At 41.8% G+C, this 72,089-nt stretch overlaps 1 protein-coding gene and 1 long non-coding RNA gene across 2 annotated transcripts; both read left to right on the top strand.

Annotated features, from left to right (window-relative positions):
* The first annotated feature begins 58,896 nt into the window (after positions 1-58,896).
* LOC123396336 (probable calcium-binding protein CML16) lies at positions 58,897-59,552 on the top strand. Its single transcript, XM_045091294.1, has 2 exons — positions 58,897-59,241; positions 59,295-59,552. The coding sequence occupies exons 1-2, from the start codon at positions 58,897-58,899 to the stop codon at positions 59,550-59,552; spliced, it is 603 nt and encodes a 200-aa protein (XP_044947229.1).
* Positions 59,553-59,982: 430 nt separating this feature from the next.
* LOC123398287 lies at positions 59,983-60,873 on the top strand. Its single transcript, XR_006610130.1, has 3 exons — positions 59,983-60,094; positions 60,173-60,197; positions 60,816-60,873. It is a non-coding gene; the product is annotated as an uncharacterized LOC123398287 (long non-coding RNA).
* Positions 60,874-72,089: the final 11,216 nt, after the last annotated feature.

Genomic DNA, 72,089 nt, shown 5'->3' with positions numbered 1-72,089 from the left:
TTTCTATTGGCCTACTCTTTTTAAAGATGCTCGTAAGTATGTCCTTTCTTGTGATGAATTCCAAAGAGTTGGCAATATTGGTAAACACCAGGAAATGCCTATGAACTATTCACTTGCCATTGGACCATTTGATGTGTGGGGATTTGACTTTATGGGACTTTTTCCTTCCTCGAATGGTTATACTCATATTCTAGTTGTTGTTGATTACGTTACTAAGTGGGTAGAATCTATTCCAAGTAGTAGTGTTGATCATAACACTTCTATTAAAATGCTTAAATACATTATCTTTCTGAGGATTGGTGTCCCTAGATATTTAATGACTGATGGTGGTTCACATTTTATTCCTAGTGCTTTCCGTAAAGTGCTGGCTAAATATGATGTTAACCACGGAATTGCATCACCTTATCATCCTCAATCTAGTGGTCAAGTTAAACTGAGCAATCGGTAAATAAAATTAATCTTGCAGAAGACTATCAATTGGTCTAAGAAACTTGATGATGCTTTGTGGGCTTATAGGACTGCTTATAAGAATCCCATGGGGATGTCCACATACAAAATTTTCTGTGTAAAAGCTTGTCATTTACCTCTTGAGTTAGAACATAAGGCTTATTGGACAATTAAAGAACTTAACTATGATTTTAAACTTGCCGGTGAGAAGAGTTTATTTGATATTAGCTCACTGGACGAATGGAGGACACACACTTATGAAAATTCTAAGTTATTTAAAGAGAAGGTTAAAATATGGTATAAAAAGAGAATTCAATGTAGGAGACTTAGTGCTTTTGTACAATTCTCATTTTAGTTTTTTTGCACGGAAACTTCTCTCCAAATGGGAAGGACCTTATGTGGTCGAGGAGGTTTATCGCTGCGGTGCAATAAAAATAAATACCTTCAAAGGTAAAAACCCAAGAGTGTTGAATGGGCAAAGAATCAAGCATTATATTTTAGTTACACCCATTAATGAGGAAACTAATGTCATCCAAGTCATAACACTGGAGGGGCACATAAAGGAAGTCTTTCGAAACACTCTAGAAGCCTGAAAAAGGAGTAGGTACGTGGTACGGTAAGTAAACCAACTCCAAAAATTCCAAAAAATAATTTCTATTGGTTTTGGTATTTTAGAAAAAAAATGCAAAAATAAAATGGAGTCCAGGGGATCCACGACGGAGGCACAAGCCAACAGGGTCCCCCTGGTTGCGCCCTCATGGCTTGTGGGGCCCTCATGCGCCTCTCGCACTCTGAATTATTCCTGGGCACGTATTCTTACCTCGAAAAAATCATTATATATACTCCCATGTGTTTTGATCACCGCATCACGAGTTTCCCCTCTATGCTTGTTTCAAGCTGTTTTTCTCGCACACCTAAGGATATGTCGTCTCAAGATTCAAATGGAGAGAGATATCTCTCCCACTATATTTCAGACCCAAAGATCTCTCGGGATATCTATCCCTACATTTGGTCCATGGTTGAGGAGGGGGCCAATGATTTGGAGGAAACAAAGGAATCCAACTCAGATGAAGATGAAGTTCCACTACCTTAGTCCGAAGATATGCATGTGGAATTCAAGAAGTCCAGTCTCCCATAGAGGGTAAATAAATCTAAGGATCATACAGAGATACTACTTGTGCACCCATAACCTTGACACCCAGTTTCTTGCCATGAGAGTCCACAATACTATAGGATCCACAATATGTCTAGAGGGGGGGGTGATTAGATTACTTGACAAAATGAAAACTTAGCCTTTTCCCAATTTTAGTTGTGGGCCAGTTTTAGCAATTATGACTAGTCAAGTTCATCCAACACATGCATATCTAAGAGTACACCAGCGGAAAGTAAATGCATGCAAATGCAATGTAGAGGGTAGGGAAGGAAGATCAAATGCAAAGGTTGGCACAACGATATTTGGCATGGTTCCCATAGGTGGTGCTATCGTACGTCCACATTAGTGGAGACTTCAACCCACGGAGGGTAACGGTTGTGAGAGTCCACGAAGGGGTCCACCCACAAGGGGTCCAGGAATAAGCGCCCTTGTCTATTCTATCATGGCTTACGTCCACATAGGACTAGCATCACTCATGACAGATCTTCACGAAGTAGACAATCTCCTTGCCCTTATGAACTTCTTGGTTCAACTCCACAACATGAAATAGGAGGCTACCAAGCGACACATAACCAATCTAGGATGCACCACCCTCTAAAAGGTAATACATGCGGTAGAATGATGAACTCCTTGCTCTTGTGCTTCAAAATATAGTCTCCTCAACACTCAATCACTCTCTCATAGATTTGGCATGGGTAGGAGAGATTAATTTTGTGGAAAGCAACTTAGGGAGGCTAGAGATCAAGTTTCAAATGGTTGGATTGAAATCTCTTGATCTCAACACATGAGTAGGTGTGTCTCTCTCTCAGAAAAATGGATCTGGCAAGTGGGTGTCTGTTCTGAGTGCTTCCTCTACGAATGAGAGGAGGTGGCGTGGTATATATAGGCATCCCCCAAAATCCAACCATTACAACATTATTGCCCAACTGAGTGACACCATAATGAATCTCGATGGTAGCGAGTTGCACTAAATGTGGCAACTTTTGAATTCTCTGTGAGACCGATATATGAATCTCGGCAGTACCAATACGATGACCTAGAGCAGTTTCCAAATCTTGGTGAGAGCCATTCCGATTTTTGGAATTTTCTCAACAAAAAGTTGGTCACATGATTTCAATGGCACTAATGTGAAACTTGGTGGTAACGAGAGATTATGGTTTGGCAAAGGATCTATCACTAGAAAAATCGGTAGGGCCGAGTGGGAAAAGTTGGTGGCACCGCTTTTGCTATTTTGTCTTGGGAGAGAGATATTTGTGGGAGAACGTGTGAATATTTTTGGTGCCTATCTCTAAGCACTTGAGCAATCAATTCATCATAATGCATCACCCCTTTCAATAGTATTGGCTTTCCTATGGACTCAAAAGTGATTTCTCACAAACGTCAAATGTAGAGTCATCTTGCTTGAAGCTTGGGCCAGTCCTATTCCTCACAATCCTTTGGCCAATGCATCTTTGAACTTTTCTGAAATATACATGGATAAGAGCATTAGTTCAATGATATATATGTTGTGATTAATTACCAAAACAACCTTAGGGAGCAATTGTGCTTTCAAATACCTACCTATGGATTGAGTAAGTTGTCCCGGCGCATCAAGCAATAAAAATTGCTCCTAAATATGTATTATCTTTTATTGCAAGGGAAAATAAGCTTTGTACGATCTTGTGATGGCAAAGAAATAAAAGCAACAGATTGCATAATAAAGTTTGTTATCATAAGGGGCAATATAAAGTGATGTTCCTTTGCATTAAGAGTTCACACATCCAACAAATTAAATGCGCATGACAACATCTGCTTCCCTCTATGAAGGGCCTATCTTTTACTTCCATGACTTTAACTCTCTGCTTGAGTCAATAAAGTTTATCTCTCTTCCAACCTATTGTTCTTGTAGTAGCAAGCACCACATGTTGAGGAAAGATTTAAATTTCTATATCCAAGTGTATGTAGATGATCATGATTCAGTATCGTTCGCATTATCCTAGAGGTAAATAAGTTGGGTGGCGAGCCATTCAAGCCCCTATCTTCCTATGTGTCCTATGGAAACATGAGTTCTAAAAATATGCCTTGAGCATGAGCAATTATAGAAGATTAAAGGATAGTTGAGTATGTGAGCTTGCCAACAAGAAAGCTCTTACATAGTCTCTCCTCTTAATTATGATGAATTATGATTTCCCCAATAACTGAGAATATGGTTTGTTGACTATCAGTAAAGTTTATGCTCCATACTCCAATCGTTGTGAATGGATCGTCACTTGTTTATGAAAAGTTATATGTAAAATACTTGCTACTATGCTAATATTCAGGATATTCTCATGCTCGTATTTTGTTTTTATCGACATCTCTCTCTCAAATCATGTGGTTGATACGTCTCGAATGTATCTATAATTTTTGATTGTTCCATGTTGTTATGTTATCATTCTTGGATGTTTTATAATCATTTTATAGCAATTTTATATCATTTTTGGGACTAACCTATTAACATAGTGCCTAGTCTAGTTGCCCTCTTTTGTTGTTTTTTCCTTCGCGGAAAATACATATTAGATTAGGTCCAATTGCCACAAAACTTTATGGAGATTTTTTTGGACATAGAGGGAAACTTGGGGGGACCAAGAATGAGCAGCAGCCAAGGCCCAGGGGCCCACTAGACACCATGGCACGCCAGAGGCCCCTAGTGCAGCCTGGTGTCTAGTGGGGCCCTATGGAAGCTTATCCACCACATGTGAGCTCTATAAATACCACAAATATTCATAAAACCCTAGAGGAGTCGACGAAAAATCATTTCAGCCACCGCAAGTTCCAGAGCCACAAAATCCAATCTAGAGCCAGTTCCAGAGAGGAACACGATCATGAAGGGGTTCACCATCTCCATTGGTGCTCCTTCGATTATGCGTGAGTAGGTCATATCAGACCTACGGGTCCATAGGCACTAGCTAGATGGATTTATCTCTCGTTTTTCTCTCAATACAATGGTCTCTTGGAGATTCATACGATGTAACTCTTTCTTTTGCGGTGTGTTTGTTGGGATCTGATGAATTGTGAGTTTATGATAAGATCTATAAAAAGATATTCATGCTTGATTATTATAGCCTCGTATTTCTTCTATGCTACTTGGTTTTTGTCTGGCCAACTTGATCTTTTATCTTGCAATGGGAAGAGGTGCTTTGTGATGGTTTTGATCTTGCGGTGCTTGATACGTCCATTTTGCATCATGTTTTCATGTTGATATTTATCGCTTCTTGGGCTGTTATTTCACTTCATGGTACAATACTTATGCCTTTTCTATCTTATTTTGCAAGGTTTACATGAAGAGGGAGAATGTCGGCAGATGGAATTCAGGCCTGAAAAGGAGAAAAGTTGAGGTACCTATTCTGTGCAACTCCAAACGCCGTAAAAATCAACGAGGATTTTTTTCGGATTTATAAAAATTACTGGGCCGAAGAAGCGCCAGAGGGGCGCGAGCAGGTGGCCACAAGCCTGCATGGCACGGCCACCCCCTGGCCGCGCCATGAGGGCTTGTGGGCAGCCTGCTGGCCCACTGGCCTCCCTCTTCTGCTATATGAAGGGTTTCATCCAGAAAAATAAATAAGGGAGGAGCTTTTTCGTGGATTCGCCGCCGCCACAAGGCGGAACTTGAGTAGAACCAATCTAGAGCTCCGGCAGGACGATCCTCTAGGGGAAACTTCCCTCCCGAAGGGGGAAATCATCGCCATCGTCATCACCAACACTCCTCTCATCGGAGGGGACTCGTCACCATCACCATCTCATCTCCAAACCCTAGTTCATCACTTGTAACCAATCTCCGTCTCGCGACTCCGATTGGTACTTGTAAGGTTTCTAGTAGTGTTGATTACTCTTTGTAGTTGATGCTAGTTGGATTGTTTGGTGGAAGAGTTTATGTTCAGATCCTTGATGCTACTCATTACCTCTCTGGTCATGAATATCATTATGCTTTGTGAGTAGTTACGATGTCCCTGAGGACATGGGATAAGTCATGCTAATAATAGTCATGTGAATTTGGTATTCGTTCGGTATTTTGATGTGTTGCATGTTGTTTTTCCTCTAGTGGTGTTATGTGAACGTCGACTACATAACACTTCACCATTATTTGGGCCTAGAGGAAGGCATTGGGAAGTAGTAAGTAGATGTTGTGTTGGTAGAGTGACAGAAGCTTAAACCCTAGTTTATGCGTTACTTTGTAAGGGGCTGATTTGGATCCACTAGTTTAATGTTATGGTTAGACTTTGTCTTAATTCTTCTTTCATAGTTGCAGATGTTTGCGAGAGGGGTTAATCATAAGTGGGATGCTTGTCCAAGTAAGGGCAGTACCCAAGCGCCGGTCCACCCACATATCAAACTATCAAAGTAACGAACGCGAATCATATGAACATGATGAAAACTAGCATGACAGAAATTCCCGTGTGTCCTCGGGAGCGTTTTTCCTCCTATTAGACTTTGTCCAGGCTTGTCCCTTGCTACAAAAGGGATTGGACCACTTTGCTGCACTGTTGCTACTTTTTTTACTTGTTGCTTGCTACGAATCATCTCACCACACAATCACTTGTTACTGACAATTTCAGTGCATGCAGATTTTACCTTGCTGAAAACCACTTGTCAGATCCTTCTGCTCCTCGTTGGGTTCGACACTCTTACTTATCGAAAGGACTATGATTGATCCCCTATACTTGTGGGTCATCAAGACTCTTTTCTGGCGCCGTTGCCGGGGAGTGAAGCGCCTTTGGTAAGTGGAACTTGGTAAGGAAACATTCATATAGTGTGCTGAAATTTATTGCCACTTGTCACTATGGACACTAATCCTTTGAGGGGATTGTTCGGGGTATCTTCACCTCAAACGGAAGCACAAAGAGTTGCTCCTCAACCTGCTGTACCTACTGAAAATATTTGCTTTGAACTTCCTTCGGGTATGCTTGAGAAACTGCTGGCTAATCCTTTTATAGGAGATGGAACATCACGTCCAGACTTGCATCTAATCTATATAGATGAAGTTTGTGGTTCATTTAAGCTTGCAGGTTTGCCGAGGATGAGGTCAAGAAGAAGGTCTTTCCTTTATCTTTGAAGGATAAGGCGTTGACATGGTATAGCCTATGTGATGATACTGGATCATGGGACTACAATCGGTTGAAATTGGAATTTCATCAAAAGTTTTATCCTATGCATTTAGTACATCATGATCGGAATTATATTTATAATTTTTGGCCTCGTGACAGAGAAAGCATCGCTCAAGCTTGGGGGAGGCTTAAATCAATGCTATATTCATGCCCCAATCATGAGATCTCGAGAGAAATTATCATTCAGGACTTCTATGCCCGACTTTCTTATGATGATCGCACCATGCTTGACACTTCTTGTACCGGTTCTTTTATGAAGAGAGATATTGACTTCAGATGGAATTTATTGGAGAGAATTAAACGCAACTCTGAAGATTGGGAGCTTCAAGAAGGTAAGGAGTCAGGTATGAATTTCACGTTTGATTGCGTTAAATCCTTTGCTGAGACAAATACTTTTTGTGACTTTAGCGCTAAGTATGGACTTGACTCTGAGATAGTAGCTTCACTGTGTGAATCCTTTGCTGTTCATATTGATCTCCCCAAAGAGAAGTGGTTTAAATATCATCCTCCTTTAGAAGTAAATGTAGTTAAACCCACTCCAATTGAATAGAAAGTCATTGCCTATAATTATCCTGTGGTTCCCAGTGCTTACATTGAGAAACCACCTTTCCCTGTTAGGATAAAGGATCATTCTAAAGCTTCAACTGTGATACGTAGAGGCTACATTAGAACACCTGCACCCCGTGAGGAAATTAGAGTTGAACCTAGCATTGCTATTATCAAAGATCTTCTGTCCGACGATGTTGAGGGACATAATATTCACTTACGTGAAGATGCTGCTAGAATTGCTAAACCTCACACTAGAGACAAACATAGGCCTGTTGTTGGCACGCCTGTTGTTTATGTTAAGATAGGAGATCATTGCTATCATGGTTTATGTGACGTGGGTGCTAGTGTTAGTGCAATACCTCAATCCTTATATGATGAAATCAAAGACGAGATTGCACCTATTGAGATAGAACCCATTGATGTCACTATTCAGCTTGCCAATAGAGATACTATCTACCCTGTGGGAATTGTTAGGGATGTTGAAGTCTTTTGTGGTAAAACGAAGTATCCTACTGATTTCCTCGTTCTTGCTACCGCTCAAGATAGCTTTTGTCCCATCATATTTGGCAGACCCTTCCTCAATACCTTCAATGCTCATATTGACTGTGGGAAGCAAACTATCACTGTTGGCTTTGAAGGTGTGTCACATGAGTTCAATTTCTCCAAGTTTGGTAGACAACCTCATGAAAAGGAGTTGCCTAGTAGGGATGAAACTATTGCCTTTGCATCTATTGCCGTGCCTCCTACTGATCCCTTAGAGCAATACTTCCTTGAGCATGAAAATGATATGCATATGGATGAAAGGGATGATATAGATAGAGTTGTCTTAGAACAATATCCCATCCTTAAGAATAATCTGCCTGTTGAACTGCTTGGGGATCCACCCCCACCAAAGGGTGATCCTGTGTTCGAGCTTAAACAGTTGCCAGATACTCTTAAGTATGCTTATCTGGATGAAAAGAGATATATCCTGTTATTATTAATGCTAGACGCTCAGAGCATGAAGAAAAGAAGTTACTAAAAACTCTGAGGAAGCACCGTGCTGCTATTGGATATACTCTTGATGATCTTAAGGGCATTAGTCCCAATCTATGCCAGCACAAGATTAAAACTGATCCTGACTTCAAACCAGTTGCTGATCATCAAAGGAGATTGAATCCTAAGATGAAAGAAGTAGTAAGAAAAGAAATACTAAAGCTCTTGGAAGTGGGTATTATCTATCCTCTTGCTCATAGAGATTGGGTGAGTTTGGTGCATTGCGTCCCTAAGAAGGGAGGCATTACCGTTGTCCCTAATGATAAGGATGAATTGATCCCACAGAGGATTATTACTGGCTATAGGATGGTGATCTATTTTAGGAAATTGAATAAAGCCACTAGGAAATATCATTACCCTTTTCCATTTATCGACCAAATGCTAGAAAGGTTGTCTAAACACACACACTTCTGCTTTCTAGATGGTTATTCTGGTTTCTCCCAAATACCAGTTACACAATCTGATCAAGAGAAAACCACTTTCACCTACCCTTTCGGTACCTTTGCTTATAGACATATGCCTTTTGGCTTATGTAATGCACCTGCCACCTTTCAAAGATGTATGATGGCTATATTCTCTGACTTTTGGGAAAATATTGTCGAGGATTTCATGGATGACTTTTCCGTTTACGGGTCTTCTTTTGATGATTGCCTCAGCAACCTTGATCGAGTCTTACAGAGATGTAAAGACACCAATCTTGTCTTGAACTGGGAGAAGTGCCACTTTATGGTTAATGAAGGCATCGTCTTAGGACATAAAATTTCTGAAAGAGGTATTGAAGTCGATAAGGCTAAGGTTGATGCAATCGAGAAAATGCCATACCCCACAGATATCAAAGGTATAAGAAGTTTCCTTGGTCATGCTGGTTTCTATAGAAGGTTCATTAAAGACTTCTCTAAGATTTCTAGGCCTCTTACCAATCTCTTGCAAAAGGATATTTCTTTTGTTTTTGACGATGATTGTGTGGAACCTTCGAAATACTTAAGAGGGCTTTGATAACTGCACCTATTGTTCAACCACCTGATTGGAACTTACCTTTTGAAATCATGTGTGATGCTAGTGATTATGCTGTTGGTGATGTTTTAGGGCAAAGAGTTGACAAGAAGTTGAATGTTATTCACTATGCTAGTAAAACTCTAGACAGTGCCTAGAGAAACTATGCTACTAGGGAGAAGGAATTTTTAGCAGCCGTGTTTGCACGTGAAAAGTTCAGGTCTTACATATTTGATTCCAAAATCACTATTCACACTGATCATGCTGCTATTAATTACCTCATGGAGAAGAAGGACGCTAAACCTAGACTTATCAGATGGGTTCTCTTGCTACAAGAATTTGATTTGCACGTTGTTGACAGAAAGGGTGCTGATAACCTAGTAGCAGATAACTTGTCTAGGTTGGAGAACGTTCTTGATGACCCACAACCTATTGATGATAGCTTTCCCGATGAGCAACTGAATGTCATCAATGCTTCACGTAGTGCACCGTGGTATGCTGATTATACAAACTATATCGTTGCCAAATACATACCACCTAGTTTCATGTACCAGCAAAAGAAGAAATTCTTCTTTGACTTGAGACATTACTTTTGGGATGATCCTCACCTTTATAAAGAAGGAGTAGATGGTGTTATTAGACGTTGTGTACCTGAACATGAACAGGGACAAATCCTACAGAAGTGTCACTCCGAGGCCTACGGAAGACACCATGCGGGAGATAGAACTGCACACAAGGTATTGCAATCAGGTTTCTATTGGCCCACTCTCTTCAAGGATGCCCGTAAGTTTGTCTTGTCTTGTGACGAATGTCAAAGAATAGGTAACATTAGCAAACATCAGGAAATGCCTATGAACTATTCACTTGTCATTGAACCATTTGATGTTTGGGGCTTTGATTATATGGGACCTTTTCCAAAATCCAACGGGTATACTCATATCCTAGTTGCTGTTGATTACGTCACTAAGTGGGTAGAAGCTATCCCCACTAGTAGTGCTGATCACAACACTTCTATCATGATGCTGAAAGAAGTTATCTTCCCTAGATTTGGAGTCCCTGGATATCTAATGACTGACGGTGGTTCAAACTTCATTCATGGTGCTTTCCGTAAAACGCTTGCTAAGTACGATGTCAACCACAGAATTGCGTCTCCCTATCACCCTCAGTCCAGTGGTCAAGTAGAGCTAAGCAATAAAGAGATTAAACTGATTCTGCAAACGACTGTCAACAGGTCTAGAAAGAATTGGTCTAAGAAGCTCGATGATGCACTGTGGGCTTATAGAACTGCCTATAAGAATCCCATGGGCATGTCTCCGTACAAAATGGTGTACAATAAAGTATGTCATTTACCTCTTGAGCTAGAGCATAAAGCTTATTAGGCAATCAAAGAGCTCAACTTTGATTTCAAACTTGCCGGTGAGAAGAGGTTATTTGATATTAGCTCGCTTGATGAATGGAGAACTCAGGCATATGAGAATGCCAAGTTGTTCAAAGAAAAGGTTAAGAGGTGGCATGATAAGAGGATTCAAAAGCGTGAGTTCAATGTAGGTGATTATGTCTTGATATATAACTCTTGTTTAAGATTCTTTGCACGCAAGCTTCACTCTAAATGGGAAGGTCCCTATGTTGTTGAGGAAGTATATCGTTTTGGTGCTATCAGATCAACAACATGGAAGGTAATTGTCCGAGAGTTGTAAATGTGCAGAGAATCAAGCATTATATCTCACGTACTCCCATAAATGTTGAAAGCAACATTATCAATACCATAACTCCGGAAGAATACCTAAGGGATATTTATCAGCCTGTTTCAGACTCCGAAAACGAAGAGGTATGTGATTGGGTAAGAAAACAGGGTCCAAAACTTTTCCAGTAGGAATTTTTCTCCATTTTGGATTATTTGAAAAATTACAAAAATTGGAAGTAGTCCGGAAAGTGCGCGAGGAGGCGACAAGCCTGCATGGCGCGGGCACACCCCCCGGCCGCGCCGGGAGGGCTTGTGGCCACCTCGTGCACCTCCCGGACTCCATTTTCGTGCAGGGTACTCCTTCTGGTCTAGAAAAAATCATTATATATACCCCCGTTTGGTCTGACCCCTGCATCACGCTGATTTCCTGTGTTTTTCGTTTCGAGCCTGTTTCTGTTGCAGATCTAGATCGCTATGACTTCCCCAAAAGCTCCGAAGGACAAGTTCTTCGAGAAGGTCATCAATCCCTACCTCACGGGAGTGCTGCAACACCCTCAATCTATCGAGATGCGTGAGGGGATGTTGCACATCCATGATGTTGAGGGGCCCAAGAAGACCGGAAGCATGGAGACGAGGCTCGAAGCAATGGAGCAACAAGTCTTCAAGTGCCAAGGGATGGTGGAGCGTGGACTCAACGCCAACCACATGATGATCACGGAGTTCACCAGCAAGCATAGGATTGATGCCAATGACATTGGGAAGCACCTCTCCAGGCTCTATGATAGGATTTATCAACTCCAGGCCCACATCTATGACCTACAGAACCAAAACTATGAGTATGAGTATAGATTTAAATCAATACGGTTGGCTGCAGATTTGAGGATTCTGGAGACTCGTTTATCTTTCCATGATGGAGCACCTATGCCTTGGAAGACGGAGTATCAAGCCCATGTTGCAACAACTCCTCCACCATCACCACCAAAGGAAGACAACTAAACATGGGTATGGGCAATCCCCTTGGCTTGTGCCAAGCTTGGGGAGTTGCCCCGGTATCGTATCACCATCACATCTTTTGCCTTTACCTTTGTTTTAGTTTTCCTTTTCAGTTTTATCTTTCTCTAGTAGATTAAAAGTCTTAATGTTTTAGTCTTGAGTTTTGCTTTGTGTCACCCCCGATGTATTCGAGCTCGTGAGCCATATAATAAAGAGTGTCTTAGTTGAAGGTCTTTGCCTCTTGCCATGATCAATAGATTGAGAAAAGAACAAAAGCATGAAAGATCATGTAATGATCTTATGGGAAGTGATGGCTTCACATATAAAAAGAATGAGGATTGAAACTTGTTGAGGGTAGGCAAACGTAGACCTTGGTCATGGTTGCAACTAATAGGAAGTGATAAAGAAGGAGAGATTCACATATAAATATATCATCTCTCACACCATCTATGATTGTGAACACTCACTAAACTATTGCATGCCTAGAAGTAGATGTTGGACAAGGAAGACAACATAATGAATTGTGTTTGCTTGGCTCCGAACAATGTTATATGATCAGAGATCCCTTAGCATGTGACGATTGCTTCCACCCCACATTAGCCAAACCTCCCGCACTAAGTAGAGATACTACTCGTGCATCCATAAACCATCAACCTAGTTTTGCCATGAGTGTCCACCATACCTACCTATGGATTGAATAAGATCCCTCAAGTAAGTTGTCATCGGTGCAAGCAATAAAAATTGCTCTCTAATATGTATGATCTATTAGTGTGTGGAAAATAAGCTTTGTACGAACCTGTGATGAGGAAGACATAAAAGCGAGAGACTGCATAATAAAGTTATTTATCACAGGAGGCAATATAAAGTGACGTTCCTCCGCACTAAGAGGACACGCATCCAAACCTCAAAAGTGCATGACAACCTCTGCTTCCCTCTGCGAAGGGCCTATCTTGTACCTTTACTTTTTGCCCTTGAAAGAGTCATGGTGATCTTCACCAATTCCCTATTTCGCCTTTATCTTGGCTAACGACATATGCTTGGGAAAGATCTATATTCATATGTCAACTTGGAGGTAAGTATTCATGAACTATTATTGTTGACATTACCCTTGAGGTAAGCAGTTGGGAGGCAAAACTATAAGCCCCTATCTTTCTCTGTGTCCAGCTGAAACTTTGATCTCATGAGTACGACGTGAGTTGTAGCAACTGTAGAGAACGAAAGAATGATTGAGTATGTGGATTTGCTTTACAAGCTCTTATTTGACTCTTTCTGATGTTGTGATAAATTGCAATTGCTTCAATGACTAAAGGCTATCGGTTGTTACTTCTCGGTAAGGTTCTTGATCCATGCTTTACTTTGTGAAGGAATTATCACTTTAGCATGAGAGATTATATCTTGGTATGGCTGTTCTGATCATGATCATGATGCATGCATGTTCGTATCTTCAATGACTAAAGGCTATCGGTTGTTACTTCTCGGTAAGTGGCTGTTTGGATCCTCTAGTTTAATGCTATGGTTAGACTTTGTCTTAATTCTTCTTTCGTAGTTGCGGATGCTTGCGAGAGGGGTTAATCATAAGTGGGATGCTTGTCCAAGTAAGGGCACTACCCAAGCGCCGGTCCACCCACATGTCAAACTATCAAAGTAACGAACGCGAATCATATGAACATGATGAAAACTAGCATGACAGAAATTCCCGTGTGTCCTCGGGAGAATTTTTCCTCCTATAAGACTTTGTCCAGGCTTGTCCCTTGCTACAAAAGGGATTGGGCCACTTTGCTGCACCGTTTCTACTTTTGTTACTTGTTGCTTGCTACGAATCATCTCACCACACAATCACTTGTTACCGACAATTTCAGTGCCTGCACATTTTACCTTGCTGAAAACCACTTGTCAGATCCTTATGCTCCTCGTTGGGTTCGACACTCTTACTTATCGAAAGGACTACGATTGATCCCCTGTACTTGTGGGTCATCAGTGCTCAACCTCAGTGACACTAAGAGACATGACACGCATGTATCGCTGCTATCAAGGATAAAACGATGGGGTCTATTCCTACATGAATAGATCTTGTCTACATCATGTCATCGTAGGCTTTACTCCATTTCTCCCTGAACTTAATACACGAGATGCATGCTGGATAGCGGTCGATGTGTGGAGTAATATAAGTAGATGCATGAAGAAGTCGGTCTATTTATCTTGAACGTGATGCCTATATACATGATCATTATCTTGAATATCGTTATAATTATTTTCTTTCCTATCAATTGCCCAACAGTAATTTGTCTACCCACCGCTTGCTTTTTTCTCGAGAGAAGCCACTAGTGAAACCTACGGCCCCCGGGTCTACTTCACATCATCTATTTGCAATCTCTACTTTTCTATTTGCTTTTCTACTTGATTTGCTATTTGTTTTCAGATCTATATTATCAAAAAAAATGCCTTCTATTTGCTATCACTCTTATTTGCATCTATCAATCTATCCTTACTTTACCCACGAGGGATTGACAACCCCTCTATGCGTTGTGTTGCAAGGATTTTCTATTTGTGTTCAGGTGATGCTTACATAGTCTTGTGAATCTTCCTACTGGATTGATACCTTGGTTTCTTAACTAAGGGAAATACTTGTCGTTGTTGTGCTACATCACCCTTTAAGCTTGGAGGGGGACTAATGCACCTGCGAGGAGTCACAAGATTTCTGGCACCGTTGCCGGGAAGATCAAGTCAAGATCTATCAGGTTCCTACATACAAAACTCATCTCCTTGCAACTACATTATTTTCCGTTTGCCACTCGTTTTCCTCTCCCCCACTTCACAAAAAAATCCATTTATTTGCCATCTTTCCCTTGCCGTTTTATTGTCGGATCTCTTGTTTGCTTGTTCTCTTGTTTGCGTAGTCACGATGACTCAAGGGAACACTAAGTTGTGTGATTTCTCCAATACCAATAACAATGATTTTATTAGCACTCCTATTTCTCCTCCCGCCACTAGTGTAGAGTCTTATGATATTAATGTCGCTTTGTTGAATCTTGTTATGAAAAGGAAATTTCTCGGTAGTCCTAATGAGGATGCTGCGTCCCATCTAAACACTTTCGTAGAATTGTGTGATATGCAAAGAAGAAAGATGTGGACAATGATATTGTCAAGCTTAATTTTTTACGTTTTCTTTGCATGATCGTGCTAAAATATGGTTTTCATCTTTGCCACGAAATAGTATTGATTCTTGGAATAAGTGCAAAGATGCTTTTATCACCAAGTATTTTCCTCACGCGAAAATTATTTCTCTTAGAAATAAGATTATGAATTTTAAACAACTTAAGCATGAGCATGTTGCCCAATCTTGGAAAAGGATGAAATTGATTATAAGAAACTGCCCAACTCATGGTTTGAATTTGTGGATGATCATACAAAAAGTTTATGCGGGATTGAATTTTGTTTCTAGAAATCTTTTAGATTCCACTGTGGGTGGTACTTTTAGGGAAATTACTTTGGATGATGCTATTCAATGTCTTGATAATATTATGGCTAATTAGTCACAATGACATACTGAAAGAGCTCCCACTAGTAAAAAGGTAAATTCTATTGAAGAAGTTGGTGCCTTGAGTGCAAAATTTGATGCTCTTATGAAATTGGTTGCTAGTAAGCATGCTCCTGTTGATCCTAATGATGTGCCTTTGTCTACTTTGATTAAGCAAAATAATGATCCCGTAGATGTGAATTTTGTCTCGCGAAATAATTTTAGTAACAATGCTTATAGGAACAATTTTTATACTAGGTCGTATCCTCGAAGTTCTTCAAATAATTATGGTAATTCCTATGGTAATTCTCATAATAATAATGCTAGGATACCCTCTCATCTTGAGAGTAATATTAAGGAATTTATCAATTCCCAAAAATATTTTAATACCATGATAGAAGAAAGGTTGAATAAAATTGATGAGATGTCTAGAAGAATTGATAGAATTTCGCATGAAGTAGAAAATCTCAAGAATATTTTTTTTCCTAAGGTTGATACTAATGAATCAATTAAAGATTTATATGTTTCCATAGATGAAAGTAAGAAAAGAACCGCTGTGCTTAGATCTAAAAGACAATTTTTAGAAAGAGCATTTCCCGATTGCTTTCATAAAAATGACGAAGATATTAAAATGATTGGTGTTTCTTCTATTGATTCCCTGTTTGGTAATGTTAAAATTAATGATGAGGGAATTGAAGAAGTGTCAACTTTACCTACAGAGCGTTCCCATGATTTGGAGGGTGAAAATCTTATTGAAAAAATTGGTAAAAGTGGGATTCAAGAGGTAAAAACTTTATCTAGCGATGCACCCACTATTTTGGATTACAAATTCTTTAATTTTGATAGCTGCTCCTTGATTGAGTGTATTTCTATGTGGCAATCTATGATAAATTCACCCAATGCCTATGAACAAAATAAAGCTTTTACTAAACATATTTTGAATGCAGTGATTAAAACTTTGGAAGAAAAGTTAGAGCTAGAGATTTCAATTCCTAGAAAATTACATGATGAATGAGAACCCACCATTAAGAACAAAATCAAGAATTTTGAGTGTTATACTTTATGTGATTTGGGTGCAAGTGTTCCACAATTCTGAAATCTCTTTGTGATGTGCTTGGTCTCACCAATATTGAAGAATGTTCTCTCAATTTGCACTTGGCGGATTCTACTATTAAAAAACCTATGGGAAAAATTAATGATGTTCTTATTCTTGCAAATAGGAATTATGTGCCCATAGATTTTATTGTTCTTGATATTGAGTGCAATCCGTCTTGTCCAATAATTCTTGGTAGACCGTTCTTGCGTACTATAGGGGGAGTGATTGATATTAAAGAAGGGAATATTAAATCTCAGTTTCCACTAAGAAAGGGCATGGAACACTTCCCGAGAACTAAAGTTAAATTACCATATGAATCAATCATGAGGGAAACCTATGGATCAATCGCTAAGGATGACATCACTTAAAATTTATCCTATATGCCTAGCTAGGGGCGTAAAATGATACCGCTTGTTGGGAGGCAACCCAATGAATAAATTTATTTTCACTTTTTTATGTTCTTGAGTATTTTCATAATTATTCAGCTGTTAAAATTGTGTTTTTTCTTTTATTAAGTGTGTGCACCAAGCAAAGCCTTTGGGATCATGTGGGGTATTAGTTGCCTCAATCGTGTTGTAAAGTAGATACTTTTGCGTCCAATAGAAAAAAACATAAAAATCATAAATACGCTAAAGTGTATGAATTATTTACCCAAGATCAATATAAAAACTCCCTACGTTGTCCTATTTTTTCAGAACTTTTGGAGTTACACAAGTATAAATAAATTTTGAATCTTTACAGAATGTTCTATTTTTAATAGATTCCGTTTTCTTTTGTGCTTATTTTAGTGATTCTCTGGTTTATATTGGGGGGCATAAGACATGGTAAATTTAGAATACAGTAGTTATAATGCAAAAACAAAGTTCGAATGGTTTTTTCAATAGTACCTATCGTAAAGTTTGGTTTTCTTATACTAATGGATCTAACGAAATTTTGTTGAGTTTTGTGTGATTGAAGTTTTCAAGTTTTGAGTGAGACTACGATGGATGATGGAATGAGGAGTTATAAAAGCCTAAGATTGGGGATGCCCATGGCACCCCAAGGCAATATCTCAGTACTACCAAGCAGCTAAGCTTGGGGATGCTCCGGAACGCATCCCCTCTTTCTTTTAGAAACCATCGGTAATTTTACTTGGAGCTATATTTTTATTCGTCACATATCATGAGTTTTTCTTGGAGCATCTTGTACCATTTGTGTCTTTGCTTTATTTTCCGGTTAGTTTTTCATAACAAACCTTTCTGGACACACCCATTTGATAGAGATAAATTATGTTATGATTTGTTAGAATTGCTCTTTATGCTTCACTTTAATTTTTTGCGCCATGGAATTGCTCAAGTGCTTCACTTATATATTTTTGAGCACGGTGGTGCTGTTATTTTGAAGAAATTTACTCTCATGCTTCACTTCTATTATTTTGAGTGTTGCTTAAATTTTGAACAAATCTTCTCTTGCTTCACTTATATAATTTTGAGAGTTTAAAATTTTAAAGAAACTTGTGCTCTCGTGCTTCACTTATACATGTTTGAAAGCTTGTTATTTGCATTGGAAATTTGCTTTAAATGAAAATTAGTTCCATAGTGATTAATATCCAGGAAAGGTACAATAAAAACTTTCATGAAGATCATTGGATATTAAACTTGATTCTCTCCAATAGTTTTGCGATATGAAGATAGTAATATGTGAGTCATGTTGATGAGTAATTATGCTCTAGTAAGAATATTGGTCTTAAGGTTGGTGATTCCCTATGCATGCACATGAAGTCAATATTTATGCTATGAAATTACATCCTACTTGTGTTGCATTATTCGGTGTTAGTTATGTTCAACATTCACTTATGATGATTTTTGTTCCTTGGTTGGGCGCTTCTCAATCTATTTGCTAGTCTTCACTTGTACTAAGCGGGAATACTGCTTGTGCATCCAAATCGTAAACCCAAAGTTGTGCCAAATGAGTCCACCATACCTACCTATACGCGGTATTTCAATGCCATTCCAAGTAAAATTGCAAGTGCCAACTCTAATATTCATAATAAAATTATGTTTTGTGTGTCCGTACAGCTCATGAAGCGGCGAGGGGTGGTCGGTATATCCCATGTTAAATAGGTTATTCTCAAGATGAGTGTTTATTCCCTTGTCATTGTACAAGATTATGGCGGTAATAGGGATACCCAATCCCAAAAAAAAGGAAAATTATTTTATGTTGTCAAATAATAAATTCCTCGGGAAGTTTTGGTATGGACGACACCCGTGGATACGGCTAGCCGTGGAATGTGAAAGAATGGTGGAAAAGGAATAAACTTTATTGTCAGTTTGAGAACCACCTATAATTTATTTAGCATGGAGGATATTAGAAACTCTTAAACATTATTGTTGCAGGAAGAGCATGCCACCCTAAAAAAATCATCTCTAAGTTTTTCACTTTGAGCTATGGCACCTCTACAAATGCCCGCTTCCCTCTGCGAAGGGCCTATGTATTTTCTTTATGCAATTTTTTGAGTCTCCATCGTCTCTTATAAAGCCCCAACGAAGGAACACCATTATCACACTTGAGAATTGGATGTAGTTAATATTAGAGTGTGTTGCATGAATGGATCAATGATAGAGCATGATGGGCTAGGGATAACGTTCTTTAGTGTTGATACTTTGAAAGACTTAGTTGCTTGTTGATATGCTTGAGTATTGAAATCTTCATTATAGACCATTGCCTTGCATCATCTACAAGTCCATATGTCTATGCTGAAATAAAAATAATATGATGAGCATGTGAGGCAGCATTTCACAATCAAAAATTCTGTTTTTACCATTTACCTACTCGAGGACGAGCAGGAATTAAGCTTGGGGATGTTGATACGTCTGCAACATAACTATAATTTTTGATTGTTCCATGTTGTTCTGTTATCATTCTTGGATGTTTTATAATCATTTTATTGCAGTTTTATATTATTTTTTGGGACTAACTATTGACATAGGGCCTACTACTACTTGTTGTTTTTTGTTGTTTTTCCTTCGCAGAAAATCCATATAAGATGAGGTCCAATTATCATGAAACTTTATGGAGATATTTTGGACCATAAGGAAACTTGGGGGCCAAGAATGAGAAGCAGCCAAGGCCCAGGGGGGCATTAGACACCACGGCGCGCCATAGGCCCCTGGCGCGGCCTGGTGTCTAGTGGGGCCCTCTGGAAGCTTGTCCACTGCCTTCGAGCTCTATAAATACCCCCATATTCATAAAACCCTAGAGGAGTCGACGAAAAATCATTTCAGTCGCCGCAAGTTCCAGAGCCACGAAATCCAATCTAGAGCTTGTTCTGGAGAGGAACACGATCTCGAAGGGGTTCAACATCTTCATTGGTGCTCCTCCGAAGATGCGTGAGTAGTTCATATCAGACCTATGGGTCCGTAGGCAGTAGCTAGATGTCTTTGTCTCTCATTTTGTTTCTCAATACAATGGTCTCTTAGAGATCCATATGATGTAACTCTTTCTTTTGCGGTGTGTTTGTTGGGATCCGATGAATTGTGAATTTAGGATCAGATCTATGAAAACATATTCATGCTTGATTATTATAGCCACGTATTTCTTCTACGATATTTCGTTTTTGTTTGGCCAACTTGATCTTTTATTTTGCAATGGGAATAGGTGCTTTGTGATGGGTTCGATCTTGCGGTGCTTAATCTCAGTGACAGAAATAGACATGTCACACATGTATCGTTGCTATCAACGATAAAATGATGGGGTCTATTCCTACATGAATAGATCTTGTCTACATCATGTCATCATTTTTAAGGCATTACTCCATTTCTCCATGAACTCAATACACTATATGCATGCCGGATAGCGGTCGATATGTGGAGTAATAGAAGTAGATGCAGGCAGAAGTCAGTCTCTTATCTTGGACGTGATTCCTATATACATGATCATTGTCTTGAATATCGTCATAATTATTTGCATTTCTATCAATCGCCCAACAGTAATTTGTCTACTCACCACTTGTTATTTTCTCGAGAGAAACCACTAGTGAAACCTACGGCCCCCGGATCTACTTCACATCATTTATTTGCAATATCTACTTTGCTATTTGCTTTTCTACTTTATTTGCTCTTTTGTTTTCATATCTATATTATCAAAAAAACCCAAAAAAAACCTTGCTGCGTTCTATTTGCTATCACTCTTATTTGCATCTATCAATCTATCCTTACTTTACCCACGAGGGATTGAAAAGCCCTCTACGAGTTGGATTGTGAGGATTTGTTATTTGTGTGGAGGTGCTGCTTACATAGTCTTGTGGATCTTCCGACTGGATTGATAACTTGGTTTCTTAACTGAGGGAAATACTTGTCATCGTTGTGCTACATCACCCTTTAAGCTTGGAGGGAGACTGATGACCCACAAGTATAGGGGATCAATCGTAGTCCTTTTGATAAGTAAGAGTGTCGAACCCAACAAGGAGCAGAAGGATCTGACAAGTGGTTTTTAGCAAGAAATACCTGCAAGCACTGAAATTGTCGGTGACAAGTGATTGTGTGGTGAGATGATTCGTAGCAAGCAACAAGTAACAAAAGTAGAAACGGTGCAGAAAAGTGGCCCAATCCCTTTTGTAGCAAGGGACAAACCTGGACAAAGTCTTATAGGAGGAAAAACTCTCCCGAGGACACACGGGAATTTCTGTCATGATAGTTTCATCATGTTCATATGATTCGTGTTTGTTACTTTGATAGTTTGATATGTGGGTGGACCGGCGCTTGGGTACTGCCCTTACTTGGACAAGCATTCCACTTATGATTAACCCCTCTCGCAAGCATCCGCAACTAAGAAAGAAGAATTAAGACAAAGTCTAACCATAGCATTAAACTAGTGGATCCAAATCAGCCCCTTACGAAGTAACGCATAAACTAGGGTTTAAGCTTGTGTCACTCTAGCAACCCATCATCTACTTACTACTTCCCAATGCCTTCCTCTAGGCCCAAATAATGGTGAAGTGTTATGTAGGCGATGTTCACATAACACCACTAGAGGAAAAACAACATACAACATATCAAAATACCGAACGAATTCCAAATTCACATGACTATTATTAGCATGACTTATCCCATGTCCTCGGGAACAAAAGTAACTACTCACAAAGCATAATCATAATCATGATCAGAGAGGTAATGAGTAGCATCAAGGATCTGAACATAAACTCTTCCACCAAGTAATCCAACTAGCATCAACTACAAAGAGTAATCAACACTACTAGCAACTTTACAAGTACCAATCGGAGCCGCGAGACGGAGATTGGTTACAAGTGATGAACTAGGGTTTGGAGATGAGATGGTGCTGATGAAGATGTTGATGGTGATGAGTCCCCTCCGATGAGAGGATTGTTGGTGATGACGATGGCAACGATTTCCCCCTCCGGGAGGGAAGTTTCCCCGGCAGGATCGTCCTGCTGGAGCTCTAGATTGGTTCTGCTCAAGTTCTGCCTCGTGGCGGCGGCGAAACCACGAAAAAGATCCTCTGTGATTTTTTTATTAGACGAAACCCTCCATATAGCAAAAGAGGGGGGCCAGTGGGCTAGTGGGCTGCCCACAAGCCCCCATGGCGCGGCCTGGGGGTGGCCTCGCCGTGCAGGCTTGTGGGCACCCCCTGGTGCCCCTGTGGCACTTCTTCGGCCCAGTATTTTTGATAAATTGGGAAAAAAATCTCCATTGATTTTCACGGCTTTGGATTTGCGCAGAATAGGTATCTCAACTTTGCTCCACTTTCAGGCCAGAATTCCAGTTGCCGGTACTCTCCCTCTTCATGTAAACCTTGCAAAATAAGAGAGAAAAGGCATAACAATAGTACCGTGAAGTGAAATAATAGCCAAAGAAGCGATAAATATCAACATGAAAACATGATGCAAAATGGACGTATCAGAGACCAACACACCTGCGAGGAGTCAGTGGTCACTATTTTCGAGCTCGGCTTCCGCTTGAGGACAAGCGAGGTCTAAGCTTGGGGGAGTTGATCCGCTCATTTTGCATCATGAATTACTATTGATATTTGTGTTCATCCAATCCATTATCCATTATTATCATATAATTATTATACCTTTCCTCTCTGAATATGCAAGGTACGTCACTTAGACGGAAATATGTGAAACTCGAATTCTCGACTGAGAAACCGAGAATATGGCAGAAAAATCAAGTTGCTCCAAATGACCTGAAACTTTACAGAGATTTTTTTGGACTATTTGAGAATTTCTGGTCCAAAAATATACCGGAGAGAGGCAACCAGCTAGGCACAAGCCAACAGGACGCAACCCCCTAGTCGCGCCCTGATGGCTTGTGGGGCCCCAGCTGACCCTCTAGTGACCATCTTCTCCTATATGGCGTGTTTTATCCTAGAAAAAAAATCATAAGTTATCTTTTGGGACAAAGCGCCACCGTCTTGAGGCGGAAACCTAGGTAGAGACCCTTTTGCTCTCCGCTAGAGAGATTCTGCCAGGGGAATTCCCCTCCAGGAGGGGTAAATCGAAGCCATCGTCATCACCAACGATTCCTCCTTCGTGGGAGGACCAATCTTCATCAGCGTGTATTCAATCTTTGTCTCCAACCCAAGTTCATCATGTGTATTCAATCTTTGTCTCCAAACCTCAGTTTTGTACATATGGGTTACTAGTTGTGTTGATTACATATTGTAGTTGATGCTTGTTGCATTACTTGGTGGAAGATATTATATTCAAATCCTTAATTATTATTATTACACCTCTAATCTTGAATATGTTGATGATCTGTGAGTAGTAGTTATTGTTCCTCAGAACATGGGAGAAGTTTTGTTATAAGTAATCATGTGAAGTTAGTATTCGTTCGATATTTTGATGATATGGATGTTGTTACTTCTCTTAGTGGTGTCAAATGAATGTAGACTACAAGATACTTCACCATGTTATGGGCATAAGGGAAGTCATTGTGGAGTAAAAAAATAGATGATGGGTTGCGAGAGTGACATAAACTTAAACCCAAGTTTATGTGTTGCTTCATAAGGGGCTGATTTGGATCCACATATTTCATGCTATGGTTAGATTATTCTTAATTCTTCTTTTGTAGTTGCAGATGCTTGTGAGTGGGGGTAATCTTAAGTAGGTTGTTAGTTCAAGTAAGAATAACACCTTAGCACCGGTCCACCCAAATACAAAATCATCAAAGTAGCGAATGCGAATCAACCTAATATGATGAACATGACTAGACAAAAATTCCCATGTATCCTCGGGAGCGCTTGCTTTATATAAGAGAACTTTCAGGACTTTTCTTTGCTATAAAAGGATTGGGCTACCTTGTTGCACCTTTGATACTATTGTTACTTGTCTCTTGTTACGAATTATCTTGCTACAAAACTATCTATAGCTGTTACTTACAGCTGCTGCAGAGAATCCCTTGCTCAAAACTACTTATCATTTCCTTCTCCTCCTTGTTGGATTTGACACTCTTACTTATTGAAAGGATTACGATTGATCCCCTATACTTGTGGGTCATCACCCAGTTTATGCGTTGCTTCATGAGTGGCTGATTTGGATCCACACGTTTAATGCTATGGTTAGATTTATCTTAATTCTTCTTTCGTAGTTTTGGATGCTTGCGAGAGAGATTAATCATAAGTTGGTTGTTTATTCAATTAAGAACCACACCTTAGCACCGGTCCACCCACATATCAAATTATCAAAGTAGCGAGCGCGAGTCAACTCAATATCATGAATATGACTAGACAGAAATTTCCATGTGTCATGGGGAGCGCTTGCTTTATATAAGAGTACTTTAAGGCATGTCCTTTATCACAAAAAGGATTGCGCTACCTTTCTGCACCTTTTCTACAATTGTTACTTGCTACTTGTTATGAATTATCTTCCTACAAACCTATCTATCACTGTTACTTACATGACTTGCACAGAATACCTTGTTGACAACCGCTTGTCATTTCCTTCTGCCCGTTGTTCTGTTCGACACTCTTACTTATTGAAAGTACTATGATTGATCCCCAATAGTTGTGGGTCACCAAGACTATTTTCGGGCGCCGTTGCCTAGGAGTGAACCGCCTTTGGTAAGGAAACATTTTTGGTACGTGCTGAAATTTACTATTGCTTGTCACTATGAACATCCACCCTTTAAGTGGCTTGTTCGGGGCATCTTCGCCTCGAACGGAAGTTGTGGAAGTTATTCCTCAACCTACTAAAAATATTTATTATGAGATTACTTCGGGTATGGTAGAAGAAGTGTTGGCTAATCCTTATAACGGTTCAACTCATTCTTATTACCATTTGATATATGTCGATGAGATTTGCGGGTTGTTAAGCTTTCAGGTCTACCTAGAGGCAAAGTTAAGAAGAAAGTTGTCCCTTTATCTTTGGAGGGAAAAGCATTAATGTGGTACATGCTATTAAATGATATTGGATCATGGAACTGGAATCGCTTGAAGCTAGATTTCATCAGAAGTTTTATCCTATGCATCGAATTCATCGTGATCGGAATTTTATTTATAATTATTGGCCTCACAAAGGAGAAAGTATTGCTCAAGCTTGGGGGAAGCTTAAATCTGTTATGCACACTTGCCCCAACCATGATCTCTCAATAGAATTGATTATACAAAAAAAAGTATGCTCGACTTTCTCACGATGATCAAACATTACTTGATTATTGTGTCGTTGGTATTTATATGAAGTAGACTATTGAAGTCAAATGGGATCTTCTAGAAAAGATTAAACGTAACTCTGAAGATTGGGAACACAATGAAGGTAAAGTGTCAGGTATAAAGCTTAATTTTGATTGTGTTAAATCTTTTATGGATGTTGCTTCTTTCCATGAGTTTAGTAATAAATATGGTCCTAACTCTGAGCTAGTAGCTACTTTCTGTGAATCTTTTGCTACCTATGTCGATATTCCCAAGGATAATTTGTTTAAATATCATTCCCCCATTGAAAAAATACCTAAGGAACCTGTTAAAATTAATAAGGAAGAAATAATTGTTAACCATGTTGATCCAATTGTCCTTATTGCTTACATTGAGAAACCTTCTTTTCCTCTTAGGATTAGGGAACATGCTAAGGCTACAACTGTGGCCAATAAAAGATATGTTAGGATAGCTAAACCTTCTGAAGAAATAAATGTTGAGCCTAATGTTGTTATAGTTTAAGATCTCCTAGTTGATAATATTGATAGGAAGGTTATTTACGTGTGTGATGAAGCTGCTAGAATTGCAAAACCTGTTCGAAACAAACGAGATGAACTCGATAAAAAAACGAGTGGTAGACATGCTTGTCATCTCAAATGTAAATTGGAGATCATTGCTATCATGGCATGTGTGATATAGGTGCTAGTATTAGTGTTATACCTTTTACATTATATCAAGAAATTATGCATGATATAGCACCCTCTAAGATTGAAGATATTGATGTCACTATTAAACTTGCAAATCGTGATACTATTTCACCACTTGGGATTGTTAGAGATGTTGAAGTCTTGTGTGGAAAAGTCAAGTACCCGAGCAATTTCCTAGTACTTTGTTCAGAATAAGATAACTTTTACCCCATCATATTTGGTAGACCTTTCTTGAATACTATTAATGCAGACATTAATTGTGCTACTGAGAAGGTCAGAGTGAGCTTTGGTGATATGTCTCATGACTTTAATTTCTCCAAGTTTAGTAAACATTCACATGAAAAAGAATTTCCTAATAAGGATGAAATAATTGGTCTTGCTTCTATTGTTGTACCTTCCACTGTTCCATTAGAACAATATTTGCCAAACCATGAGAATGATATGAACATGAATGAATGGAACAAAATAGATAATATGTTCTTTGATCAACAACCTATCCTTAAGAACAACCTACCCGTGGAGATTTTAGGAGATCCCCTGCAACCAAGGGAAATCCCATGTTTGAGATTAAGACTTTACCTGATACTTTGAAATATGCTTATCTGATGAAAAGAAGATATATCTTGTTATTATCAGTGCTAACCTGTCAGAGCAAGAGGAAAAGAGATTACTTAAAACTTGAAGGAAGCACATGGATGTTATTGGATATACTCTTGATGATCTTAAGGGCATAAGCCCCACTCTTTGTCAGCACAAGATTAATATGGAACCAAATGCTAAACCAATAGTTGATCATCAACGCTATCTCAGCCCTAAGATGAAAGAGTTGGTAAGAACTGAAAAACTAAAACTTCCGGAGGCACGTATAATTTATCCTATTGCTGATAGTAGATGGGAAAGTCATGTTCATTGTGTTCCTAAGAAAGGTGGTATTAATGTTGTCCCTAATGATAAAAATGAACTTATTCCACAAAGGATAGTAACTAGTTATAGGATGGTAATTAATTTCAGGAAATTGAATGAAGCTACTAGAAAAGATCATTACCCCTTGCCTTTTATTAATCAAATGTTAGAAAGATTATCTAAACACACACACTTTTGGTTTCTTGATGGATATTCTAAATTCTCTCAAATACAAGTGTCAAAAGATGACCAAGAGAAAACTACCTTTACTTGTCATGTTGGAACTCATGCTTATAGGCGTATGCATTTTGGTATATGCAATGCACCTACTACCTTTCAAAGATGTATGACTCCTATATTCTATGACTTTTGCGAAAAGATTGTTGAGGTTTTCATGGATGATTCTTCCGTTTACAAAACTTCTTTTGATGATTGCTTGAGCAACCTTGATCGAGTTGTGCATAGATGTGAAGAAACTAATCTTGTCTTCAATTGGGAGAAGTGCCACTTTATGGTGAATGAAGGTATAGTACTTGGGCGTAAAAGTTTCGAACAAGGTATTGAGGTAGATAAAGCCAAAGTTGATGAAATAGAGAAAATCCCATGCCCAAAAGATATCAAAGGTATAAGAAGTTTCCTCGATCATGGTGGTTTCTATAGGCGTTTCATTAAAGATTTCTCAAAGATTTGTAGGACATTAACTAATGTTCTTCAAAAAGATGTTCCTTTTGTTTTTTATAATGATTGTGTAGAAGCCTTTGAAATACTTAAGAAAGCTTTAATTTCTGCACCTATTGTTCAACCACCTGATTGGAACATACCCTTTGAAATTACGTGTGATGCTAGTGATTATGCTATTGGTGATGTTCTGGGGCAAAGATGTAATGGCCCAGAGTGTAACTTGCCTTATTTGGAACCTTCTTGTATGTGGGTCCATCTTGTCATTGCCATGTGAGTTATATGCATGTGTCATTTCATGTGAGTTTACTTTGTCTCCCCATTGCATTCATGCATTCATTTCATTCCATGCCTCTTGTGTTTGTTGTTCTTGTGATCCATGTATGTGGTGTGACATGTGATGATGTGTGATGATATGTGGTTCTATGTAAAGTGATGTGGAGTGGGGCATCTGTAAGTAGGGTGCAACTATGCTAGGTTTCAAACCCCCCCCCCCTCTCCATTTTCTCAAAGCTCAAGTTTCACTTGCTCCATCCCTGTTTCAAAAATGTTCATGTTTTAGTGTGAATTGGGGTGGATGTGATGCTAGGTTTAAAGTGTTTTGAATCCATGTTTGAGAGGGCCAAATATTGACAAAACAGTGTAATTAATTGTGTTTTGTAAATATTTAAATCCTACAAAAATTCCCTTTTCATTTTATTTAAATAGGTCATAATTCCTTATGACCAGGGGCATTTTTGTTTTATTTTTAGGGTCAACAGTGTTGCCTGTGTAATTGTTTTTGCCTCTGTTTATTTTAAATAGAAAACCCCAGTGGGTTTTCTTTTTCTCTACCTAGCGCCTTCGAGCAGGCTTTCTCCCCTAGCTCGCCCAGTAACACCCTCTCTCGCGCAGTAGCCCAATCCTTCCCTCTCCTGTAGACGTCGTCTTCTTCTTCCCCACCTTTCCGTCAGTTTTCTTCAGAGACAGCACAACATACACGACGTAGTGCTCACGGACGTCGAGGCCGCGCGTCCCTCGCCTCCTCCTCATCCTATAAAGCCCCCTTGGCATCCGTGCAGGGCCTAGGGTTCCTCCAAGCCACCGCCACTCCTTTCATCTTCCTCCTCCCTCTCCCCACATCGAAAGTAGTCGGGCCGAGCTCCTCCTCCGCCATGGCCGAACCATGAGGAACACATCGCCGTTGTTGTCGTACGTCTCCGCCCTCTCCGAGCAGCCCACGAGCACGCAGGACCTCAAGGGGATCCGTTCCCGCAGCTAGGAAGTGCAGATCGGGTCTCCTTCCACGACGTCGACGTCGTCCCCTTCTTCCTCTTTCGTGCCGACTATCTCTTCTGCCTCGGCTTCTTCCCCTACTTCCTCTCCGACAAGCTCGCCTTCCTTGACCAGTGGGTGAGCACGAGCAACCTTCCCCTTCCCCCGTAGCTAGATCACGCGTGTAGGGCCGTATCATCGCCGTTGTTCTTCTCTCTATCGCCGGTGCTGCTATGCATGTTGCCGAGTAGCTGTAGGCCTCCTCTCGTCGAGCTTAGAGTAGAAATGGAACCGTGGGAGGTCCTTCTCCCTTCCATCGACTAGTCGTTGCTCAATTTGAAGTAGATCGCCGGCGGTGACCTCCCTTGTTCCGGCCACCGTTGGGTAGCAGTAGATCCACAGAGGGTTTGCTCAAAAGAGCACAGTCCCCCTCTCTGTTAACCTTCGAAAGCGCAGCGCAGAGGTAGCAGTGTGTTTTACCTAGCGCAGATCGTGGGTTCGAGTCCCCGCGGCGCCCTTTTTGTGGTTTGTTTTCGGCACAGTAGCAGCAGGAGGGGAGGCATATCATGTCTTACCCCTCTGTTCTGACGAGCCAAGGCTGCTCGCCCAATGGTGCTAGTCCTGGTGGTGAACCAGGGGCACCTGGGTTCGATTCCCCCCAAGCCCCTTTTATTTTTTGCCTATTTCCTTTTGCTGTTTTTCATTGTTTCCCATATCAGTTGTTGTGGTATGCTAGGTCAGCAAGTGTCGTATTTTTTTTTCCTCACAACCAGTAGATTTTTCCCTTGCTCTAGTTACTGTGCATGAGTAGTTTGGTATGCTTATGTTAGTGAGCTAGTGCTTCTGTGTAGGGTGTATTTGTGATGCAAGCTTGTGTGTTATGCATGTGTAGGAGTTAGTGTTTGATGAGTGTGTGTGTAGGTGATGCTACTATTTGTGTGTGCAAGCATCTATGTGCATGTGTGCTTGTGTGGTGCAAGCACCCAAGGAGTGTGTAGACGTAAGTCACCATGTGTATGTGTGTGTGTGTGTGTGCTTGTGCATATGTGCACTAGTGCATGTCCATGAGAGGTGTGCTTGTGAGTGAGCAAGCACCCATGTGTATGTGAGTGTGTTATATCCATGTGGTGCTTCTGTGTGTGACACACACATGCCCAAGGCATGGTTTGCCTTGATAAGCACTTGTGTGCAACACATGTGATATGGCACTATTTACCTCTATGTGTTTCCATGTAAATTTTTCTTCTTAGCTTTGTGCCCATTTGCTCTATGCAAGTACCTAGGTATTACATATGTTTTTGGGGTAGAATCATCCCAGGAATCCAGTGGTGGAATCAGATTCCCCTTTGGAACACTTTCTGGATATGTCATTTTTTATGTTTTGTTCTAAGTTTAGAGCTTGGTTCCATGTGATATGATGAGCCTAAGAGGATGCTTCCTTGATGTGGCAGTAGAGGGTGAACCCCTCTACAGCATGGTGGTTTTGTTTTATGCTTAGGAGCTTATATGTGCAAGTTGTGCTTTGTCAAAGTAGGCATGTGGCTGAAAATATTAGCTTAGTGAAAATCTGTGATCTTCACCAAGTCTGAGAAACTGCTGTTATTTTCTTCCCTTGTAGTTGTGGTTGCAAAAGTTCATGTGTTGGGAATCAACCCTTGCAATCAACTAGAGAGTTGTAGCTTTTGTGTTTGTCTAGCTCTCTGTCAATTTTCATTCCATTTGACTTCCTGTAGATATTGTTTCGGGTGCTGTCAAAATGCTTCAGAGCATAAACAGCTAGTGAGAATCTGAGAATTTCACCAAGTCCCTGAAAACTGATATTTTTGTCCAAGTTAGCAGTTGTAGTTTTTTCTGTGTGTAACTCCTTTGTATTATCTTTTTGCGCATTCTTGTAGAGCTTTTGCCACATATCTTATTTGGCACATTTGGGTGGCTGTAGGTGCCTCGCATGTTGCTCTCAAACTGCTATGATGTTGTTTAGGACAGAATGTATAGTTTTGATGTTTTGATGCTTGTGAGTGCATAGTTGATGGTGTCGTGAGTTTCTTTGCACCACCCCATCTATGTTTGTTTGTTTGATCATTTGGCAACCTAGGATTACCAGAAGTATGCCATTGGAGAGTGCTTGTGGTAGTTTTGATATGTAGGACTCCACTTCTTGTTTCATTTTTTCCGGTTGATCCGTAGCTCCGTTCGTAACGTCCTTTATATGTTTTTGCATCGTTTTCGTGTGATGCATCTGTTCATGTCATCTTCAAGCATGTCAAGATAGCTTAGAGTGAAGTTATGTCTAGAAGTTTGTAGTTTCTTCTCATGCATATGCAAGTGATTAGAATAGAGATGCATGTTCATTCTCATCTCATGCATCATGTGTTTGTTGCATCATGTGGTGTTGTTGTTCATTGGATGCTATTTTTATGTTGGGTAGCACCGGGATCGGAGAGCGATTACGTGGATTCGGGAGAGTACGTGCATGACGAACAAGACCAGTTCCAAGCTGAAGACATCACAGGCAAGATGACCATGACCTTGATACCGTCTCTAGCTTTGGTATGCCTAGATTCACGTTTCCTTCGTCATCTGCTCGCTGCCTACCACTGAAATAATTGCCTCCTGATATTGCCATGAAACCCAAACACTTTCCCATCCTAGCAAATATTGAATGGCTAAGTAGGCTTGCTCAGCTTCTAATGTTAGCGTTGCTAGTTGCAGGTGCAATTGTCTCATGTGATAACATGAGGTTTTGATATCATTATGTTAAATCTGTTATTTAATTAATGCACCTATATACTTGGCACTGACGGGAGGCCTAGCCTTTTGCCGGGTGTTTTGTTCCGTTATTGTCGCCATAGTTTCCGGCTACCGGTGTTTGATTCCATAACTGATTGCTCCTAACACGTTCTGGGTTGTTATGGGGACCCCCTTGATAAATCGTGTAGTGTTAAGACTTGTCCGGCAGGAGCCAACATTGGTTTTAATCTGCTAATCACTTAATAATAACTTGCATAGGGAATAGCTACCCCGAGGAATTTAATCTACACCCCGGGCCAGTGCTCCTCATGAGTGTTGGTCCAACCTGGTCTGCCTGCATGGCCACCACAAGGAAACTTGAGGTTTGGTTCTCGTAGCTAGTTCCATCCGTTGTGTCCTGAGACTGAGATACGCGGCTCTTATCGGGGTCGTCAACACGACGGGAGGTCCTGCTAGTCTTGTCTTACCTTAGCGATATATTTTGCATATAGGAATCCCGGTGAAGCTTTGTTTCTCCCCAGAGTTGAGGTTTTCCTCTAAGGAATCCGACGAGATCACGAGATTCGTGATAGAGGATTACTTTGCGGCCCGTGACCGTTTGTGATGGACTAGTTGGAGCACCCCTGCAGGGTTAATCTTTCGGAAAGCCGTGCTCGCGGTTATGTGGCAACTTGGAATATTTGTTAACATCCGGTTATAGATAACTTGAACTAATTCTTATAAAATTGCCAACCGTGTGCGTAACCGTGACTGTCCCCTTCGAAGACCTCTCTTCAATCGGGAACACAGTGGGGTTATGTTTGACGTAAGGAGGTGTTCAGGATCACTTAATGATGAGCTAGTCTTCGCCCGCTAGCGTATACCACCACCTCAATAACTTGTTCTACATAAGTTAGCCACCATAAATGCTTAGGATGCTGCAACCTAAACACTGATCCTTCCTCACCTAATAACTTGACTAGTTTCGGTACCGAGGTCATAGATTGCTGAGTCCCTATGGCTCACAGATTACTTCAACACTCCAACAGGTACAGGTACGCCCGACACAGGTGATCCCGATGGCACACAGCTGGCGTGGCAGTATGATGAGGAGAACGACCGCATGTACGTGAACTATCCAGAAGATTGAGGCATGGTCGTGATCGTGGGCAAGCATGCAGGGTAGCATAGCCTTTTTCTCATGTTATGTAGTCCATAACGGAACTACCTTGTCTAAATAAATGTGTGATGTAAACTCTGATATTATCTATGAGATGGCAAACGATTCCCTATTTGTCATTCTTTTATTATGTATGTGCTATGTTATCGTGCTTGCGAAATGCTTAGATGCGCTTCTTTCCATTTTTGGGGCCCCGTTCCCCAAATCGGAAAGGACCGCATCTTAGTCATTACAAGTTGGTAATCAGAGCCTTACGACCATAGGAGCCTTTGTGTGATCGTACTTGGCTGAGTCGAGTCTAGTAAAGTGTTTTGAGTCTTAGTTATATCAGAGAGTAGGTTTCTTTTTTCTCCTCTTCCATGCTCTGGTGAGGTTCTCGACTTAGGAAATCTTAATTCTAACCCTCTTCTCGCTCAAAAAAAATTTAGGATCACGCGGGTATTTTTGAAATCTATATGTTATCGATGTGACGGCGTTCCGTCTTGGTGCCTCCTGTCTGCCTTGATTTCTTTCGGGGAGTTGAGCTCCAGGGGATTCTTGTGCACATCGCCATCATTCAGATTTCTGTGTATCTCAGAACGAAGGATGTTCGTAATTGCTTCAATACTAGCAGTGGCAAGATAACCCCGATGTCCCTAGTACTGGTGCAGATTGTTCGGGAGTACTGCCATACTTTGTATCGTTGTGATCACGAGGGTCTGTAGTAGATGAAGGTCCGAGATTCTGGTTATGTGTTGACGGATGTGATACATTGGACGGGTTAGTATAGGAGTTGTGTGAATATTACTCCTTGTATCCGTGTACCAGATTGCATGACCAGATATTTTGGGAATTCATAGGTGGGATATCAAGTAGTGACTTATAGGACAATCTTCCTACAGATGCATGATGTGAGGTTGGGATTCGACATTCAATGGGTATGTTTGTTCACGGTCGTCTTACAGCGGTTCTCGTTGTGTCTTAAAGAGTCCTTGTAGCTTGCTATGACTCGGGGATACTTCGTAAGTCGTGTGCACTACCTTGCACATGATGGCTACTGTAAATTCAAGCCCGTGCGATCTTATCCACGAAGATATCGGATTAAATCTCGATCATATGTTTGTTCCGAGCAATTCTAGCTCATACTTGTTTGCAAGTGGTCTTAATCAGAATTTTGTCGACAGTCACTTTGAGGAAGCATTCTTACTATTTTGTTCGAGTGCAATTGCTAATATTCCTGTTCAAATATTCCTGCCTTTTTGATTCAGCTATACCTTCAATTTATTATGTGGGCTAATGTGTTGTCCGTCTTCGGGATGGCTCCACCAACTCGTCAGAATCCAGGTCGTGAGGATATGCCGCCACCACCTCCTCCTCCGGAGAATCCTCCTCCTCCGCCGCCTCCTCCTGCAGAGGCTTGGCAAGCGGTGATGGATCCTACAAATGCAAACACTCAGATGCTGATACAGTTGTTGCAAGAGAGGACTAATCAACAGCAAGGCAACTTCCATCATGGTGGCAATCAGTTTGCTAATCTGAGTCAGTTCCTGTCAAATCAGCCGAGGACCTTCACGTCGTGTGACCAGCCGTTTGATGCTGAGGATTGGATCCGTGACATGAACAAGCACTTTGAATGCAGCAATGTTCATCCAGAGTATTTTGTCGAGTTTGCAACATTCCAGCTGAAGGGGCAAGCATCTATCTGGTGGCAACAATTGAAGGATTCCAGGGGTGCCAGAGTGATCTCTTGGGATGAGTTCTGCAAAGACTTCAGATCCCACTACATCCCGTCCAGCTTTGTGGAGGAGATGCGTGAGAAGTTCAGGCGCTTGAAGCAAGGTGGTAACTCCGTGTACAAGTACAACGTCGAGTTCCATGAGCTAGCCCGATACGCCTTGCAGGATATCCCTGATCAGAAGAGCAAGATATATCAGTTCAGAGGTGGCTTGAAAGAGGACTTGCAGTTAGCTCTCGCTTTGCACGATCCTGAGGAGTTCGATAAGTTCTACAACTTGGCTCTCAGGGCTGAGGCAGCTTTGCTCAGGGTGGAGAATTCAAAGAAGCGCTTCAGAGATTCCAGCTCGTCTTCCTCAACTCACGTGGTTCAGAAGCAACAGAAGTATTGCATGTCTCCTCCTCCTCCTCGGCACACGCATCAGTTCAAGCATTCAGGTGGTCGTGGTTCTTCCCACCCACCCAACCCAGCTTTCCAACGGAGATTCCAGCAGCAGAAGCAAGGGCCTCCTTAGACACAGTACCATCAGCCGGCAGATGTTACTTGTCACAAGTGTGGGCAGAAGGGTCACTATGCCAACAAGTGCACTTCTCAGCTCCATCTTCCGCCTCCTCCTCCAGGAAAACCTCCAAGCAATGTTATCGTCAAGTTCAACCCCAGGTCTGCTCGAGTCAACATGGTGATTGCGGCTAAGGCAGAAAACTCGTCAGATGTGATTATGGGTAACCTCCTCGTCAATGATATTCCTACTAAAGAGTTGTTCGATTCTGGCGCATCGCATTCTTTCATGTCATATCCCTTTGCATTTGGTAATAATATTGCGACCGACTTTTTACCTAAGTCATTGCAAGTTGTGTCTCCGGGTATGCGGATGAGCTCTCAGTTGTTTGTTTCAGGTGTTTCTGTCAAGATGGGTAGTTATTCTTTTCTGGAGTCTCCAATTGTCTTGGGCAATTCCGACATTGATTTGATCCTTGGTATGGACTAGTTGGCCATGAACAAGGCATCAATTGATTGTGAAGCTAAAGAAGTGAAGCTAACTCACTCTTCGGAGGACGTGATTATCTTTGCGGCGCGCGATGACACAATCTGTCTGTTCTCTTTGACTGAAAAGGGTGAGATTAATCCTATTTCACAAGTCCCAGTGGTCTGCGAATATGAAGATGCGTTTCCAGAAGAGCTGCGAGGAATGCCTCCGCACCGAGAAGTTGAATTTGTTATTGAGCTTGAACCTGGTACTGAGCATGTGTGCAAACGGCCGTACAAATTGGGTCCAGAAGAACTGAAGGAACTTAAGAGGCAACTCGATGAGCAGGAGCGTTTGGGTCTGATCAGACCAAGCTCGTCTCCTTGGGGCTGTGGAGTTTTGTTTGTCAAGAAGAAGGATGGCACGGACCAATTGTGTGTCGATTACCGTCCATTGAACAAGAAGACAATCAGAAACAAGTATCCACTTCCGAACATAAATGAGTTGTTCGAGCAGTTCAAAGGGGCTTAGATCTTCTCCAAGCTCAATCTCAGAATTGGCTATCACCAAATTCGCATTCGCGAAGAGGATATTTCGAAGACTTCTTTCAGGACAAGTTTTGGCTCGTATGAGTATACGGTCATGTATTTTGGTCTGGCAAATGCTCCACTGACATTTTGTCGAATGATGAACTACATATTCTCTCCGTTCAAGAATGAGTTCGTCTTGTTGTATCTCGATGATATTCTGGTCTTTTCGGAAACTGAGGAAGAACATGAAGAACATCTCAGTCTGGTGCTTGATAAGCTGAGAGAGCATAAGTTCTATGCCAAGTTTACCAAGTGTGAGTTCTAGTTGAAAGAAGTTGTCTATCTTGGGCACATCATATCTGCCGAGGTCATCAAAGTTGATCCATCGAAGGTGCAGGCCATTGTTGAGTGGGAGCCTCCGCAAAATGTGAAGCAGCTTTGAAGCTTTCTCGGGCTTGCAAGCTATTGTAGAAGGTTCGTTGAGAACTTCTCCAAGATTGCTAAGCCTCTCTCAAGTCTTCTTCGGAAGGGTGTGAAGTATGCCTCGTCTCCAGAGTGTCAGTTGGCCTTCGATACACTCAAAGAGAAGCTCACCTCTACTCCAGTCTTGGTTCCTCCGGATGACTCCAAACCTTACCAAGTGTTCAGCGACGCCTCTCTTCAAGGTCTTGGTGCAGTTCTGATGCAAGAGAAGAAAGTGGTTGCTTATACCTCGAGGCCGTTGAAGCCAGCTGAGAAGAATTATCCTATGCATGATCTTGAGTTGGCAGCAATGGTACATGATCTGATGACTTGGAGACACCTCTTCTTGGAACGAAAGGTTGAAGTGTTCACCGATCACAAGAGTCTCAAGTACATCTTCACCCAGCCTAACCTGAATCTCTGGCAAACTCGTCGGGTGGAAATGCTCCAAGATTTTAATCCGAGCGTTGAGTACATGCCAGGCAAAGCTAATGTCGTGGCAGATGCTTTGAGCAGGAAGGCTTACTGCAACAGTCTCATCTGAAGCCTCTCCAGCCTAACCTTTGTGAATCTTTCAAAAAGCTCAACCTTCAGTTAGTACCTCAGGGATTTCTTGCAAATCTTCAGATCTCTCCTACCTTGGAAGATCAGGTCCGAGCGGCACAACTTCTTGATGCAATGGTGAAGAAAGTTAAATTGGTTGGCAAAGGGACTTCCCAAATATAAGTGCTTCAGTGTTGATGCCACAGACACGTTATTCTTTGAGGATCGTCTTGTCATTCCGAAAGGTGATCTCAGAATGGTAATCATGGAAGAAGCTCATAACTCTTTGCTCTCAATACATCCAGGAAGCTCCAAGATGTATCAGGACTTGAAACAGACCTTCTGGTGGACTCGCATGAAGCGTGAGGTTGCTCAGTTCGTAAATGAATGTGATGTTTGTCGAAGGGTGAAAGCAGAGCATCGACGTCCAGCAAGTCTTTTGCATCCATTGCCCATTCCCGAGTGAAAGTTCAACCGTATTGAGATGGATTTCGTCATCGGGTTTCCGAAGTCCAAGAAGGGTAAAGATGCCATCTTCGTCGTCATCGACAAGGTGAGTAAAGTGGCTCATTTTCTTCCAGTCAAGGAATCCATTTCAGTAGCTCAACTGGCAGAGTTGTACACTTCGAGGATAGTGTCTTTGCATGGCGTGCCTATGTTGATTTCTTCGGATCGTGGGAGTATCTTCACTTCCAAGTTCTCGGACTCTTTTCAGTCTGCGATGGGCATGAAGATACGATTCACCACAGCTTTTCATCCTCAAACTAGTGGTCAAGTGGAGAGAGTCTGTAGCGACCCGACTCAAGACGAGTCAAGCCTCTGGTGTTTCCGTACCATCCCAAGATCATGCTGGTACACACACAGTACATAATGTATATATTCAAGAGTTCAATCACACAGCTTTATTAATCGAAATCTCATAAAGAGTACTTTATTACAATAAAGGATTACAATAAAGTGGCTGAAGGCCATCTCATGAGATTATCTAACGAAGACTAAGCGGAAGCATCAGGTAGACGAGTCCATCCGACTCCAAGGGCATGTCGCTGAGCGTAGAACGTAGCCTCACTCCTGGTCGGAGAAGTACTCTGCAACATGATACGTTGCAGCCGTGTAGGTCAGCATATTGAATATGCCGGCAAGTCATCAAAGAGAGGGGTAAAATAATAATCAACTATCTCTACATGCATATTTGGCCGGTGGAGCTAAGTTTTGTATAAAGCCAGTTTTATCCTACAACAAAAGCGGTTGAAAGCAAAATATTACTACAATGTTTTTTGTTAACGAGATGGTTCCGCCAACCAATTCACGTACCCAAATAGTTGTTAACACCCACATCATTATTAAGTTGTGTCGAGAGTTCAGGGGAAATTCAATGCCTTCGGCTCAAGTTGTCCATGACCGTGGACACGGCTAATCGATTAGGTTGGGCACTCTGCAGAGTTTTGCACACGTTCCCTACAAGATTTGATCGCCTCCGGGTTTGTCCTCGCACTTCAGGGTGTTTGAAGACCGGATGATCAAAACATGGTCTTTCAACGGGTCCCTCTGAATCCCTGTCGGTGCCCATCCATTCCTACCGTTCGTCTACATCTGCTAGCACCGCCTGTCCAGAGTCGCCGCGTTGTCCAACCAAGCCAGAGCCCATAATGACTTGTGGCTATGCAGGTAAGCCTTGAGTCTTGAAGTTTCCGTCCATCTCTTCGAGCCTGGGTGAAGCTTTCCGCAGGATGACATGGCGTCTCCAGCATCCCGGGCATCCACTGGGTTCTCCAGGGAGCCGATCAACCGTCCTTCACCCAGAGTTGCATTGCGTCCGAGGTCTTGAATATCTTGTCTTAGTCCGGTCTTGATTATTATATCAACCTCGCATCACTCGTGATATACACTCAACCGATAACCCGTCTACTCAAGCATAGCAAATATAACATTGTCGTCCCGGGGCCAAGTATCGGGGTTGTTGTGTTCCTACCACATGATACTACAACTTACACTAAAGTTTCCAAGTACCTAGGCAGCATGCAATTGGGTAAAGAAAGGTGATCTACCATGCATCGAAAACATAGGTAAAATAACATGATCAAAATGACTTGCCTTGATGATAGTTGTCTTGCTCGAGCGCCTCTAAGTAACACGCTTCGCACTCCGGATGATCTACCGATACAAACACAAAGCACACCATAAGCAATTCAATCATGCCACAAGTAAAAATAACATCACAAGTAATGATTTGCGAAAGCCTAAGTAAAAGAATTCAACACGCGCCGGTATGGCAGAAACTTGTTTCTGCTGAAAACACTAGTAAAAATACTTTAAAAAATTTTAAACTTCTACCACAGTAAGATTTTATCACTAGGAAGCAGTAGCAAAAAGAATCAACTCAAAATCATTTTTTAAACTCCTGGAATAGGAAAAACAAGGTTTAAACTAAATCTGCTCTAACTTATATTTGAAAAATTCAAACATAGACAAATTATATGTTTTTAAAAACTACAGGAAATTTTTGAGCTACTAGAAAAAGGATCAATGTCATTGGACTTCGGGATAAAAAATTGTGGCCAAAACAAAACAGAAACTTTCTGTTTTTTAATATAGACAGAAAAATATAAAGCTAACTAGTACTAAAAAGAGGGGTATACGTGGCATGTTGCTATAGGCCGAGGGAGCTGTTTGATGCATGGCTAGGAGAAAACGGCCGATGCTAAGCAAATCTTGCTGGTTAAAACATAAGTGAACTAAAAAACCGCTGGTTCTCTAAACTAAACCGAAGAGTTATCCCTAGATCTATCTAAACCATCCAACTAAGATCTAAGGGCTATAAACGAAAAAAGAAAACAACAGAAAGTAGAGGAGAGCTACCGTGCTGTGGAGTAGCTCCGGCGAGAAGAAGATGGTGACGTCGCCGGCGAGGGGGAGGAGGGGGCTCCGGGGCGTTGGAGGGGATGGGGCGGCGGCGGCGGGGCAGTCCTCCTCCTCAGGGGAGGCGCTCGGGGAGAGGGGCGGCTGACGGGGTGGCGCTGCTCCAGGGCCGAAGGTGGCAGTGTTGCTGCTCCGGCGGGCGGGCTTGGGCGGCGAGGGGACGGGGCGGGGTGGCGGCGAGGGTGGGAACGGGGGCGGCTCGGGGTGGGGTATTATATAGGCCAGGGGAGGGTGGGCTAAGGAAGGAGTAGAGAAGATCAGGGAAGGAAATCCCGAGCTTGGCTCGGTCTCGGCCTCGATCAGTAGAATAGGAAGGGGAGGAAGGTGGTGACCGACGGGAGAGAAGGCTCGGGTGGTGGGGTCCACTGGCCATAGAGAGGGAGGCGGTGGAGAGTGGGGCGGGCGGCCGGTATTTACGGGATTCAGATCCCACGACAGGAGATTTCGGCCCAGGCTATAAGGCGCTCGGGGGCGGCGGTTTCTAAAGAAAAAAAGGTTTCCTAATTTAAACCTTTTTCCGAATCAGAAAATAAAAACGAATAAAAGGAAAGTAAATCAAAATATTAATATAGGGTATTATATACCAAAAAATTAGAAAAATATCCTCTACCCGAATAACATTTTTTTCCAAAGCAAAATAAAAACTTTAAAAAAATGTTTTTTCAGAAATTCACTAAATTTGCTTCATTTCTTTTTGCAATTATTTTTGCAATAAACTTTGTATTTTCTTGGCTCAAACATTTAAAAAATTGCCCGCTCTTTGGAGTGTCATTTTCCTCCGCTCTCTCTCTTGCGTGCAAGAGAGTATTCCTCCGGGCTTTTCTCACGCGAGGAAAAAATGGAAATGCAAAACAAAAAGACGAAAGAAATTCACGTGCTATATTTATTTCAAACAATATGCATAGATGCTTAGCTACAATGTAAAACATTCCCAATTAGGAAAATTGGGATGTTACAGAGTCAATCATGTCCTTGAGGATATGCTGAGAGCCTGTGTTATCTCTTTTGGCATGAAGTGAGAAGACTTCCTGCCTTTCGCTGAGTTCTCGTATAACAACAGTTATCAAGCTAGTTCAGGCAAAGCTCCGTTTGAGATTCTCTATGGCAGGAAGTGTCGTACCCCGCTCAACTGGTCAGAGACTAGCGAGCGTCAGATTCTTGGGAATGATTTGATAGAAGAAGCTGAAGAGATGTGTCGGGTCATTCCGGATAATCTCAGAGCAGCGCAGTCCCCTCAGAAGAGCTATTATGATAGCAAGCATCATGACATGTCTTATGACCTCGATGACTTCGTCTATCTCAAGGTGTCCCCTATAAAGGGTACACAGCGCTTTGGCATCAAAGGCAAGCTTGTGCCTCGTTTCGTTGGTCCTTTCATAATTGTTGGCAAGAGAGGCGACCTTGCGTATCAGCTCGAGCTCCCTTCAAACTTTGCAAATGTGCATGACGTGTTCCATGTCTATCAACTCCGGAGATGCTTCAAGACTCCCGAGCACACAGTTCATCTTCAAGACATCGACCTTCAACCCGACCTATCCTATCATGAGCATCCAGTTGCGGTTCTCGAGGCGACTGAGCGCAAGACCCGCAACAAGTCTATCAAATTTCTCAAGGTGCAGTGGTCACATCATTCCGATAAAGAGGCCACATGGGAACGCGAGGATCACCTCCGCTCCGAATTCCCAGAGTTCTTTCAGTCCTAGATCTCGGGGCGAGATCTTTTTGTAGTGTGGGAGAGTTTGTAATTGCCCAGAGTGTAACTTGCCTTATTTGGAAACTTCTTGTATGTGGGTCCATCTTTTCATTGCCATGTGAGTTATATGCATGTGTCATTTCATGTGAGTTTACTTTGTCTCCACATTGCATTCATGCATTCATTTCATTCCATGCCTCTTGTGTTTGTTGTTCTTGTGATCCATGTATGTGGTGTGACATGTGATGATGTGTGATGATATGTGGTTCTATGTGAAGTGATGTGGAGTGGTGCATTTGTAAGTAGGGTGCAACTATACTAGGTTTCAAACCCCCCCCCCCTCCATTTTCTCAAAGCTCAAGTTTCACTTGCTCCATCCCTGTTTAAAAAATGATCATGTTTTAGTGTGAATTGGGGTGGATGTGATGCTACGTTTAAAGTGTTTTGAATCCATGTTCGAGAGGGCCAAATATTCACAAAATAGTGTAATTAATTCTGTTTTGTAAATATTTAAATGCTCCAAAAATTCCCTTTTCATTTTATTTAAATAGGTCATAATTCCTTATGACCAGGGGCATTTTTGTTTTATTTTTAGGGTCAACAGTGTTGCATGTGTAATTGTTTTTGCCTCTATTTATTTTAAATAGAAAACCCCAGTGGGTTTTCTTTTTCTCTACCTGGCGCCTTCGAGCGGGCTTTCTCCCCTAGCTGGCCCAGTAACAACCTCTCTCGCACAGCAGCCCAATCCTCCCCTCTCCTCTAGACGCCGTCTTCTTCTTACCCACCTTTCCGTCAGTTTTCTTCAGAGACAGCGTGACAGACACTACGCCGTGCTCACGGACGTCGAGGCTGCGCGTCCCTCGCCTCCTCCTGCTCCTATAAAGCCCCCTTGGCGTCCGTGCAGGACCTAGGGTTCCTCCAAGCCGCAGCCACTCCTTTCCTCTTCCTCCTCCCTCTCCCGAGATCGAAAGTAGTCGGGCCGAGCTCCTCCGCCATGGACGAACCATGAGGAGCTCGTCGTCGTCGTTGTCGTACGTCTCCGCCCTCTCCGAGCAGCCCACGAGCACGCGGGACCTCAAGGGGATCCGTTCCCGCAGCTGGGAGGTGCAGATCGGGTCTGCTTCCACAACGTCGATGTCGTCCCCTTCTTCCTCTTCCGCGCCGATGATCTCCTCCGCCTCAGCTTCTTCGCCTACTTCCTCTCCGGCAGTCTCGGCTTCCTCGACCAGTGGGTGAGCACGAGCAACCTTACCCTTCCCCGTAGCTAGATCACACGTATAGGGCCGTATCATCGCCGTCGTTCTTCTCTGTGTCACCGGCGCCGCCGTGCACATTGCCGAGTAGCTGTAGGCCTCCTATCGTCGAGCTTACAGTAGAAATGGAACTGTGGGAGTATCTTCTCCCTTCCATCGACGAGCCATTGCTCAATTTGAAGTAGATCGTCGGCGGTGACCTCCCCTGTTCCGGCCACCGTCGGGTAGCAGTAGATCCAAACAGGGGTTGCTCAAAAGAGCAGAGTCCCCTCTCTGTTAACCTACGAAAGTGCAGCGTAGCGGTAGCAGTGTGTTTTACCTGGCGCAGGTCGTGAGTTTGAGTCCCCGCGGCGCCCTTTTGTGGTTTGTTTTCGGCACAGTAGCAGCAGGAGGGGAGGCATATCCTGTCTTACCCCTCTGTTCTGTCGAGCCAAGGCTGCTAGCCTAGTGGTGCTAGTGCTGGTGGTGAACCAGGGGCACCTGGGTTCGATTCCCCCCAAGCTCCTTTTATATTTTGCCTATTTCCTTTTGCTGTGTTTCATTGCTTTCCATATTAGATGTTGTGGTATGCTAGGTCAGCAAGTGTGGTATTTTTTTTGCCTCACAACCAGTAGATTTTTCCCTTGCTCTAGTTAGTGTGAATGAGTAGTTTGGTATGCTTATGTTAGTGAGCTAGTGCTTGTATGTAGGGTGTATATGTGATGCAAGCTTGTGTCATATGCATGTGTAGGAGTTAGTGTTTGATGAGTGTGTGTGTAGGTGATGCTAGTATTTGTGTGTGCAAGCATTTATGTGTATGTGTGCTTGTGTGGTGCAAGCACCCAAGGCGTGTGTAGACGTAAGTCACCATGTGTATGTGTGTGTGCTTGTGCATATGTGCACTAGTGCATGTGCATGAGAGGTGTGCTTGTGAGTGAGCAAGCACCCATGTCTATGTGAGTGTGATATATCCATGTGGTGCTTGTGTGTGTGTGACACACACATGCCCAAGGCATGGTTTGCCTTGATAAGCACTTGTGTGCAACACAAGTGATATGTCACTATTTACCTCTGTGTGTTTCCATGTAGATTTTTCTTCTTAGCTTTGTGCCCATTTGTTCTATGCAAGTACCTAGGTATTATATATGTTTTTGGGGTATAATCATCCCAGGAATCCAATGATGGAATCAGATTCCCCTTTGGAACACTTTCTGGATATGCCATTTTTTCTATTTTGCCCCTTTTATATTTTGCCTATTTCCTTTTGCTGTGTTTCATTGCTTGCCATATTAGATGTTGTGGTATGCTAGGTCAGCAAGTGTGGTATTTTTTTTGCCTCACAACCAGTAGATTTTTCCCTTGCTCTAGTTAGCGTGAATGAGTAGTTTGGTATGCTTATGTTAGTGAGCTAGTGCTTGTGTGTAGGGTGTATATGTGATGCAAGCTTGTGTCATATGCATGTGTAGAAGTTAGTGTTTGATGAGTGTGTGTGTAGGTGATGCTAGTATTTGTGTGTGCAAGCATTTATGTGTATGTGTGCTTGTGTGGTGCAAGCACCCAAGGCGTGTGTAGACGTAAGTCACCATGTGTATGTGTGTGTGCTTGTGCATATGTGCACTAGTGCATGTGCATGAGAGGTGTGCTTGTGAGTGAGCAAGCACCCATGTGTATGTGAGTGTGATATATCGTGCTTGTGTGTGTGTGACACACACATTCCCAAGGCATGGTTTGCCTTGATAACCACTTGTGTGCAACACAAGTGATATGTCACTATTTACCTCAATGTGTTTCCATGTAGATTTTTCTTCTTAGCTTTGTGCCCATTTGTTCTATGCAAGTACCTAGGTATTATATATGTTTTTGGGGTATAATCATCCCAGGAATCCAATGGTGGAATCAGATTCCCCTTTGGAACACTTTCTGGATATGTCATTTTTTCTGTTTTGTTCTAAGTTTAGAGCTTAGTTCCATGTGATGTGATGAGCCTAAGAGGATGTTTCCTTGATGTGGCAATAGAGGGTGAACACCTCTACAGCATGGTGGTTTTGTTTTATGCTTAGGAGATTATATGTGCAAGTCATGCTTTGTCAAAGTAGGCATGTGGCTGAAAATATCAGCTTAGTGAAAATCTGTGATTTTCACTAAGTCTCAGAAAGTGCTATTATTTTCTTCCCTTGTAGTTGTGGTTGCAAAAGTTCATGTGTTGGGAATCAGCCCTTGCAATCAACTAGAGAGTTGTAGCTTTTGTGTTTGTCTGTCTATCTGTCAATTTTCATTCCATTTGACTTCCTGTAGATATTGTTTTGGGTGTTGTCAAAATGCTTGAGAGCATAAACAGCTAGTGAGAATTTGAGTATTTCACCAAGTCCCTGAAAACTGATATTTTTGTCCAAGTTAGCAGTTGTAGATCTTTCTGTGTGTAACTCCTTTCTATTATCTTTTTGCTCATATCTTATTTGGCACATTTGGGTGGCTGTAGGTGCTTGGCATGTTGCTCTCAAACTGCTATGATGCTGTTTAGGACAGAATGTATAGTTTTGATGTTTTGATGCTTGTGAGTGCAAAGTAGATGGTGTGGTGAGTTTCTTTGCACCACCCCATCTATGTTTGTTTGTCTGATCATTTGGCAACCTGGGATTACCAGAAGTATGCCATTGAGAGTGCTTGTGGTAGTTTTGATCCGTAGGACTCCATTTCTAGTTTCGTTGTTTCCGGTTGACCCGTAGCACCGTTCGTAACGTTCTTTATATGTTTTTGCATCGTTTTAGCGTGATGCATCTGTTCATGTCATCTTCATGCATGTCAAGATAACTTAGAGTGAAGTTCTGTCCAGAAGTTTGTAGTTTCTTCACATGCATATGCAAGTGATTAGAATAGAGATGCATGTTCATTCTCATCTCATGCATCATGTGTTTGTTGCATCATGTGGTGTTGTTGTTCATTGGATGCTATTTTTATGTTGGGTAGCACCGGGATCGGAGAGCGATTACGTGGATTCGGGAGAGTACGTGCATGACGAACAAGACCAGTTCCAAGCTGAAGACATCACAGGCAAGATGACCATGACCTTGATACCGTCTCTAGATTTGTTATGCCTAGATTCACGTTTCCTTCGTCATATGCTCGCTGCCTACCACTGAAATAATTGCCTCCTGATATTGCCATGAAACCCAAACACTTTCCCATCCTATCTAATATTGAATGGCTAAGTAGGCTTGCATAGCTTCTAATGTTAGCGTTGCTAGTTGCAGGTGCAATTGTCTCATGTGATAACATGAGGTTTTAATATCATTATGTTAAATCTGTTATTTAATTAATGCACCTATATACTTGGCACTGACGGGAGGCCTAGCCTTTTGCCGGGTGTTTTGTTCCGTTATTGCCGCCATAGTTTCCGGCTACCGGTTTTTGATTCCACGACTGATCGCTCCTAACACGTTCGGGGTTGTTATGGGGACCCCCTTGATAAATCGTGTAGTGTTAAGACTTGTCCGGCAGGACCCAACATTGGTTTTAATCTGCTAATCACTTAATAATAACTTGCATAGGGAATAGCTACCCCGAGGAATTTAATCTACACCCCGGGCCAGTGCTCCTCATGAGTGTTGGTCCAACCTGATCTACCTGCGGGGCCACCACAAGGAAACTTGAGGTTTGGTTCCCGTAGCTAGTTCCATCCGTCGTGTCCTGAGACTGAGATACGCGGCTCTTATCGGGGTCGTCGACACGACGGGAGGTCCTGCTAGTCTTGTCTTACCTTAGCGATATATTTTGTATATAGGAATCCCGGTGAAGCCTTGGTTCTTCCCAGAGTTGAGGTTTTCCTCTAAGGAATCTGGCGAGATCACGAGATTCGTGATAGAGGATTACTTTGCGGCCCGTGACCGTTTGTGATGGACTAGTTGGAGCACCCCTGCAGGGTTAATCTTTGGAAAGCCGTGCCCGCGGTTATGTGGCAACTTGGAATATTTTTTAACATCCGGTTATAGATAACTTGAACTAATTCTAATAAAATTGCCAACCGTGTGCGTAACCGTGACTGTCCCCTTCGAAGACCTCTCTTCGATCGGGAACACAGTGGGGTTATGTTTGACGTAAGGAGGTGTTCAGGATCACTTAATGATCAGCTAGTCTTCGCCCGCTAGCGTATACCACCACCTCAATAACTTGTTCTACGTAAGTTAGCCACCATAAATGCTTAGGATGCTGCAACCTAAACACTGATCCTATCTCACCTAATAACTTGACTAGTTTCGGTACCGAGGTCATAGATTGCTGAGTCCCTGTGGCTCAGAGATTACTTCAACACCCCAACAGGTACAGGTACGCCCGACACAGGTGATCCCGATGGCACGCACCTGGCGTGGCAGTACGAAGAGGAGAACGACCGCCTATACGTGAACTATCCAGAAGACTGAGGCATGGTCATGATCGTGGGCAAGCATGCAGGGTAGCATAGCCTTTTCTCATGTTATGTAGGTCCGTAGAGAAACAACCTTGTATGAATAAATGTGTGATACAAACTATGTTATTATCTATGAGATGGCAAACGATTCCCTATTTGTCATTCTTTTACTATGTATGTGCTATGTTATCGTGCTTGTGAAACGCTTAGATGCGCTTCTTTCCATTTTTGGGGCCCCATTCCCTAAATCGGAAAGGACCACATCTTAGTCGTTACAAAAGAGTAGACAATAAATTGAATGTTATTCATTATGCTAGTAAGACCCTAGATACTGCCCAAAGAAATTATGCTACTACTAGAAAATAAATTTTAGAAGTTGTGTTTGCATGTGATAAGTTTAGACCGTACATCGTTAATTCTAAAGTGACCATTCACACGGATCATGCTGCTATTAAATACATTATGGAAAAGAAAGATGCTAAACCTAGTATTATGAGATGGGTGCTTTTACTCGAAGAATTTGACTTGCATATTGTTGATAGGAAGGGGGCTGACAATCCTGTAGCAGATAACTTGTCTAGGATGGAAAATATTCTTGATGACCCACTACCTACTGATGAAAATTTTACTAATGAGCAACTTGATATAGTAAATACTTCACGTAGTACTCCTTGGTATGCGGATTATGCTAATTACATTGTTGCTAAATATATTCCGCCTAGCTTCGCCTATCAACAAAATAAATAAAAATCTTCAATAGTTTATGACATTACTTTTGGGATGGTCCACACCTTTATAAAGAAGGATTAGATGGTGTTAGTAGACGTTGTATACCTGAGCATGAACATAAATATATCCTAAGTAAGTGTCATTCCAAGGCCTACAGAGGACACCATGCCGGTGAGAAAACTGCACACAAGATTCTTTGGACGTAAACTCCTCTCCAAATGGGAAGGCCCATATGTTGTCGAGGAGGTTTATCACTCCTGTGATATAAAGATCTATAACTTCGAAGGAAAAACTCCGAGAGTGGTAAATGGGCAAAAAATTAAGCATTACATGTCAGGTATGCCCATTAATGTTGAAACTAACATTATCCAGGTGATATCACGTAAGAAGCACATAAGAGAAACCTTCCGGAATGCTCGAGAAATTTGAAAAGGAGTAGGTACGTGAAATAGTAAGAAAATCGAATCAAAAAGTTCTAAAAAATATGTTCGGTTTGTTTTGATATTTTACAAAAAATACAAAAAATAAAAAGGAGTCACGGGAACCCATGAAGGGTCCACAAGGCAACAGGGCGCGGCCAGCCCCCTCGGTGCGCCGTGATGCCTTGTGGGCACCTCGTGTGCCTCCCGGACTATGTTTTCTTTGCGAGCACGTATTATTACTTGGAAAAAATCATTATATATACTCCTGATTGTTCTGACCACCGCATCGCGAGATTTCCCTTTGTTCTTGTTTTGGGTTGTTTTTCTAACACATCTAGATCGCCATGACACACCAAGCTCCTACAAGGACAAGTTCTTCGAGAAGGAAATCAACCCGTACATCCCAGAGGTGATGAAACACCCTGAGGCCACTGAGATGCATGAGGGAGTGCTTCAGATCTGTGACGTCAAAGGACCAAAGAAGGAGGGAAGGGAGAAGGCGAGTCTTGCGACGGTGGAGGAGGAGATCTTCAAGTGACAAGGGATGGTTAAACGTGGTTTGAGTGCTAATCACTCCACGGTCACGAACTTCATCCGGGAGAACAATCTGGGCCCCAAGAACATGGGAGCAGTTCTCTTCAAGCTTCAAGAGAGTATCAAGCATCTCCAAGCCCAAATATTTGACCTCCAAAGCTAAAATTGTTAGTATGAATTGAGGTTTAAGAGGATCAGCATCACTGCTGATTTCACGGTCCCGGAGCCAAGGTTTTCTTTCTATGATGGCCACCCGAGAGGGGCACTGATACGTCTCAAACGTATCTATAATTTTTTATGGTTTCACGCTGTTATCTTGTCATCTTTGGATTTTTTATTTACCTTTTATATCTTTTTTGGGACTAACTTATTAATTCAGTGCCAAGTGCCAGTTCCTGTTTTTTTGTGTTTTTGACTCTTTTCAGATCTGATTTTGGAACGCAGTCCAAACGGAATAAAAACCCCGAAATTATTTTTTCCCGAATAGAAGAATATCAGGGGACTCTGGGCCAAGCCAGGTGGGCTCCAGGGAGCCCACAAGCTCCCACCACACCACCAGGGGGGAGGCGGCGGTGTCAGGGCTTGTAGCCTCCCTGGCCGCCCCCTGACCTAGATCCTTGGCCTATATATTCTCAATTATTCAGCAAAAAATCAGGGGAGCCTCAAAAATACTTTTCCGCCGCCGCAAGCTTCCGTTTCCGTGAGATATCATCTGGAGACCCTTCCCGGCGCCCTGCCGGAGGGGACTTTGGAGTTGGAGGGCTTCTTCATCATCATCATCGCCCCTCCAATGACTCGTGAGTAGTTCACTTTAGACCTACGGGTCCGTAGTTAGTAGCTAGATGGCTTCTTCTCTCTCTTGGATCTTCAATACAAAGTTCTCCATGATCTTCATGGAGATCTATCCGATGTAATCTTCTTTGGTAGTGTGTTTGTCGAGATCCGATGAATTGTGGATTTGTGATCAAATTATCTATGATATATATTTGAGTCTTTGCTGATTTCTTATATGCATGATTTGATATCCTTGTAAGTCTCTCCGAGTCTTGGGTTTTGTTTGGCCAACTAGATCTATGATTCTTGCAATGGGAGAAGTGCTTGGTTTTGGGTTCTACCATGTGGTGACCTTTCCCAGTGACAGTAGGGGCAGCAAGGCACACATTAAGTAGTTGCCATCAAGGGTAAAAAGATGGAGTTTTCATCATTGGTTTGAGATTATCCCTCTACATCATGTCATCTTGCTTAAGGCGTTACTCTGTTCTTATGGACTTAATACACTAGATGCATGCTGGATAGCGGTCGACGTGTGGAGTAATAGTAGTAGATGCATAAAGTATCGGTCTACTTGTTTTGGATGTGATGCCTATAGATATAATCATTGCCATAGATATCGTCACGACTTTGCGTGGTTCTATCAATTGCTCGACAATAATTTGTTTACCCACCGTCACATCCATCGTTTACACCTCCGCTTTTACTTTGCTTTGTTACTTTGTTGCTTTCAGTTCTCACTTGGCAAACAATCTATAAGGGATTGACAACCCCTTCATAGCGTTGGGAGCAAGCTTTTGTGTTTGTGCAGGATCTTGTGATACTCCTCCACTGGATTGATACCTTGGTTCTCAAATTGAGGGAAATACTTACTGCCGTTGTGCTGCATCACCGTTTCTGCTTCGAGGGAACACCAAAGCAAGGCTCCAAGGCTACGGGGGGAATCCTTTGCATACTTGCCTAGGAAGTCCCTTAAGGCGTAGCCGCAGCAGAAGGATTCCCGGTGCCGTCGACACGACTATTCCTGGCGCCGTTGCAATGGAAGCTCGGCTGACATCAGGCACCTATTCCAAGCTTGGGGGAGGTGCTCCAATATCGTATCACCATCACTTCCATCATTACCATCAATCTTAGTCTGATCCCTACCTGTTTCGTGATTTAGAGAAATAAATTTCAGATTTGCTTTGCATAGAATTTTTGCTTTGAGACCCATCTATCCTTGTAATCGAGTATGAGAGTTATACAATAAAGATTAGTTGATTTTGTGTGCTTTACCTGTGTGCACCCATCATCATAGCATGGCTATAAAAAGGAAATAGAAACATCATATGCTTATCTCATGAGAAGTAATGACTTCACACGAAAAAGGTATAAGTGATAAAAGTTGTTGATAGTAAACAAACGTAGTATTAGTCATTGATGCAATCTAAGAAAGATTATGATAGAGGAGAGAAGAATCACATATAAATACACTATCTTGGACATCTTTTATGATTGTGAGCCCTCACCAAATATTATATAATGATCAATTGTTGATGCTGGACATGGAAGGCAACATAATGATTATGGTAGTTTACATTCACATAGAAGTTATATGGACATGGATCCTTTAACATGTGGTGCTTGCTTTAGATCCTTTCTAGCCCAAAAATTTTGCACTAAGTAGAGATACTACTTGTGCATCCATAACCCTAAAACCAGTTTCTCGCCATGAGAGTCCACCATACCTACCCATGGATCGAGTAAGATCCTTCAAGTAAGTTGTCATCGGTGCATCAAGCAATAAAAATTACTCCTAAAACATGCATGACTTTCTATTGTGAGGGAAAATAAGCTTTGTATGATCTTGTGATGGCAAAGAAATAGAAGCGATAGACTGCATAATAAGGTCTGCTATCACAAGGGGCGATATAAAGTGGCGTTCCTTTGCATTAAGAGTTTGCCCATCCAAAAACTTAAAAAGCGCATGACAACCTCTACTTGCCTCTGCGAAGGACCTATCTTTTATCTTGAGGAGTTCATTCATGTGTGCGAGTCAATAAAGTTTAGCCCACTTTCTACCTATTAACTCTATAGTGGCAAGCACCATGTGTTGAGAAAACATTCAGACTTATATATCCAAGTGTATGTAGATGATCATGAGTTATTATTGTTGACATTATTCTTGATTTAAATAAGTTGGATGTCAAATCATTTAAGCCCCTATCTTCCTATGTGTCCTATGGAAACATGAGCTCCAAAAATATGTCCTCAGCGTGATCAATCATAGAAGATTAAATGATAGTTGAGTATGTGAACTTACCAAAAATAAAGCTCTTACATATAGTCTCCTAAGAAATATAACGAATTATGATTGTCCCCATGACTCGGAACATAGTTTGTTGATTGTCAATAAAGTTTATGCTTCTTACTACACTAGTTGTGAATGGATTGTTTCTTGTTTATGAGGAGCTATATGATAAAAATACTTGCTGCTATGCTAATATTGATGATATTCTCATGTTCGTATTCTGTTTTTATCGACGCCTCTCTCTCAAATCAAGTGGTCATCATTTTCGAGCTCGGCTTTCACGTGAGGACAAGCGAGGTCTAAGCATGGCGGAATTGATACGTCCATTTTGTATAATGAATTATTATTGATATTTTTATTATTCTTATCCATTATTCCCTATTATCATATAATTCTTATGTCCTTTCTCTCTAAATATGCAAGCTACATCACTTAGAGGGAAATATCTGGAAATGGAATTCTCGGCCGGGAAACAGAGAAGAAGGCACAAAAATCAACTTGCTCGAAATGATCTAAAATTTCACAGAGAATTTTTATGGGATATTTAAGAATTATTAGGCCAAAAATATATGAGAGGGGCCCACGTGCTATCCAAAAGCCAACACGGCATGGCCACGGGCCACCCCTGGCCACGCCTTGATGCCTTGTGGGCCCCCTGCTGGCCCTCTAACATCCCTCTTCTCCTTATTGCGTGTCTTGAGCTACAGAAAATCATAAGCAACCTTTTAGTACGAAGCGTCGCCGTCTCGAGGCGGAAACTTGGGCAAAGGCCCTTTTGCTCTCCGGAAGAGAGATTCTGTTGGGGAAACTTCCCTCTCGGAGGGGGAAATTGAAGGCATCATCATCACCAATGCTTCCTCCTTCGTGGGAGTACCAATCTTCGTCAACATCTTCACCAGCACGATCTCATCTCCAACACTAGTTCATCTCTTGTACTCAATATTTGTCTCAAAACCTCAGATTGGTACCTCTGGGTTATTAGTTGTTTTGATTACATCGTGTAGTTGATGCTTGTTGGATTACTTGGTGGAAGATATTATGTTCAAATCCTTAATTATTATTATTACACCTCGGATCTTGAGCACGTTGATGAGGTGTGAGTAGTAACTATTGTTCATGAGGACATGGGAGAAGTCTTGTTATAAGTAATCATGTAAAGTTGGCATTGGTTCGATATTTTGATGATATGTATGTTGTTACTTCTCTTAGTGGTATCATGTGAACGTCGAATGACACTTCACCATGTATGGGCCTAAGGGAAGTCATTGTGGAGTAACAAGTAGATGATTGGTTCCGAGAGTGACAAAAGCTTAAACCCTAGTTTATACGTTGCTTCATGAGGGGCTGATTTGGATCCACACGTTTAATGCTATGGTTCAATTTATCTTAATTCTTCTTTCGTGGTTGCGGATGCTTGCAAGAGAGGTTAATGATAAGTTGGTTATTTGTTCAATTAAGAACAACACCTTAGCACCGGTCCACCCACATATCAGATTATCAAAGTAGCGAACGCGAATCAACTCAATATGATGAATATGACTAGATAGAAATTCTCATGTGTCCTCGGCAGCGCTTCCTATAAGAGTAATTTCAGGCATGTCCTTTGCCACGGAAAGGATTGGGATACCTTGCTGCACCTTTGTTACTATTGTTACTTGTCACTTGTTACAAATTATCTTGCTACAAAACTATCTATCACTATTACTTACAATACTTGTAGAAAATATCTTGCTCAAAACCACTTATCATTTCCTTCTGCTCCTCGTTGGGTTCAACACTCTTACTTATCTAAAGGACTACGATTGATATCCTATACTTGTGGGTAACCACCTCCCGTGCCGCGCACATGTGGGGGATTACCGCTAAAGGGTGTTCCAATACGTTGATGATTCTCTTGTAGTGGGTAGCTAGAGTGATAGAAATTTACACTCGAGTAAGGGGTTGTTTACATATGGGAGTAAAGGGGACTTGATGTGTTAATGATATCGTTGGGTTTACGTTAGTGATTTTTAGTAGTTGCAGATGCTTGCGAGAGGTCAAATCATAAGTTCATATGATCCATGTACGAAAAGTATGTTAGTTCATGCCTCTTCCTCATATAAAACTGCAATAATGATTACCGGTCTAGTTATTGATTGCCTAGGGACAATTCTTTCTCTTGTGTTACAAATAGCTTTTTACTAAACAACTAACTTAATTAATTTTTATCTGAACAACCCCTAAATTTTATTTACTTGTTCATTATTTTCTTGCAAGTGTTGAAAAATAAAACCCCTCCCGCATCACCCCGCGTGCGACGGGGAGCGCGCCTGTGCCGCCACCTCCAGCTCCCTTCTCCCGCTCCTCCTTCCTCGCCACCGCCACATGGCGCAGCTGGGCAAAGCCTGGCCTACACGGCGGCGGCGGGGCTCTCTCGGCTCCCCACGCGGTGGCCCCGGCGTGGGACAAGGCGACCACTTCGGGACGCTGCGCTGGCGCTGGGCGCGGTGACGCGGCGGCTCTCCGGCGCGGTCTCGCCGGCGGCATGGCCTTCTCGTGTGCCAGGCGGCGGGCTGGGGGCGGAGCAATCCAGCGGGGTGGCTCTCCTCTCTGTTCTGGATCGGATCTGGCTGGCTCCATCAGATCTGTGTCGGCTGGATCCCGTGGGATAGGCTGGCTCCGTCGAGGTTTGTGGCGGCTCCTACGTGGTCATGGCGTGATTTCTTGGTAGGAGGCATGCGTGCTAGCGGAGGTGTTGTGCGTGGGGTTGTGGTGTTGGGAGGTGCTTTGGGTGAAAGCTTGCCGGGCAAGAGCTTGTCGGCCGACGGTGTTAGCGTCTCTGGATGTCGTCTCACCTCCTTGGAGGCACCGTTGGGGAGTTCTCTCCCTACACACCCTTGGATCCAGTTCTTCGGGTGAAAACCTTAGGCCCGATTGGGTCGGACGACGGCGTCGGCATCGCCACTTCCTCCTTGGGGCTGTTGTCTTGAAGAGCTTTGAATCTCGTTTGCACTCTCCATGGGCAAGACGCTCGTGACATTGCAGTCGGCTGGGGCTCGTCCGACAATGTGGTTGATCTGCGCGGCTTCTTGTGCGGCAACGATGGCCCCTTCAAGCGGAGTAGGATTTGCTATTGGGTTCTGGTAGTCGGTCTCATCCACGTGTTCAAGGGGTTGTCGTGCCTCTCTTGTCTTCTGAAGTCGGAGTTGTTTGAGGAGGAACCTTGCAACGACGATGACGTGAAGACGCGTGGTCAGTTCTAGCACTGGCTCGGTGCAGGTCCAGTGCTTTTTATCCTACAATTCTCGTCGGCTAAGTCGAAGCTGGCTGGTCGCCGGCGCGTGTGGTCGACTGTTTGGCGTTGTCCGACGCGGGCCTCTATGCTCGTCTACGGTGGAGGCTACATCGATGGTCGTCGATGGTGAAGTTGGAGTCATCCTCGCGGAGGCGTGATGACGATGACGCCGGATTACAACCTCGATGGAGCTCTTCCCCTTGGCGGCATGTGTGCGTTCTTGTGTATGTTGTCAGGTCGCCCTGTGTGCCTTGTTGTGGGTGCATTTTGACGGTTTTAGCCATGTTTTCTGATTATTAACCGGACAACTCTCTTTGACCTTTTTTAATGAGATCGGTACCTAAGGGACCGCATTTCAAAAAATATATTTTCTTGCAAAACTATCTTATTACACCTACTTAGTACTTCTAGTTTTATTCCCGCAAAGTAGTTTCATACTTGTTATAGGTAAAGTAAGCGTTAGCGTGCGTCGAGTTGTATCGGTGGTCGATAGAACTTGAGAGAATATTCATTCTACCTTTATCTCCTCGTTGGGTTCAACACTCTTACTTATTGAATTTTTTTACAAACGACCCCCTACACTTATGGGTTATCACTCCCTTCCGCCGCCGCCACCCGAGCCCGTTAGCATGCCCCTACGCCGCCGCCACTACATGATTCGGCATCGTCTCCGACTCCTTGAGCAGGTCCAGATCCGGAGGGTCGCGGGGCTACCTCTAGATCCGAAGGAGGATTTCAAGGAGGAGGAGCTGGGGGAGGAAGAGAAGGAGGAGCAGCAGCTGGAGGAGGAGGCGCCGCCGTTTGGTGTGGGGAACGACCATCTGGAGCCGACGAAGGAGGCGCCGCCGCTGGATGTGGGGGAGGAGGAGGCACTGCCAATGAAGGAGGACGTGGATCTGTGACCGGAGCAACATGCCATCCTGAACACCATCCGCTTGGACTCGGCTACGGAGGCCAGGCGTCTTCGCCGACAGCATATGGAGACAACGCAGGCTGCGGAGGAGGCTGCGCAGGTGGCTCGGGCTCCGGCGCACGCGGCTCAGGCCATCTCCGATGATGACGAAGAGTAGTATAGTAAGAGCAACTCCAACGCAAAGACCCAAACGAACACCGGGTTTTGTCCATTTGGATCGACCTAGCGAACATGTTTGTCCGCTTTTTTATTTGGGTCATGTAGTACGCCGAACGACAGCTGGGTGGCTGCATGGGTGGAAGAAGAGAGAGAAAAAGAAGAAAAGATATGGGCTGGGTAGGTGGATGGTAGGTGGGCCACGCAGTGGCTTTATGAGTGGGAGAAGAAAGAGAAAAAGGAGGAGGAAGATGGGATGAGATGGGTGGGTGGATGTCATGTGGGTCAGGCGGCACATGCAGCGGACAGAGGCAGACGAAGAGGGCATAGAAAACGTCCACTTTGTGTGTACCCGCGACACAAATGTGGATCAAATTTGAGACAAAAATGGATCCCCACGCATACAGAGCGGACACAAATTAGAAATGAGTCTTCGTGTTAGGCCATCTTTTTTGTCTGTGGTGATCCAAAGAATGAAATGAGTCATCGATTGGAGTTGCTCTAAGTAGTATGTAGGATATCTATTCTGCGGTGATTTTTATGAATCTAGCGATAAAATATGAAAGAGTTGAGTGTAAAAGAATAGATTTAAAACGTGATCGGTTAGGGTCCGCAGATGCGTCCGGTGTTTGAGGGGTCTGATTTTGTAGATGCTCTTATATATGGGTAAAATCACTGTTTTGACATTTGTGTTAAACATGAGCATAAAATAAAACCGGTTTGAAAAGATTTCACGATCTAACTCTTTTCGAAACGCCACAAGTCGTGGCGTTGCTGCCCCACTATGCAACGCCAGTCTACTATGACGTTGCTGCCCCACAATAAAACACTAGTTTTATGTGGCGTTTATTCTTCCTTGCAACGCGAGTCCAATATGACGTTACTGTCCTACTGTGAAACGCCAACATCACTAACGTTGCTACATATGGATGACACGTCAATAGCACTGACGTTGCTGTCTATGAGTTGGGACAGTGTGCATGTGCGTGGGCAGGCAGGCAGGGCCGGTGTCGTGCGCATGCATGCATGCGGATTTTTTCACTGTTTTAACCTTTTTTCTAAACATGAGCACAAAATGAACCAGATTTGAAAGCATTTCATGATCTGACCCTTTTAGAAATGCCACAAGCCGTGGCATTGCTGCCGCACTGTGCAACACCTGTCTACCATGGCGTTGCTGCCCTACAGTGACACGCCTGTCTACCGTGGCGTTTTTTCTTTTTTGCAACGTCCAAAGTGGCGTTGCAGGCCCATTGTGAAACGCCAACAATGCTGGCGTTGCTGCCCAACAGTGCCCCACATTAGACTGGCGTTGCAGGCCAATTGTGAAACGCCAACAGTGCTGGCGTTGCAGACCCACTATGGAACGCAGCGACGACATCCAGCCAGCCCACGGCATGCTGCCAGCAACATGTGTACTACTGAAATGCCATGGACCATGACGTTTCACGTGTGGCCTGCAACGCCACATTAGACTGACGTTTGAGTGGGTCTGCAACGCCACATTAGACTGGCGTTTGAGTGGGTCTGCAACGCCACATTAGACTGGCGTTTCTATGTGCGTCTGCAACGCCACGGGCTCTGGCGTTTAAAAAAAGATCACATCGTGAAATGCTTTCAATCAGAATTCATTCCGTGCAATACTTTCCCATGCATGCCATACTTGCGTACGCGTGGGTAGGCACTGCGTGCTACTGTCGTTGCCCTGCTGCTTGCTACTACTGCTACGGCTGCGCTGCTGCATGCTGTTGCTGCTGCTGTTCTATCTGTATGCAAGTGATTAGCACTACGTTGATACTGTATAGCTTTTATTTAAAATGTGACTAGTAAGCATGCACGTGCAACGCACGAATAACTGTACATAAAAAATTCCTTGTTCAAAAAATGTTGGTGGTTTTGCAAAATTGTTCATAAATTATAAAGAAACACAATTTGAAAAAAATGGTAAGCAAATAAAATCATGTTCATGATTTTTATAAAAATTATTGTATATTAAAACATATTACAGGAACCGAAAAAATGTCCATGAAATTTTAGAAACTGTTCACCAAAATACAAAACAAAAGGGAAATTTAAAATTTGTTCCCTAATTTTAGAAAAAGTTCATTGATTTGAAAAATATTTGTCGAGTCAAAACTATGTTCATGAATTCGAAAAATGTTCATGCATTTCAAATAATGCTCGTAAACAAAACTAATGTTCGTTTAATTTTTTATTAGTAGTATAGATGTTTATTTTTTCTAATGCAAATAACCCTCGAAGCCCACACCCACCCCCGAAGCCCACTACAGTCGTCCCCCAGGGCAGGCCGACACCCACCTCCGAAGCCCACACCCACCCCGAAGCCCACTACAGCCGTCCCAACAACCCTCCTCAAAATGACCAAAGCACCCCCACCTCCAATACCCTCCACTACACGCACGCCCGTAATTACCTCGAACCTTCAGCCCCGTTTTCGTCATTTCACCAACACACTCACACGCGGCGGCGGCTTCCAGAACACTCACACCACACACACACTCGAAGCAACTCACACCACACAGCAGTGGGCGGCGGCTAGGGTTCTAACCCACCCTATCCTTCTTCCAATCCAACCCAGCCTCCTCCTAGAACCGATCTCCTCGACGACGACGTGTCGCAGCTCCTCGTCGCCGCCGCCGCTAAGAAGTCCGCCGATGAAGAAGGTGTTCTCCCGCTTCGAAACGGACGGGGACGGCAGGATCTCGCCCTCGGAGCTGGCGGCCGTGTCGCGCGCCATCGCGCCGCCGGCCACCGATTCGGCAGGGGGCCGGGAGGTGGCGTCCATGATGGATGAGCTCGACACCGACCGCGACGGCTACGTGGACCTCGGCGAGTTCGCCGCCTTCCACAGCCACGGCCGCGGGGAGCGCGAGCTGGACGCCGAGCTGCGCGATGCCTTCGACGTCTACGACATCAACGGCGACGGCCGCATCTCCCATGCCGAGCTCAGCAAGATCGTGTCCCGGATCGGCGAGGGTCTACTTGTTCTTGGCGTGTTGGCGAGCAGAGCGCATACACGGCGGTGCGCCTCGAGTGGATGTGGTGGGAGGAGGTGAGGAGAAGGGAACGCGGGGAGCTGCCCGCGCGGCGCTTCGAGGCCCTCGCCCGCTCACGCCGCGCCGCCTCGCTCGCGCTCTCCAACCGCAAGGAGATCGCCACCTCGCACCTCGGCGCCGTCAACTTCCTCCAGGTCCCCTTCTCCCCCCTCGTTCCTCCAATCGCACCCCTATCACTGCCTCCCCAACCTTACGCCCCCGCATCAGCTGCGTGTAGCGCACAGATCAGCAACAGTATTGATTTTGCGTGTTAATCCGTTGAGCAAATAGTGGAGTGTTGTCTCATTAGTTATTTGTTTTGGCATATATAGTAGTCAACTCCAGTAGTTGTTTGTTTGGGCACTATAGTAAGGTCTGCTTGTTCTTGCCATATATTGCATGTGCTAGATAGCTCCTATCCAAACTTGTAGAAGTCTGCGTCAGTAGGACTTATACTTAATTTTTGAATTCTCTATTTTGTTATGTGGGTTGATGACACCAGTTAATCATGCTCTGTGTGTGTGTGTGTGTGTGTTTGCCCAGGAAGTGACTTATGATGCATTGACTCAAGAAATAGAAGAGATCTTTCTATTTTCTGAAGAGACCTGTGCACAATATAGCTGGGTACTATTATACCTGAAGGTGACTATGAGTCCTTGTTATCATATAATTCATATCTGGAAAAGGTAACAAGACTCATGTTGCTTGCAAACTGCTACAGGGTTACCATTCCTTGCAGTCCTATAGGATAGCTCATGTATTATGGAATCAAGGGCGTAAGGTTCTGGCGTTGGCACTGCAAAGCCGTATCAGCGAGGTGAACCTTGATTTCTTAAGAAGCAGTTTTTTAGCATACATTTATGTCGACTAACATATGTTGTCCTTCTCCTTTCAGGTTTTTGCAGTGGATATACACCCAGGTATATTGTTGGTGTATCATAATATCTGTACAAAATTGTCTTATATTTCCTGCTACTGTGTTTAATACCGGGGTTGCTCTTTAGCTATATGATGTTTGGCTTTTCCACTAAAAAATAGCTACTCCCTCCAATCCATATTATTTTCGCTGATTTAGTACATGATGTTTCCTTTTTTTATGGAATGATGTTTAGCTTCTTCTACTACCTTCGTGGAAATATGTTTTGCCGCCTTAACTACTGCATATGGGTCTGCTGCTTGGGAATATGTATGTATGTTATGTTATCCTTGTAAATATCTTAACCTGAACCAAGGTTTGTCTTTGTAATTATGTTCACTTTTTGGGGGCATAGAAGCATTGCGTTTTCTAAAACTTGCTTACATATGAGGCTGCAATAATTTTTTAATTTATGAATTCATAAGCATCAAATCCTTAAATATATCCTCATGCTCAGATGATGTTTGGGGCATGGGGCCTGGCTCCCCCGAAATAATACATGGTTTGCCTTTTGAGTTTTGAAAAGTAAATCTGTCATCTTAAGTGGCGGCTTTGTTATATCCTGGTATGATATGGTAATGTTAGTTTGTTCTCTTAACATTCTTTATTGCTAAATCTGCAGCTGCCAAAATTGGGGAAGGAATATTGTTGGATCATGGAACAGGTCTAGTCATTGGTGAAACTACTGTTGTTGGCAATTGGGTTTCATTAATGCAGGTGCCATGCGTCACACTCTTCTTGTTATTTTTTTAATTTAAAATAAAGTACTATTCAATACAATTTTTAATTCCATCCATAGTTTAACTTCTTTTCCTTCTTGCTTGGTTGTTGGCCCTCTCACAATATCTTGTTTGCTATAGTTTCATTTGTCCTTGTGCAAATAATTGAATATTTCTTACATGTGCTTTTGCTATAGTTTTTCTTTTATTTATGGGTTGAGGCCAGTAGTTGATCTTTGTTCTCTTTGTCCGCCCAGGTTGTGGTGTGGTTCAGCACCGGCTACATCACCATAAAGGACATGGTGGTCACCGGCATGCCCATCAAGATCGTCGGCCTTGCCGCTCTCAAGGTCCTGTTATTTTCTGAAGTCATGTGTGCTTGCACTTATGATGCATTGACTCAAGAAATAGAAGAGATCTTTCTATTTTCTGAAGTCAATCTCAATTGTTCACCTATCCTTTTATACATGAGTAGAAGTCCTAATAAGAGAAAATAAACTATGGTACCTAAACAGTAGTAGATATCAATATCAATATCTGAGCTATAACGATTACTTGATCTTTATGGCATGGACGATGTGTTTGACAACACTATTAACTTGTAAGGTCTAGTTGTTCTTCCTATATATTGCATGTGCTAGATAGCTCCTATCCAAACTTGTAGAAGTCTGCGTCAGTAGCACTTATACTTAATTTTTAAATTCTCTATTTTGTTATGTGGGTTGATGACACCAGTTAATCATGTTGTGTGTGTGTGTGTGTGTGTGTTAAATTCAGTTAAGTTCATGATATTCTATAGTTCAGAAATCAGGATTGTTCAATTTGATTTTAAGTTAGGCAAACTATACTAATGCTATTCTTCAGTGAAATCTAGTTTCTTGTGTAATCATGCTCTCTCTCTCTCTGTGTGTGTGTGTGTGTGTGTGTGTGTGTGTGTGTGTGTGTGTGTGCCCAGGAAGCTGCATGGACCCTCAGCTATCGCGAAGTTTGATCTTGTGGAGGGCGAGAATATCGATTGATGGATGTATGGAGCTTGTAGTGCCACTTGGTCCTAACTGGTAAGTTGGTGGTGTGGAGTGTTGTCTCATTAGTTGTTTGTTTTGGCACTATATAGTAGTCAACTCCAGTAGCACACATACTTAACTTTTGAATTATATTTGGTTTTTCTTTTATTTATAGGTTGAGGCCAGTAGTTGATCTTTGTTCTCTCTCTCCGCCCAGGTTGTGGTGTGGTTCAGCACCGGCTACATCACCATAAAGGACATGGTGGTCACCGGCATGCCCATCAAGAACGTCGGCGTTGCCGCTCTCACGGTCCTGCTGCCAACGCTAGGTAAGTTTACCTGCTTACAACTTAGTAGTAATTATTGTTGATTGACCCAAATCAAATTAATAAATCCTTCATTAACTTAGTACTAATTACTGTTGATTTATAGAAGATGATCCCTAAAATAATTTCTTATTTTTTTCAAACGGGTACAAAATGTTATTATGTCACTCAAATTGTATTTTCAAAATTGTGACATATTTGTGATCCAACACACCTATAATAATCTATAGTAAAACATATTTGAGTTTTTTTATCGAGCAATTTATCGGTGTCTTATATAAAACAATATGGCTTTTATTTAAAACAATATGAGAACGTGCGTAACATACGATCCAGAAACATGTCTCCGCACAAAATTAACGACCACACAATAATTTTTACAGAAATATGTTTTAAAAACTAGGACTAAGCACGTCTTGATGGTCCATCTTTTGAAGCAATGAAAGTCCATCTATAGATGCGATCTATGATGCTTCCTTCAATGTATGGGATATTGTTTTGAGATTCATTTTCTTCATACTTTAAAATATGCACCAAAATCGCTTCCTCAGTTCAAAACAGTCCTACATATGCATTAGACAACATTGTTATAACAAGTTTGTATGTGCAATGTGTATACAAATAAGCATGGTGTAAATACTCACCTCGGGTACACGAAAATATAGCTTTCCATCGCACAATGAGTGCATGTAGTTAAAAACCAAATACCCCGACAAGGCACTGCATGTATGAAATAAACACATAATGTGCGTTGAATGAATGAATTATTTAATATTATAATGCATTAAAAAGATTCATACCAGTGTGAGTTTGTTGGAACAACCGGAACTATACATTCCCATTTGGAGATATCGTCCTTGAATGCAGGGTTTGCAACTTGGAGTGCGAGGTTTAGGTTACTGACCACGGTTTTAAGTACATTCTTTCCCAAAGTAGGTATTGGTATCGGATCAAAAATTGAGATAACTTTTTTATCTTGATCCAAGACAAACAATAGAAACAGTCCAAAAATATCCCAAGGCAATAAAATCTGCAATGATGCATACATTTATAAATACATTAAATATTAATTTAAACCAAATAAACCACTTTTATAAATGAAAAATTAAAATCTTACCATATCACACTGTGAGATATGATACTCATTACTGTCAGGCCAGCTATGAAACAATCGTTTAAACGTAGCACTGTCCATATTTTCATGATGACTTGGGTCTCGTGCATAGTGGAACATGGACTAAAATAAAAATAAGAAAACAATAGTTCTATGAGGAAAAAAATGTAAAACGCAATTATAGTAACTTACACAAAAGTTTAGATCCATGTAGTGAGATGGAATGTCTCTAAGAAGTTGGACTTCGTGGCGCGCTAGTATCCGCACAGCCATGTTAAAGCAATCAATATCCATATATTCATCATTGTTTAGTATGTTTTCTATTTGTCTCAACTTCAAGCTGATAGGGTAAGGATCAGAGTTTTTCACCCATTCGCTCTTGTAAAATCAAAATTTTGTCAATTATAATGACATCAGAGTAATTTATTAGAATACAAAATGAATTAAAAGAACATGGCTTACTCTAGTAAAGCGTCATCATCAACCATACTGATGAACAAGCACAGTTCGTCTATTAAGTCATCGTTTGTTGGGTTGACAGACGGTGAAAGGATATATGACTGTGAGATGAGCTCAACATCTGATGATGTATTCGATGTTTTGAGATTTTGAGGGGGTCCATCCAGAATCATACAATCCGTGGGATCTATATTGTTGTCATCATCTTCCATGTCTCGATTTCCTATATTATCATCATTCAATTCCGAGTCCACTAAAATGACAGCTAGTTTTGTTCTAAAATCTGTCATATGATCCTATTAAAATATAAATAAGAGTTAAGTAATCATACAACATAGAATAAGTATTAGGATAAAATTTACCTGCGTAGGAGTGTCAGACAAATCATTTCCACTGAAGTACTCCATAAATTTATCATCCAGAGACCACAAGATGACCTATATATGACTATAGAAATTCAATATATCCATTATTGTTTTATCAATTTTATAAGTGTTTTATATACAAATGAATTTATAGAAATAGAGTTTAAGATATTCTCCAAAATTGTCTTTTTATATGCTGTATTTAGAAATAGAGTTTAAGATATTCCGCATATATGTAAACATAGAATTCTCACTTGTACTAATTGTAGTTATTCTAGAACCTGAGATGACAAAGGATGACATTCTTACAACATATGTATTAATATTAATGGTTCAGATATCGTGAAGGAGAAGGAGGTGCCGAAAGGGGGTGGGAGCAACAAGTTTGATTCGAAAGAGGTATACCCATCTGTCTGCAGACTGCTCTTAATACATTCTTCCCTTGGCCATGTTGTAATGTTTACGTCTTTCCACTTATCAAATTTTAGTTCAATTTGAAGTGATGCATATTGGAATACATTTTCCAGTCCTTCGAGTTGTTGCATGAATAAATGACAACGTATTAGCATCACAACCGAAGAATAACAGAAATCGTCTTATCAAAAGATGGTGCACTGAGACTAATAACTAACCATAGCAGTGAGGTCTTTGCGGTTCATTCCTGGGCCTAGCGAGTCGAGCACCTGGATACGTCGCACCCCGCTATTTATAACTGCTAGGTACCAATGAAAGTCTTTAATGTTTACTGGAACATATATCTGTAAATAGAGTTTTTGTTAGTTTAGGTCCCATCTGTAGAAACATTCATCCATGATTGAATTCATAGTAATATGTAAAGAACTGAGACTCACCATATCATGTTCCAAATAAGTTGTAGCTCTGTCTAACACCCATCTTAGTGTGTCATCCCGTATAAACTTAAATTCCTTTATCAGCTTAGAGATGCATGCATTCTCTAAGAACACACTTCCACCTGTCCTCATCTTTAGATGCTCTTTAGCACTTATGCAATGTATGTATGCGTCTATGATCTGTAATACAAAGTGCACACCTTGGTTATAGGACAAAATAGTAACTCATGTTCAAATAGCATCGTCTCGTCATAAAGCTACATATACTTACTTCGTCGCCAAGAAATTCTCCGGGTAATAAAAGACGTTCCAACTGTCTTCTTTGGAGATTTGAGTCGTCAATGCTCACTAAAGTTCTTTTATCATTTGGTTCACACATGATATTTTCAATCACAGACCAATCATCGCCGGTGCAGGCGTAACCTATCATGATGGAAGTAATAACATTTATTAATAACGAGGAAAACAAATGTAGCAAAACCAGGGCATAGAAAGATTTGTACGTGCCTTCTGGAGCCACCACGTAGTCTTGTGCCTTCTTAGGTTTGTTATGCAGTCGGATAGGCTTCCATGTTTGCGCGGGCATTGGCAGCTTGTCCCCTATAATTTCTGCCCATTCCTTGCCGGACGTTTGTTCTAATTCTTCGTCCCCACATGCCTCCATTTGTTTACTTGTTTCGTTGTCTGTTAATTCCTGAGAGCAACATATTAAAGAATCATCTGTATGCAAGATATAGTAGAATTAGAATTAGAACTATTTGGGACATAGTTGGAATTGAAAAGATACCTCTGTCACTTCGGAGAGTCCAGAATCAGTGGACTACGTGCTCTTATTTTCCTCCAATTCATCTTTGCCGGCTATTCCATTTGAATCTGCCAGATTATCCCCTATAGTTTCTGCCCCTTCGGTGCCCATGTATGTTCTAATTCCTCATCCTGAACTTGATGCATTTGTTCACTTGTTTCCTTGAAGGTTATTTCCTGAGAAAAGTTGACTTTCGCATTAGAACTATTTATTTAGGACATAGTTGAAAAAGAAAAGATGACTTTGCCACCTTGGAATGAGTGGACTATGTGCTCTTCTTTTTCTCATCTTCATCTTTGTCGGCTCGTACATTTGAATCTGCCAAGTTGTCCCCTATAGTTTCCCCCCCTTCGGTGTCAAACATTTGTGCTAATTCAATGTCTTGAGTAGGCTGCATTTGTTCACTTGTTCCCTGCCTTGTTAATTCCTGAGAGCAACATTACAAAGAGTAATCCCTATGCAGAATATAATTTAATTAGATTATAACTATTTGGGATACTTTGAAAAGAAAGCATGCCTGTGTCACTTCGCAATCAGTGGCCTGCGTGCTATACTTTTTCTCTACTTCATCTTTGTCATTTATTCCACTTGATTCTTCCTTGATTAGTAACTGAAAGACACAATAATATAATATTATACAGTATGTAGTCCATATAAAAGAGAAAATATTATGAAGGTGAGTAAACAGTTTTATATTTGATATCATAGCACAAATTACATATTGTTTTGTCTCGCCAGAATAACAATAATAATGACATGTGAAAATATCATAATGACCTCATTAATATGTATGTTTTCTGTATCATCTATGATGGCTTGTTGTTCTATTGTCTTTGATGACTCCGGGTTCACATCCTCATCTTTCGTTATCATGCCTTCAATAACCATATTTTCCGCATGCTTGTCCTTGCCTTCCTCGTCCATGTTTTCCTGAAAACCAAAGCATATATTAATATTAGTTCCTCGTTCATGCTTTGTTTAGAAATGAATAGTCCATATAAAAGAGAGAATATTATGAAGGTGAGTAAACAGTTTTATATTTGATATCATAGCACAAATTACATATTGTTTTGTCCCGCCAGAATGAAAATAATAATGACATGTGAAAATATAATAATGACCTCATTAATATGTATGTTTTCTGTATCATCCATGATGGCTTGTTGTTCTATTGTCTTTGATGACTCGGGGTTCACATCCTCGTCTTTCGTTATCATGCCATCAATAACCATATTTTTCGCATGCTTGTCCTTGCCTTCCTCGTCCATGTTTTCCTGAAAACCAAAGCATATATTAGTATTAGTTCCTCGTCCATGCTTTTTGTTTAGAAATGAATCGTCTGTGCTCAATAAGTGTCTTTGTTTGCTTGGTTCGGTTTTGATATTTTCTATCACGGACCAACCATTGCCAGTGCAGGAATAATCTGTCACAATGCCCATAATAACATTTAATAAAAATAGAAACAATAAAACTTAGCAATAGGACATTGAAGGTTTTGTTCTATGCCTTGGGGATAAACCACATAGTCTTGTGCCTTATTAGGCTTGTTATGCTGTCTAATATGTTTCTTTATCTGCATAGGCATTGTTATCTCGTCCTCTATAATTTTTATTTCTCTGATTTTAACCTAACACGACATTTTAAATAATAGAAACATCTGTACCAGCTGGAATATATGGATATTCTATAATGGTATCATACAGTATTTTCGAAGACAGGGATTTGTATTAAACATGCTGTCATTTGGCACCAATTTTGCAGTGCATACTGCCATTGGTAAAAATCCTAATGTGCAATGTCTACTAATATATAAAAAAGTTTAATAATGTACACTCCATACTAATTGGAAAGGGAAATACTCCATACTTTTTTGAAAATATATACACTGTACTCTCTAAAAATGGCATCACATCCGTTTTATGGCCATACTACGTCTCTTCTTTCGTATAGTATGTGCCACTGTTTGAATATACTCTTTTTTGGATGAATATACTACTCACATGGATCCAAAGAAAAAAGGTTATATGATTTTTTGGAACTAATAAAATTATATACTCCAGTTTCAAAAGGAAATACACATATACTCCGTACTAAATTTTATAATATACTCCATACAGTACAAATAAGAGCAGTATATACTCTTCCTTACCTGTGTACTTGAGACGGTGCGGCCACCAGGGCGAGGACGGTTTGGACACTGGATCTAGGGCAGCGCACGGGGATGGGCCGAGGTCTGCCCGTGAAGCCGCCACCGGTGCGACGACGGCGTGGACAGCAGATTTAGGGCAGCTCGCCGGGAGGGGCAGAGGTCTACTCGAGACAGCACGGGCAGCGGGGGCAAGGACCAGGAGAGTGGAAGAGAGGTGGAGGAGAGATGAGGGTGAAGAGGGAAGGTCCAGGAGGGGATCAGGGAATGAGATCGTGGACTGCCGCGTCGTGGGAAGGAGATCGTGGACTGCGGGATTCTAGGGAAGGAGATCCGAAATTGTTGGGATCGTGTACCTTTATCTTTTTTATACCCCATTCTTTTCGTTTTTCTTTTTTATTATACCCCACACATATATAATTGATGGAATTTTTTCGTAATACACTTTAATATACTAATATTTGTTTTGGCTCATCGGATAGTTTCTTGGAAGTTTTATGTGCTCATTGTTATACATTTTTATATAGAAAAAAATATCTTTTTCTGTACCGAAATATAATTCTTGTATCATTTTGTGTTGGCAGATAGTTAATGGACATGAGTTTTCAGGGAAGTAATTTTGGTTGTTCGAGCAAAACGGAAACCATCAAGGTGAGTTTCGTTGCTATCTTTTATTATTATTGTTGTTGATCGTGTATAATATTGGTGCTACAACAGCATTAAAGTAAGTGTTGCCATGTAAAAAATTTGAGAAGAGAATACATCTTCAGCATGTACCTAGATAACAAGATTGGAGTATTTCACATCAACTAATGGTAGTACTACCACAAGTAGGTCCTGAAACAATACACTACACGAAAATAGCAAAAGCTAGTAACTATGATAGATACATCATACCCAAATTGGAGCCTGATCATCATAACAGGAAAATATGATGGCCCAAAATCGAAGCCGAAATCATTACAGTAAAACGAGCGCAATCGCTTGATCATCACAGCAGGAAAATGCGATGGCCCAAGATGTAGATAATGAGCGAGTAAATAACAAAAGACAATAATTATGATAGATACATCATCTTATTAAGACCACAACATATTAACTTTGTGTGCCCCGTCTTCATGTGATGTGTTGTTTCTTTCTCCTCTTTCTCGCTTAATATGCACCTCGACACTCAATCTGTCGTGTGCCTCTTCCAGTATTTTGGGACGGAGGGAGCACCTTTGCAAAATATAAATGCAAGCACATGAGATGACTGGATAACGTTCCTGAATCTATATCCAGTACTCCTTGCATTAAAAATATCTGACATTTTCAAATTCAACATTAATCTGATATTTGCAAGACTGGACATCATTACAGAAAAATATTAGAACCCCGACAATAACAGTGAGATTCATAGCATCAGCTAATGTCACAAATGTTGGTGATAAGTAACTATTTTGCTCTTGTTTAGCATCTCGAACTAATCATTCTCCCTTGATTCATTTATTGCATAATTTCATGATCAAAAGACAGGAAATATCATGAAAGTAACACATCAACCTGCATGGCAGAAATTAAACAGATTCTAAGCAAACTAAACATTTCATTTATTTCAAAGATGTTGTAAAAGAAGAGAAAGAGGTAAACCCACTACACTTTCAAAAAGGTAGGCATCATTATTTAGCTGCCACTACACCGTTAACAGGCCAAGACAAAGATCAACCCAGTCGTTGCTACGGCTATGTTTATCTTTCTTGTTAGTTAGGTACAAGTCTAAAAGACGGAAGTGTATGCACTAAAAAGAATATAGAATGCATCTCTGTCAACTACTCAACCTACCTGTAGTACATATGCTTCCCATGAACAGCTGATTCCAGTTTTTGCATTCACACATCCAGTTACTTGCCAATCAAATGAGAAACAAATTGTATTATATGTTTGGCATCACAATTTTTTTTAACATTTAGCATTTAGCTCATATTATCTAAAAAACATTAACCATACGTTTGCCAGCAAGTTTTTTTAAAATTTTCAGAGCGTACTGCATTATTTTTAAATATTTAGGCTCATAATATACTTGTTGAACCAAAATGTTTGGCAGCAGTTTTTTTTTAACATTTAGGATCATAATATAGTCGTTGAACCAATCTGTTTGGCAGCAAGGTTTTTTTAAAGTTTTCAGAGGATACTGCTAAAATCAAATTCACTGGTCAAAAGTTTAAAGTTTTCAGCAAGGTTTTTAAACACATGTTCGTCCATGAAAAAACCACATTAGCAGGAGAACATATTAGCATACCCTTAGCTCATTTAGCACAAAAAGTTGCACAAGAGTTCAAAATAGTAGCACAAGAACACTAGCATACATTTATATCAAAGGGGGATCACATGCAGAAGTAGAGAAAGGCTCTTACCTTTTGCTGGATGGAAGAAGATACTCCTGTGTTACCCCCTCATCCGCTACTTCTTCTCATTAGTTAAGCCTGTAAATGAAAAACAATTAACGTTAAATGCAGGAGTAGTTTCAGATAAATTAACGTATTCATGTGTGCAAATAAATAATGGAATAACGCACCTCCCTCATCTCTCAAAACATCTCTATAGACAATGTTCTTGGTGCTTTTCCCAGATTTATCAACCTCCTTGTTTGGCTTGGCCAAAATCCGTGTCGTCTCCCTCGACACCCCCCTTGACAATGCAACATATAGCTGACCATGTGAGAATACTGGCTCGGGAAGGTAAATACCGACGTTCGGGATCGTTTGACCCTGCGCCTTGTAAATTGTCATTGCAAAACTCAGGCGGATGGGGAACTGTTTTCTTTTTAGTTTGAAAGGAAGTGAGATGTCCTCCGAGGGCAACATAGGGATCCTAGGTATGAACACCCTCTTTCCAGCATGCTGACCACCAACAGTCTCTGCGTCGATTGCATTATCCTGGAAGGCTCTAATCATAAGCCGTGTTCCATTGCATAGGCCATTATATGGGTCGAGGTTCCATAGCAGAATGACCGGACAATTGACCTTTAATCTCAATACATGCGGGGGCAAGCCATTTGGTGTGATCGAGTTTAGAAAATCAATCGTGTAATTATTCTGCATGTCATCCTCGATTGAGTCGAAACTATGGTATAGCTTTTCTTCGCCTGGAAACCTTGAGATCATCTTATCATTCAGGTCATCGACATGATCGTTCTTGGTCGAAAGAATAGCACGTGTGCTCATGTACTCTCTCGATTTAGCATTGGCATGCAACGATGGGAAGACATCTTCGATGAGCTTGTTCATAGCTTTCTCATCCTCGGTATAGGCAATCACAATGTCTTTAGGGAGACACACATAGTCGTCACCAATTGTATCTTCTGTACTATTGCCGATCCTCAGGAGGTATTCGGAGAACCAAGGATCAGCCTGTGCCCGCATATTGCGCGTGAGGCGTATCTTGCGGATCTTGTCCCACAGATAGGATCTTAGAAGTGTAGCATCTGTGATTTGTGCTCTTGTCCCACGTGTCACAACAGGAAGGACCTGCCTGAAATCCCCACCAAAGACTACAACCTTTCCCCCAAATGGCAAAGGACATCCCATTATATCCTGAAGCGATCTATCAAGCGTCTCAACTGCTTGACGTTTTGTCATAGCAACCTCGTCCCAAATAGTCAATGACGCATGTTTAAGCAACTCCGCTGTACCACTCTGCTTAGTGAAACTACGCATGCTGTTGTCGGTGAGCTTGATTGGAATTTTGAATCTGGAGTGCGCAGTCCGTCCTCCGGGCATTATTGACGCCGCTATCCCTGATGTAGCAGTTGCGATAGCTATTTGGCCCATTGAACGCACCTTCGCAAGCAATGCCTTGTATAAGTATGTCTTGCCAGTGCCTCCTGGACCGTCAACAAAGAATATCTGGCTTTTTTGTTTCATCACATGATCCATTATGTCATTGTAACCGGCAAGCTGCTCATTGTTCAAACTGCTAAATAAATCAAGGTGTTCTTTGTCCACGCTGATTTCCCTCTCCTCTGTTACCTCTTTGTACTCACCGTCATCAGAACCATCAGTGTCAAGCAAATCCGGAAGTCCATAGCCTGCAATATCCTTCCCCATTGATTGCAACATTTCCCTAATA

Source organism: Hordeum vulgare, chromosome 5H (genome assembly GCF_904849725.1).
Source record: "Hordeum vulgare subsp. vulgare chromosome 5H, MorexV3_pseudomolecules_assembly, whole genome shotgun sequence".
Taxonomy (NCBI): domain Eukaryota; kingdom Viridiplantae; phylum Streptophyta; class Magnoliopsida; order Poales; family Poaceae; genus Hordeum; species Hordeum vulgare.
The sequence above is the reverse complement of the archived record's forward strand: the minus strand, read 5'-3'. Positions and strand labels throughout refer to the sequence as shown.

Coding starts and splice junctions, on each gene's coding strand:
- LOC123396336 (XM_045091294.1), top strand. CDS start 58,897: ATGAAGAAGGTGTTCTCCCGCTTCGAAACGGACGGGGACGGCAGGATC. Junction 59,242..59,294: donor TACTTGTTCTTGGCGTGTTG/GCGAGCAGAGCG, acceptor TGGTGGGAGGAG/GTGAGGAGAAGGGAACGCGG.